We start from the raw sequence: 68,930 nt of genomic DNA, 5'->3' as shown, positions 1-68,930 counted from the left end.
GTAGCGGAATCTCCAGCGACAAGTGCCCCTGGGATCCCCACCATCACCTGGTGGAGGAGCAACCAAACCAGCCCCAGTCTGCAGCCCAGCAGGAGCCCAGGCAAGCTGAGGAGCCTCTTTTATAAGGGGAAAAGCTGGTGGGCAGTCAGATGGGCTATCAGCCCACTGGTACTGACACAGCTGGTGCGAGGACTGGCAGAGATAGCAGCCCTCCTCGCAAAGAGGCAAGGGAAAGGCTGCTCCTGCCTGTTGGTGGTGTCTGGGGGCCCTGGGAGGTGGGCATGGGAACAGCAAGAACAGAAACAAAATCTACCTCCATGTTCAGCCAGACTCCAGCCGAGTTCCTGGGCTCTTGTCTCCGAAAGCAGACTTTGTACTACTTAATTCTGTGCTTAATTTGCTTGTTTTGTGCCTGGAAGGCAAAATCACAGCAGACCCCAGCTAAAAAAAGAATAGCAATGAAGAAAGACCATAATATTGCAGAAGTAGCCTGAAGAGTTGGTAGATGTACCCTCAGTGGCTTAATGCAGATTATACAGACTGTATTTATGCGGTGCAACGGAAAAGACCCAAAGAAAACACTCAGCTTTGCATTTTGCATGGACTATTCATCTACTTCTTAACTATCAGTCCCATGCCGGCTGAGACATATCATTTCCATGTCTACATGAGCCTGTCAAGACCTACTGTTCCAATTAAAAGCATTCTTGCACACATCTTTCATTACAAAGATCAAATTCTGGAGAAGTGGTTTGTTAAATTCTGGTGGTATCAAAGGATGCCGGCTGTGCTGGGCCACAGCCTCCAGGAGAAACTGGTCATCTTAATAACAGGCTTGGTCACTGTGCAGCAGCTTCAGTGTGGGCATCAGCAGGGAGCCTTGGGGCTGGATTTCTGTGGGAGGTCGGGAAGGTGGGTCGGTTACTGCTGACCCGTCACCTCTCCAACTGGAGAGCATCAAACCTGGGCTGTGAGAGCCAGGGTCCCGCTGGAGTCACCCCAGCTCTGTGGGAGGGGACTGTAGATGTCTGCGGGTTTTCAACCACGTTCCACGGGGGGGGTGGGCAATAACCGGTAGCTGAGGCTCTGCCCTTTCCCTGCTTACATGCAGATGGACAAAAGGACCCTCCCCAACTCCAATGACTCCAGTATAAAGGAGGGATAAATTATGCCTCTCTCTCTGCTTCATAAACTCACCAGGATAATCCCCATGCTTTGCCTGATCCACCCATTTCTCGCCCGTTTGGTGCTTTGTGTTGGTGTTTACAGTAACATGTGGCAAGTGGAGATGTGGAGAGTGTTCCTGTGCCGGTGCAATGGCACAGCCTGTTCCCCAGCCACCACAAACGACCACACAAGGAGGAAGGCAATGGGACTTAGACCCTGGGTCTGTGCAGGACCTCAGGGTGGGAACTCATCCAGCTTGGTGCTGTGTTTAACACAACAGACTGCTGCTTCAGCAGCAATGCCGTAATCCCTGTAGGCATGCTGAAAACCTGCAAGCCTTTTGGTGGTTCGAAAACTAAGGCTTTGTAGAGTCAGGCACAGTAGATGTGCTGCTGGGATTCAGCTTGTGTCACCCTGTCCCAGGTCTCTGCGCTCCAAGGCCAGTCACAGAGCTGAGCCCAGCCTGTTCATCAGCCCCGAGCATCACAGAGCATCCCTCCAATTACACCAACCACCCGAGGCAAGCCCTGGTCCTTTACAGTTCTTAATAATGAAAAAACAGTGTGGCAGACTCTCAAGGATTGGAGCAACATTCCCTGAAAATTGGTGTCCTCCTAACTCCCCTCAGCCGATGTACAGAGCTGCCCCGTCATGCTAAAACATGACCATGCAGTCGGTGTCCTTAGGTGAATCTGGGTTCTGCTCGGGTCAACACCAGGAGTGGCCCGGGTGATGCCTGTCCATGCCCAGGTCAGCTTCATGCAGGATGTGATGCTGCGTTTCTCTCCATTACCGTTTTTTCCTGTTCTTTGTTTCTACTGGAATTTTAAAAGAAAAAAAGGCAGCCGCACCCCCAGACCTTGTCACTGCTTCTCCCACGTGTGCGGTGCTCAGGACCAGAGAACAAATGTCCTGCAGATACAGAAAAGCCAGACAGCAAAGATGAGCTCCACCAAATGCATTCAAACCTTTTACTGCTGACTCCTGCTGTGTTCGAATGACCAGGGTTTTCCTGGCCTGGGTTTGTTGTGCTTTACTTGCCAGTGATGCAAATTTACCTAATACCTTCAAACCAAACTAGATCCACTGTTCCTCATTGCTGCGCTTAAAACCCGTGCACTGGCTCTGCCACAGCCGCCACCGCTTCAGCCCCGGTGCAGGGCAGAGGTGTGAGGCTGTTCCTGCTCCCGAGACCTCAGCTGTTCTTTGTTTCCGAATACCTTTAACTTGGAAGTCCAGCAAGAGCCAGAAAGGGTCACTGTTGCTCCTTGCACAGGGGTTTGTGATGACATATTGGCTTGTTCCAAAAGCACCGCGCTGGCTCGAGTTTAATCATCAACTCCTGCAGGCACTGCAGAGCAAGCAGGGGTTGTTGCGATTTATTAATAAAGACTCTGACTGCAGACAAGCTGTGCTGCGATGCTGACAGCAGCCCTGACAACTGCCCACTGGTAAAACACGTGGGGCCAGAGCCCCGGCGTGATGCCCGGTGCTGCCCTGTGCCCACCACGCTGCTTGCAGGGAAGAGACTCACCGGCCAGTGCGTGTCCGTTATAGGAAGGACAAGAAATTTCCTTAACAACCATAGCCCAGAAGAACAAACTCTGTTACTTGCCTGAAAGTTAACTCTCCTTTAGCAGTAGGAGAAGGTGCCAGGTGGTGGTACTCCCTCAGGAGGGGTCCTTTCCCTGTGCTGCCATCACTGTTACCCTACGGGAGCCTTCCTCCTCGCTGTTACCTGCCTGCTGCTCCCAGCTGCTTTGTAAACGATGCTGAGAAAACGGCCCTTGTTGCTTCTGCCCCTGCTGAATTTATTTGGGTTTTTTTGTTTAAAAGAGGTGAGGTCCCCAGATGTCCCTGCTCACGAAGCTGGGGTCAGCTTGGGACACCTGGGGACCTTGTGCAGAGACCAAGACAAGCATTCCCACCCCGGATGGGTGAGGAAGCAGTGCACTGTGGTGCCGTGGGTAAGGCTGCTTGTTACTACCCCTTAAAATCATCTCTGTCAGAGGCAATCTGCCTCCACCCAAAATATCTTGCCATCTCATTGCTCCTCAGAGCAACTCGACATGTAGTACCTGGCCCAACTGGCTCCTCTCAGGAGAGCCCGTCTGACAGCATCCCGCTGCGCCTCTCGCTGCCTTTGATCCCTCCCTGCTGCCACAGGAGGTCCCCTCCTAACCCACGGCGCTGCCTGCCCTGTATTGCCTGTTTCTCCTAATTCTCCAGCCATCCTGCTCCTTTCTGTCTGCACATGGGCTATGGCATTTGCTGGGGGACGTAGCAATTCCAAGCTGCATTCATCACCTTTCATAAGAAGCCCAGGGGATGCCAGACCCCCCCAGCTCGCTATCCTTGGACATCGCAGGGGTTGCACAAAACCTTCTGTCCCCAGGCAGCGAGCCAGTGGGGTCTGGCATCCCCCAGCAGCAAGCTGGCAGCATGCAGCAACCAGCACGAGTGGCACGGTGATGAGGAAGGGGACAGTCAGCCCCAGCAGTGACACTCCATGAGACCGTGCACTCCCCGTGGCTGTGTTTAACCAGCTGGTAGCAGGATGCTGCTGCTGCTCTGCCTTCAACTCCTCCTGCCAGGCTGGGCTTCCCCAGCATCCTTCCCTCCCTTCCAGATGTGCTTTTCTTACAGCTGCTGGCTGAGCCACGTGTGCCCCTTTCAATAACGTGAAGAAAATACATAGGTTCCACCCCGTACCCAGAGAGTTCTGGAAGTGGCATCCAAATGAAAAAAGAGCAGAGTAACTCCCTAGAAGAGCCATTTTCCAGCTGTGGCCTGGGGACTGCTGGGTGTCCCCCCACTAATGGATACATGAGAAAATGAACAAAAGGTGGCTCAGCCCGTTGCTTGCCCACTGGGGGCTACAGGGCAGGAGGTCCAGCCTGCTCCATGGGCAAACTCTGCAGCTCTGAAGAGGAAAACAGCCTCTTTACTCAGCTTTAAAAAATAGATGTGAACAGCAGAGATGGTGGATGAAGCTGGGAAACAAGCTGGCTGAGCTGTGGCAGCCTGGATCACCGAGCCCTGGGGATGAGTAGGGACTCTTGGCTGTCCCCCTCCCTGGCAGACCCTCACTCCTCCTCCTGGACCATCCTCTGTGTAGATCCTTCATGCGAATCCATGTCACCAGCTCGGGATGTGCAGCAGGTGACAGGCTGAGACACTGACACAGGGTGGCAGTGGGTGCCCAGGGAGCGCAGCCCCCGCAGGGCTGGGGTGCTTTTGCTGCAGGGACACCTCCAATGGGACTGGGAGAAACGCTGCAACGGATGCTGCTGAGGGGGGATTTCCAATCCAGGAGCCTGTAGATGCAAGGGGGGTTGCTGCTGGCAGCACCAATAGGTTGCTCTCCCTTGGGGTGCGGTGGGATCAAGCCCCCACCATACCCGCAAGGTAAACAATAAATAATGCCCAGGGATGGTCCTTCCCTGGGGGCTGGGGCTGGCAGGGAAGGGGACAAGGCACAGCTGCCCATGCTTACACAGCAGAGGGGACTTCACCTTTCCCAGGGTTAATGTCGTAAAAATAATTAGGAAAAGAGGAAAAAAAAAAGCAGGATACACAGTAATTAACCTAGTACCACAGTTAAAATGAATTATTAACATTGCTGTGGAGGCAGAGAGGCTTTGCCTTATAGGAAACAATAAAACAATTACAAGAACAACCTTTGAGCAGACAGAATACTTCCCAAGCCCTGGGCACTGATTTGCCCCCCCAGACCCTTTGGTGCATCTCCAGAGCCAAGGTCTGCCCAGGGTGGCCGCAGGTCCCCCCAGTGCTCGGTCCACACTCAACCACCCTCCATGGGCATCAGCTTCATCCCAGTTGTCCCCAAGGGGAGGACAGCTGGGGTGACCAAGCTGTTGGAGACCCCTCTTGCCCCAGGATGAGGTTTTTCTGCATGTCAAGGACAAGGACCCCTAGCTCAGCTCCGGTCCTCAGCTCACCCTTGCAAACCCCTCTCTGCCTCGCAGAAGCAGCATCAGCTCTGCTTCTTCTTTGGGCCCTTGAAGGCAAATCCACAGAGGCAACTCTGAACCCTGACGGAAGGAGCTGCACCCCAAACCATCAGCTTACCCTTCAGCATCGCTCGGCAGGGTCTCACCAGAGAGGGGGTTTGTCAGGGGTTTCAGACTGAACATTTTGGTCACATTTGCAGAATGGAGAAATTGCACCGAGTAGTCTTTGGGGTTTCCCATCATCATTTTATATATCACATTTTATTGCTAACACAAGAGCAATCCTATTGCTTTCTGCTGGTGTGGTAATAAATGTCCTTAGATTAATCCTGCTGAAGTGTAATCAATATTGGGAAATTTATTGCACAGGTTTGCTACAAAATAACAATTACTGCTTGGAATAGAAGTAATCTTATAATGATAAAGAAAGCAAAACTGCTTAACGGGGATTTATTTTCACCCAGGAAGATTCCAAAGTGCTTCAATGATTGACTTACACAAAACACAACCTGCCTTCAAAGCGTGCCCGCGTACACGGCGGGGAAGAGCAGAACCTTCGGACCCTGCCAGCACACCACCGGGTCAGAGCAAAGTCGTTTCTCTCCACTCTCCCGTGAGCACCCTGAGCCACTTCTCAGACAGCGAGAGGTGTCCTGCAAACCCTGCAGATACACAGAGTGCTGGGACCAGCCCAGGGTGTTCCCAAAAATGCCACAAGGAGATATATTTTTTTCCCCACTGATCGCTTTTCTTTGAAGAAAAACCAAACCAAAGTCCCTTGCAATAGCACAACTGTCACTGTGCCTACATCGTTTTGAAATAATGGTCACCACGTCTACCCTTCTCTCCCTGGAGGTTGTTTGGTTGATGCAAACGAGGAATTGTGTGTGTGTGCATGAACAGACTGCCCTTAGTTAGATAGATTAGATCTCCAGATCCTGCCAGACAAGGAGTGTGGCCATCACCCCAGAACAGGCAGTAACTGCTCGCGATGAACACGCCTCAAACGTGCCTGGGTTTTGGTCGTACCTGTGCGGAGCTCTGGGTTTGGTGCTGGGTGACAGTGCATTCCCTGGGGCAATGCAACCCACCAGCTGACAGATTTTGGTTAAAATGCAGCAAGATTAAATTTAGAGAGAAAGTAATCCCCCCAAAATGACAATTTAGTGAGAGAGCTTAGGTAATTTCAGGTAAACCCCCTTTTTTTATTATACATACATAAAATGTATGTTTTATAAAAAACATTTTTGTTTTAGTGAGACACCGCCCTGATTTCCCACCTCTGATGTATTCAGCTGCTGGGCCACTTGGCTCAGCCAGGCTGTGCTGCAACGAGCTGACACAATCCCGCTAAAGGGGGAAACGAGAATGGAGCTGCCTTCCTGGGAATCCAGCAGGAATGGAGCAAACGAGAATGGAGCTGCCTTCCTGGGAGTCACCGCAGGAACGCGTGCTGCCCTTACCACTGTGGGGCTGGGCTGGTTCATGCTTCTGGGGGAACACAGAAGCCGGGGGAGCCCACCCGTGCCCCAAGCTCCCCAGGACCAGCTCCTCTCCGCTCCCAGACCTCGCAGAGGGACTGTCACACCAGGGGAGAAAACGGCAGCGAGAGTCACAGGATGACTCTGTGGGCTGAAGCCCTACATGCAGGGACCGGCAGTCCAAGAAAACAAACAGAGAAACAAGCCAAGCCTTAAGCCGGAGCCTAAAAATCCATTTTACAGAGGTGCAGAGAGTTACCAGAGCTTTGCTGGTTATGAAGGTGATGTCCTTGTGGAAAAGGCACCTGAGCACTCTCTGCAGTGCAAAGCAGGTGTTACAGGGAAGAGAAAGACCAGGCTAAAGACATGTATTTGTTGGTTAAGCAGCACTTGTAGCAGCGTGGCATTATCACTTGCATCGTCTTCATTGCAGGGATGGTTTTATAACAGACTCTGAAGGAGAAACCGTCTTTTAGTCCTCTCTTCATAAAGAGCATGGGATCAAAAGACAGGCGTGAGTGACATAAGCATTCAGGTTCATTCAAACCGCAGAAGTTTGAGGAAACATTCACAAAGTTCTTACTTTATGTGAAGTTCTGTCTGGAAGTGGTTCACGGCAAATGGCATTTTACTACTGTTGTTTAGAGACAGTTGCTTCAAGTTAAAATTTTGCAGGGTGTCTGTAAAGCAGGGGAATTCCTCTCAAATTCTTGCAATTTCTGCTCCTGGCCTCTTCGCTTCTCCTGCTTCCCCTTCCATGATGTCACCCGCATCATTAGAGGGGTAAAAACCGACCAATTTTGGGTTCCATACTCAGTACAGTGGCAGCACCTCTCCTATTGCTGTGAGTATTTTGACCATCTCCAATTTGCTCAGCAAGGCACATCTAGACTTCAGAAAATTTTTACTGTGTCCAGTTTTAAACTCTGGGCATCAATATATTAAAAAAAATAATTAAACCTCAAGAACCGAGCAAAGACTAACTAAACTGCAAGCTGCAAAACAGACTTTGTTAAACTAACTGCAAACAGGAGCAGGAGAAGATTTCCAGCAACAGAAGCATCGCAATCTAAGGTAGGTGATCCTCAATTTGCCCTTAAAATACTGCACGTTTGGAGTACAATGCTATTGTACAGCAATTATATGAGCTAATTTGTTGATTTCACCTATGATACATAACAGATCTGAAATTTAAAGTTATTATTTTTATAGCAATACTTGTTAATGGACTGATGCTGGAGAGAATTTAACACATTAATGCCAGCCCAGAATACATCCTACTTAGGGGAAAAAAAAATAATAATCAAAAAGCCTCATTCAGATGCTAACGTGAACAACAGGATCACATCAGCTGGGCTAGCACAGGATGAAGTTTTGGCCTCCAGCTGGCAAACTAGCAACTGCTTCAGTGCTTTCAGCATGCCTGGACTTCTCCCCACATCCCTAGCCCCAAAATGAGGAAAAGAGGGAGTGCACTGGCTCAGCTGGAGTGGTGTACATCAGAAAAGATTAAAAGAGCATAGGGATAATGTTTTTCCTGATTTCTGGCTGTAAATTAAGAGTGTTCAACTCTTCCAGGGCGTTCTTGTTAGCTCCTCTTTGCTTCAAGTCCTCCAGACTGGTGGGCATTATGGCACTGAATAAAAATCACCATTTTTCAAGTCACCTGTCCAGTGGCCATGAGGAAACTCCACCGAAGCCACTGCCCAGTGTCAAGCTAAACAGAGCTGGGGTGATGCGAACGCCTTCCTTGCTGTTTGTTGAGGACCCATAAAGCTGCTTTGTGCAGACAGATGTGGTCAGCCAGCTGTGCACAGATGCACACACATCTCCACAGCAAAGCTGCCTCCACAACCTTGTACACGGGGGTGGGGGGTGGGGGGGGAAGGGAGGGGAACCTGCACGAAGAGGATGCCGTGCAGCTGCACCACCGCAATGCTTCAGCCTGCACTGAAAAGGGAAGGGAGCGTTTCTGCAGCCCCGTCCCATGCTTGCCATCAGCGGAGCAGCAGCCAAGGGAGAGCTGGATGGGAGCTGAGTTTGCAAGCTGGGAGTTCACAGCTGGGGGGGATGCATTTTGTCCCCAGCACAGGGCGTGCACGGCACAGCAAGTGCCTGGTGCAAGGGCTGAGCCCACCTCCCACTCCCCTGCGGCACAAAGGGGTGGAGGGTGGGCAAGCAGCGGGGTCCCGCGGGCATCCAGCCCAGGGTGCTGGGGCCAGCAGTCACTGGCAGGACTCAGCTCAGCGCCGTGGTGGGTGGGAGGAAGGCTCCCTGCAGCACTGAGCCCGTGTCGTTTCCTTGTTCATATTTCCTGAACACTTTGAAGTGATTCCAATGCGCTAACGAGTATGAAATAAACCCACGTGATTTGTGCCTACCATGGTTTTAACTGCAGTGGGGGTGAGGCAAATCTTAAACAAAGAATTTTAGTAGGGACTCTTTAGGATAAAACACTGCAGTAATCAACAGTCAATTTTTAACTCAAACAAGGAAGTCATTCCTGTTTGAAACAGAGACGCTTGAACACTGCTGCTATTCAGATCTGAAAGTGGCTAACAACAACCTGTAGGAAGATAAATTGCAGGGAAGAAAAGGAAGGAAGAAAGGTAATTGGCGTGTGGCAGGAGATGGTTAAGGATGTTGGCATTCCTGAGAAGTGCACCATTGCCTGTTTTTCCTTGAGCTGAATAAAAACCCCAAGACCGAAGAAAAGAAAAGAAATGGCTGGGTGCCACCGGCCTGCAGGCTGGCCAAGGTGGCAGGGCAGGACCAGGCGCCGTGTTGCTGCTGGCTGCCCGGTGCCGCGTTTGGCAGCCCCCGAAGCAATCCTGAGCGGCTCCGTACAGGCAGGCACCCGTGCCGCCGCAGTGCCGGGATTGCCGCTGGCTCGCTGTGGTGCTGGGCTTGGCTGCAGCACTGCCACGCATCCCTCGCCACTGCCAGCAATGCCTTTGGTAACCATCCTACCCACACAACGGAGGCTCTGCCGCAGGGGTGCGAGAGCTGCAAAGCGCTGTCAGCACTTCTTTTCCTTTTTGAAATTCCCTTATCTTGGGGTTAAGCCCTGGCACGGGCTGGGAGCCACCAGGGACACGGGGGCTCTGCGCCACGTGACCACCAGAGCAACCCAGCTGCTTTACCTCGGCAGATCCCAGCCCCAATCTCTCTTTTCTGTTTGATATCACAGACATCAGAAAAATTCCTAATTTTTGAAGTTTGCCAAGTGAAAATTCGTGAAGGCTGGACATGGCGGTTCTCTTTCTCTTAGCAGCCTTGCTGCAAGGTGAGTCACAAAGAGACCAAGTCTCCAGGCACCTACACTGACAGGAATAGGCAAAGCTGGAGCTGGGGACACGGGTACATCCCTGGCTAAATCCTCACTCAAACACTAGGCACCTCCACCTGCAAAATGGAAATTGGCCAAACCTCCCCACCCTCTAGAAGTCTGCAGAGAGCTAGCAAAGGCACAGCAAGGGCCAGGGAGGAGAATCCCAGCTCCGTATTGCTCACGCTGCAGACAGCCACTTGTGCCTGGCAATGCATCTGCAGGGAGGAGAAAGTTGCCAGATGAGGCAGAATGCACAAATGCCAAAGATTATTCTTAGATGCTAACAGCTGCCCTTGACATTTAACCCCAGGCAGGACTGTCAGGGCTGGTAGGGTTGTGGGGCATCGAGGGTCTCCCCATCTATGATGCAGCACGGGACAGTGGCTCTGCACCACCAGATCCTCCAGTGGATCATGTGGGACACAAGGAAGGTAACACACCACATCCAAAACAAACTCTGAACCTTCTGAGCCAGATGTCCTGCCGGTGCCACTCATAATCACGGCCCTGGCTTGAAGGAGCTGTGCTGGCTTTTGCCAAGCGAGGGTCTGGTTGTCTCCGAGTAACCAACAACTTCCACTTCCTCCTTTCCCCCAAAGAGCCAGTTTCAAGCACCTTGTACGGATCCAAGTTTTTGACAGGTGAGGTTGGAGGATCGGTCACCCATCAGTGCTTCTACTCCATCACGCAAGCCAACAAACATGACCGAAAATATTGGTGCAAACTCGCAAGAAACAGGGTTTGCTACACCGTTATTTCTACAACCGGCTACACCTCAAAAGACCATGAGGGGCGAGTGTCTCTCAAGGACATCCCCCAGAACGGCACCTTCATGGTGACGATGACAGGGCTGAAGAAGAGCGACACGGGGACCTACCGATGTGGCATCGGCACCTCCAACAGCGACCTGTACGTCAGCCTGAACCTGACGGTTGTGGCAGGTAGGACGTGGCTGGGGGGAGGGGATGCTCTGCGCTGCCAGCAGCTCGGCTCTCAGGGAGCGGGTTGGGGCCGGACGCTGGAGCATCCACGCGCAGCAGCTGTATCAACTATTTCTATCCCTTAACCAGGTATTTGCAAGGGTGGGTATAAAAGTACCTGGATTTGGCCAAATGAGCCACTAATAGATGTGAAAGGGAACTCTCCTGCCTGGCCCGGGACTGCACGCGGACAGTGCCTGCTGTGCTCTCTCCTGCAGATGCCGGGGTGCTAGGGCCGATCGACCTCATCCAGGGGGAGCTCCGTGGCTCTGTCATGGTCCTGTGCCCACCCAGGGACACCCAAGGTGGCAAGAAGAGGTTCTGGTGCAAATTGGGCAGAACCAGCTGCACTCTCATAGCTGACACCGATGGCTACGTGGGCAAGAGTCACGAAGGACGAATCTCTATCACCCCTCAGGAGAGCTCTGGAGCTTTCAAAATCTTGATAAATGACTTAAAAAAGGAAGATTCAGGGCTGTACAGGTGCGGGACAGGAAGGCTTAGCAGCCAGAACAGCCCACGGGTGGTGGCTCTGCAGGTGACCACAGGTAGGACGGGGCGCAGGGGGCTGTGCGGGTGCCTCGCAGCCCTGGATGAGGACCATGAAATGCTAACACAGCCCTCTCCATCCTGCAGCCTCCACTCTTCCCAAGAGACCAAAATTTCTCAGCGGCACGGTCGGAGGCTCACTGTCCTTGAAGTGCCACTATGATCCCCAGGGGAGCTACGAGAAGAAGTATTTGTGCAGGTGGAAGGAAGCTAGCTGCTCACTGCTCGTGGATGCGGATGGGTTTGTGCACGAGTCCTATGAAGGGCGAATACAAATAGCCAGCAGCGACCTGGAAAATGGGTCTTACACGGTGGTGATGAGCCACCTGAGAGAGGAGGATGCAGGATGGTACTGGTGCGGGGCTAAAAACGGGCACACAGAGCACACATCCTCTGTGAAGCTGCTCATCCAGAAGGGTAGGTGGTGGGATGGCTTGGAACACGATAAATCCTCCCCCTTTTTTTAAATTACTCTTTCCTCTACCCCTTCACAGACACAAGAATAGACTCTCCTCTGTACTCTGCATAAATACTACAATGTTATGAGAAACATCAGCTATACATTTCACCTTGAAGCTATTGGCACATAACTGAGGTGATGGTAGAGGTTTCCAGAGGCAGGGATGTAAGCTGAGATTTCAAAGCAAATTTGAGTCATATTATTGATTATCTATGAAGCAAACCCCTAGCATACGCCATCCTGATCCTAGCAAGTGCAGCACAGAGGTGTGCTTAGCTCTGGAGAGAAGCTGCAGGTTATCTTGCAGGTTTAGGAACTGCAGCATGTAAATACACAGATGTATGTAACTGTTCAGCTGACAGAGACAGAAATAGTGGGGTTTAAGTATGAGCGTTTGCCAAGTATTAATGGATTTTCATTAGTACTCCCAAGCTGCTTTCTATAAGATTCAAAGGAAAACAGAAACGCTTGGGTTTGGTCATATGATGCGGCATATTTTTTCATGCTGAGATGCAAGGTGAAATGCGTAAATCTTTGGTAAATTTAACATGTTGCCTCTGCAAAAAGGTGGATGTTCAAGCCTCAAATTAATTTCCTCCATAGAAATCTGCTCTTCACAAGACCTAGAAACATCCACTCTTGTGCAACCCTCTTTATCAAGCCTGGCCACCCACAGCACGCCCACGCAGAGGAGCATCACAGGCCTGACGTACACAACGGGCACCGTCACAGAGAGCACCAGCACCCTGCTGCCCACTGCCCCCCCCAGCACCTTTGTAACCTCCCCAGGCAAAATCTATCGCAAGAGGTAAGTTCACGGCCACAGTTCTCGTTGGCACTAACTTGGTGCTTTACAACCCGTCTGCCTCTTTCCCAGGGCCGTACACAGGCTGTGCACAGGTTGCAAGTTGAAAACACCGATAAGAAACATTAGCAGTTAGAGAAGCAGAAGGCAAGGTTATCTCATGTCCATCTGTGGCGCGTATCTTTGACTTTGTCTCTAAATCTGGTGCTGCCCACTCCTCTAGATCAGATGCCAGAGCCAATAGATGTCCTCCTCTCTGTTTTTCTTTGCTCAGTGTGGAGACAGGACATCAGGAAGCATCAGGCTTGAGCAAGAAAGCTGCTCAATCTGTAGCTGCAGACATTATCCAAGCCCCCCTAGGCAGCCAGTAACCTGGGTGGTGTTTGGGTGCTCTGCATTGCGTAAGGAGCTGTCTTTGGACAAGGTTATTAATCAAAGCACTGTGAGCTTTTTTGGCCAGTAATTATTGCATGGCACTTCTCTACAGCAAGCCCTGTGGCTCACCCCTCTGCAAGTGGTTTCCCCAGTAAATTTACTTTTGGTGCTTCCTGCTACAGAGCAAGCTGCGAGCAGCTCTTACACCGTTCACCCCAGCCATGGCCACCATCCAGCCTGGTGTGATTTGCATATGCAGATGTACAGATGCATCCGATCTTGCAGTATCAGTCATCACTGAAAATAAACCACAAAGTCCACAAATCCAGTTCAATATCCTGAGGGGCTCCAAGCACCTCGGAGCTCTCATCTGCCCCGGTGACCCACAGCACCAGAAGTACCATCCTCCCCGTCCACAGCCTCCCCCAAGCCGTACCTCCCCACCATCCGGCCAGAAAGAGAAGGGGAGAGCACGTTACCAACCACAAATCTTGCTCCTGCGTAAAGGGTCAGATTTTGCCCCATTCCTGGCAAATTTGTGGAGCTCTGATAGCATTTATCTCTTTTTTTGCTGAGATGGCACATAGTTACCCTCCAACAGCTTGAGGGCCTACAACAACTCACAAAGCAAGTGCATGAGCCTTGCTTGTGAATCTCTATCATGAAAATAGCTCGTTTTCCCTTGGGGAGGTGGGGGGCACTAGTTCAGCTGACAGCTTAAACCAACACACAGAGCAGAAGCAGCTGTAGAAATTACTTCCTCATAAGCCAAGCTCCAGATCAAATGATTTCATCTCTACTTGACGTTGTTGACTGTTCTGCTCTGATCCAGAGTTTATAACTCCTTTAAAACCTTTGGTGTAAAACCAACAGCCTGCATTAAGGTACCTCAGCCACCCTGTGGCTGAATCAAAATCCGATTTAATTCCGGTGGTTCATCTTTCCAGCTCATCAGGTGAATCACGCCTGCTCCCAGTTGTGTTACCAGCTCTCATTTCACTGATTTTCATCACTATCGCTATTCTCACCCTGACCAAAATGAAGTTTCAAAAGGAGACAGGTAAGTTGGCCAGGCAACACCTTTGGGGTTGCGGTTGGTGTTTTGCAGTGGCTTTGCTTGTGATTTCCAAGAGTTGGAGTCAGACCCACGGAAGTTTCCATCTCTGAGACACGCATCCATTCTGCAGCCACTGCAGCCCAAAAGTGCAACTGTACTTGCAAGCAAGCAATGCCCTAGAAAAGTTGGGGGTTTTTGTTTAATATGCTTAAACAAAAAGTGAATGAAGGAAATGGAAATTCTGAAGTCCTGCTGAAAGCAGGTTGAGGTTTTGCATATGGAAGATTTATGGCTCTGTAAGCACTCGGAAATCCTGAAGTATAAAGGGCAGGGACCTGTACAGCACGAGCGGCTAAGTGCTGGGTGGCTTCTTGGGGCCAAATCCAGCCCACTCAGCACAACGCTGACAAAGTCTTGCCCCAAACCTCCTTGCTAACAACTGATTTTCAAAAATACATGCATGTATCTTATTCTATAACATATTGTGACCTTAGAGATAAAATTAGGGACAAAAGCCTTCAGCCACAACAGCACTGAGTGGAAATAACAATAATAATTTTTCACGAGAATGAAACTGGGAAACAATGGGTCTAATCTGGTGTCTGCTGTGACATGCTGGTATATTTAAACAGGCATTACAGGAGGTGTTCCCTCCATTGCGTGTGTCTGGGTTTGTTTTTAAGGAGAAGAAAGCCGCGCCATGGGAAACATGGAAGGAGCACCAGCACGGGCTGGTCAGAGCCCTGAAAGAGAGCAAACGATGGAGGAAACCCCAAGTCCAGAAAAAGTGCACGAATGCAGGACAGACTGGCAAACAAGGGTGTCTTCTGGAACTGGCACTGCAAGTGTTATTTGCCTTGGTAGAAGAGAATAAAAACAAATTTTAAGCAAAGGATTTGCAGCTTAGTATGTCGATAACCTCCATAGTTTAGACACCAGATTTGCAACCCAGGAATTACGATCCCACAGTCCAGGATTTATGTTCTGATGCCAGACTACTGTATTTATTCCTTACCAAGAAATGTTGAGCCACACATTTCAAAAGCCTTGGATTAAATCCTATATGAGATTTATAAATTTTTATAGGGTTGATTATAATTTTTGCTTACGCATAGTAAACATGTTATCGCTCTTCCTCCTTGCTTGTTTCAATAAAGTCTGATTGCTTATGACCTCTTGCAATACTACACAGGAGCAATTCTTGTTCACTGTGTTGCAATCACATCAAATTTTTTTTGTCCTACTTAAGCAGGATAATCTATGCTATCCTTGGAAGAATCAGGATGACCAACTTACCTGTAAAAGTCTGTGTCTTCTGGCAAAATATAAGAACAGTGGGCCTGTCTTGGAGTATTCATACTCTTTAGATAGAAGCTTTTGTGGAAAACATGTCAGCAAATATTTTGAAGTATATCCAGTTCGAGGAAATTTGTATCAGTGTAAAGTACTCTTCTCCATCAGAAAAAAAAAAAGTAAAATTAATCAAATAGTGGAATAGTGGTTCAAAAATGGGTGATGGCATTTTGTATTCTCATTACAATGCACTTTGATCCAAACTCTGATCATACAAGCAGCTGAAAATATTTTGAAGTCAGATAATTGCAGAGGGAAACAAGTGATTGTGACCATTTGCATCCTCTGGAACGAGCAGCCACCTCTGCGCCCAGTACTGAGCCTACACTCGTAATTCTCTTCCTATTTCAAACATCCACTGACTCGATTAGAAGCAGATCTACAGACATCACGTTTTTAAAGCTGTTCAGAGAATACATCACAGACGTCAAAAGAAGCCTTCAGAGTGGCTATAAAACCAAGGCCATAAAGGTTCCCGTCTAGAACATTTTGTGATACAACTTGCTAAAACTACTCAAATCTTATTGCTGTTGGAGAGATTTTACTTTATAAAAAGAACAGCTGTACGAAGTGTTCTTGCAGTCCAAAATAGAAAGAATGGAAAGACTAAAACACAGCCCCCCCCTAAAACCTTGAAAATAAACAATCAACATTCTGTGAAACACTTTTAAAAACGAGACCATAAACCAGTAGCTGTTAATTGTGCCTTGTGTTTCTCCATGCCTGGTTCGGGGTGCAGCCCAGGATAAATCTCCTCTTCGGCTGAGCAGGAGGTTGCCTCCAGAAGTCCCCTCCCTAGCTCTCTGGTGTCAGGACTCCCTGGAATATCAGACCCATTTAAAACATCAACTTTGGCATGAAAACAGAAACACCCATGAAATTGCTTGTAAAAATATTGTAGAGAGGCAATGCCAGATCATAGCTGCTGTTCTGTTTTGTTGTTGGGTTTTTTTTGGTTTTTTTTTTTCTTTTTTTTTTTTTCCCAGCAACCTTACAGGGGAAAAAAGAACTTTTCAAGTGACTGATGAAGACTTGAGGCAGAACCCCCTTCCACCAAAGCCCCCAAGTACATGAGTTTGGAATTTTCCCTAGGGAAAGCCAAGACATGGCTATAAACTGCAAAGCGCCCGGCACCACTTGTTGCTCACTGCCCTGCTCAGAAGTCAAACAGCCCGTGTTAAGAGCCAAACCCCACAGGCTGCCCCAACGTCACTTGCTACATGGTTTACACAAGAAAGAATAAAATAAAGCACCTCTAGTCAAGCTATTTGTGTGCAACCCTGACCATCTTTTGCAGAGGCTGAGGACTCCAAGGGAAAGGTGAAGCTGGGGAGGGGGCGTGGGAAGGAAGGACCATCGTGGCTGTAGGTTTGCTCAGTGCTAGGCAAAAGATGAAGGTTTTCTGGTTTTTTTTTTTAAAAAAAAATCCTTATCCATTGGGTTATTTTGCAACACGTAAACTGTATCTGACTTCAGTCTACCACAGACACCCAAATTCTCAAGTGCTGTTTTTCCTCCACCTCTTCTGCAAAACCATCCACAGCTTCAAAATCAAGTTGTTTCAGCCCAAACGCAGGCCAGACCCTAGCAGCAGCTTTGGTTGGTATGCTTCAGGTTACAAGCAACCTGTGCTTTGGCCAGAAAAAAAACCACCAAGCTCAGAGCTGTTTGTTTTCTGGAGATGCCAAAGTGCTTTGGAATCTGTGACTTGGCAGGAGGATGCTTCCTCATCTGTTAAACCAACAGATTGGATTTACCAGAAACCATAAGGGTGGGGACAAGGGCTTGGTTAAAGAAACCGTTCATCCACCTGGGACTAACATTTCTTCCTTGAGATGCACAAGCGGTTGCAGGTCCCCATGGCTGGTTTCTGCCAGGACCCCCTCTGCCCCGTGGTCGTGCCGCCTTCCCCCTGCACAGCCCCGGCTCTGTAACACGCACCTCTGTGCAACTGCAGGATGGAGACATGCTGGCACCCAGAGGAGAGGCGCCTGGGGAGCAGGAGGTGTAGGAAAGCAAACACACCTGTGCCTATTGTGGCCAAGCAAGAACAAGTCTGTGCCAGAGAACAAGTAATGCCAGCGGTGGCCAGAGAAGCAGCACAGGTGGGAAGGACATGGCTTGCAGGGGGATCAGCGTTTGCTCCCATCTGGGAGAGATGGTGGCTGTTCTCTCGGTTCAAGATCCCCACCAGGCCACCCTGTGCAAGAACAGCAACAGCCTTCACCTCCAAAGCTCCTTCCTCACCTCTAAAGCGGCACATTCATGGGAAGAAAGGATCTCAGCACCCTTAGCCAGAGAAAAGGTACTTCAAATGCTGGCTTAAGATCTGACAAATTTGCCAAACATCCCAAATCCAGGCCAGGATCTTGCTGCTCTCAGGCACAGTGAGAACACTTGGAGCTGCCGTCCTCTTTAAGCTCATCCACTCTCACTGAGAGTGGGTGAGAAAAGCTTCGTATGACCCCCTAGTCAGAAGAAATTACTGCTTTTGCATCATTAGTACAAGGTAAAGCAAGTTAATGATTCATCCCACACAATACAAATACACCTTCATCTTCATTAATTGTACTTTCTCACAGGATCTCATTTCTGACAACCCCACAGTTCACAGGGAATTTGTGTCCGGGCCCCTGACATGCCTACAGCAGGAGAGCAAAGAAACGAGGCTGAAGGTGGCAGAAAAACTCCTGTTAATCATTTTTCATTTTAAAGAGCTTACAATGTTCTTGGTCTGTAGAGACAAGACCAACCCTTGCCCAGCCAGACTCCTGCTCTTCCCATAGGGCTGAGGGGACCCAAAGAGGCTGGAGAGAGAAGGGAAGGGAGACAGACCTGCTTTTCCAGCACAGCCAACCAGGGTTTTCTTAGGGACACTGGCTTCCAAAAAATGTGCAACAGCTTAAAAAAACCTCCACAAACCACCTGGGTTTATCCATCTTTTCCCTACAAAGCCATTCCACTCTTGGTTGGAGGTATCACAAGATCAGGAGCCAGGTCAGTCCTTGCAGCAAGGGGCTGTCCTGCCCAGGACGATAAGAAATGAAATCAGAGCCCAAGGGTGATGTTGCAATGCCAACAAAGAGGAGGGGGCTGGCTGGACACTTGCATACCCAGACTGGGACCCCATCAGGCTCCCCAGTGTCTTTGGGCCAGGTGTAGGGACCCATCTTCAAACCAAGGAGTCACAACTGCCCTCGCTGCCCGAGCAGAAAGACACCTCAGAGGTACCCACCTCCCAGCAGAAGACCTTCCACGGACCTGACCCCACACAGCGCTGGCCTCCTTCCCAAAGGAGACAGAGGTGCCCCGGACCGTGTCTGGGAGCCCACCCTTGGGTGGCTGTTGTGCAAGGGCAGCGTGTAATCAGAAGGTAAATAACAGCGTGAACCCTCAAAGCACCAGCAGAGCTGCATGGGCATTGGCTTCCCTGCCCTCACGTGGGGTGGTGCTCACCTGCCAGAGTTTTTGGATGCTATTCCTTTAAGGCACAACAGGTGGAAATGCAGGGCTAGAGGTACAAGGAGTATTTAAAACAGCCTGACACGGCCAGAGCCTGTGTCCGGCTGTGGCAGGGAGGCAGGACACTCACAGAAGGTCCTGGGCTGGGCCACCGAGACACCAGCAAACCCAGGAGCGTTCTGGCTGAAAGGAAAAGCAAGTACAAAACAGTCTGCAGAAGTAACTCGGAGTGTAAGTAATGCCTCTTCGTTGTCTTTCTGAAACGCAAAATCTTTTGTGCTACCACTTTGAGGTGGGGAAGGAGAAGAATGAAAGTCTTGAGACACTTCTAAGGACTCCTCCTCGCACACGTGGGGAGGGAAGCAGCAGCTCCGCACCAGCAGCGAGTATGTGTGCAGGTCTTGCTGGTGGGGAGGCTGATTTCTGTTAAAAGAAGGTCAGAGGCATAGGATCAAGCTAATGATGTTTATATTTTCTATTCTGCAGTCAATTTTTAATCTTTCTTTTCTGGAAAAATGTTAATTATCATTACAGCATTTGCATTAAATTTGAAGGTAGAAAATAAAAAATGTTAGTAAATATTGTTGTAGTAATCTAAACTGTTGAAACTCCATCTGTGATCATTCCAGTCTTCTGAACCACAACATGGAGATAGTTGTCGGGATGCAGGTTTTGAAATTTAAGAAAAGAATTGCTGCAGTTATGTTCTAAATGAGCTCTGAAGAGCTGTCAAGTTTGCACAGTGGAAAGGAAGATAAATGGATACTGGAGCGTAAGCAAAGGGGATACATGCGAAATAAAAAAAAAGATGAAATAAGAGGAAGCTGGCAGACTCCTTTCACGCTTAGGCCAGCAGCAAAGGGGTGGCTTTCTGCACACCTGAATTCTTATTCTTCAGAGGAAACATTCACATCGGACTTTTAATATTTTTCATCCAAAGTACAGAGAGATACCACCTCCTTGTAGCCACCGTGCTGCTGTTAGTGACACATGTGCTGGCACTACCCATCCGTCCAGCAGCTGTCACTGTACAGACGGTGGCTGCACTGTGAGTTCCTGCAGTACGAGTAGTGTTAGACTAGAAAAATAGTTGAACAGCATCAAAGTTTGTTTCACTTTCCAGACCAAGAGACAAACAAAAAGCAAGACACAAGTGAACCGTGACACTCTTATTTGAAAAGCAACAAGTTGGTGCACAGGGCATCTAACAGCTTAAAAGATAAAATTATGTCACAAGGTAGTGTATGGGATACCGCACGGCTTCAAGGGACGTAACATTAGGCCAGCAGCACTATCTCAGCAGGAATTTCAGACACTGCCATGAGGGCTGCCTGATCATTCTTTTTCATTTGTTTTCCAGAACATATTGCTCATGGGACAATATTTAAATGGCACTTACAAGTATTCTTAGCTAGGAGTGTCACAAGTACTGCAGAAATTCCTCAAAACTGTGATTTCTTAGTAAACCCTGATAATCTTCAGTAAGATCTGCCTAGCTGTTTCTACCCACTGCATCACAAAATTAGCATCTCCTATTTATTCGGTCCATACTGTAAAGGAGGCATCTTTCTAGCAATTCTTCCACAGGTGCTTGACAAAGATTCTGACCAGGAAAGCTGCTTGCCTGAATATAAGAAGGTGAGATTTTTTGTAATAGTAGATACTAGAAGTGCTTATCTACTTCATATTGTTTCAACAATAAATTGTGCATTTTAATAATCTCATAATATTCAAGCTGTTACTCCAAAGTTGGAGCACATAGGCACCTCTCAAGTTCGGAACGTGAAAGACTTCTTTTCTGTATGTGTTTAGGTCAGCTTGATCTTTTATCTTCAAGTTGATTGCTTGTTCAGAACTCCATGAAAATGGAGTGGATCGGTGGCTTTTCCCCGTCCCACTACAGCAAATAAAACTTGCAGTAAGGTGATCTATGCAGCCATCTCGATGGGCAGGGTAAAGGTGTAGATAGCCCCAGCTCTGTGCAGCAAGAAGGCTGTTGCTGTGCTCTTCTTCCAGGCACAGAAGTCATCAGCTCCTCCATAAACCACCCCTAGCACATGTGCCAGTGCTGCTCCTCACAGCATAACCCCTGATGCTGCTGCTCAGCACTGCCTGTCTCTTCAACAGTTTGCATCTGTCCAGCTTTGTGGCATTAGTGGGCTTTGCTTCAAAAGGCTTTGAAGGAAAAAATTTCTATAAATTACCCCATTCTATGCATTATTATTTCTCAAATACTTGAATAACAGTAAACACTCCACAAAACAGGAGGACTCCTAGGCTAGAATTACAAGTGTGACAACTGAATCCTCATGTTTCATTGATCCCATGGCTCGACCTTGACGCCGGTCATTGCCAAGAGCAATAGTTAATAGCTAATGGATTGGACCGCGCTGATCCCTGGCAAGCTGCATTAGGAGCATCCCGGTTTCTCAAGAGCCCAGCCTTGCAGCTGAGTCAGCAGAATTTGGGAACTGAACTCTGGTATTTCATACCCAGCAAGAGCAGCTGCTTTGCTGGGGTTTGCGTAACTCCGAGCTCAGGTCCTGATCTCTTTCAAATCCTTATAAATCCGAAGATATTGCTGAGAGAGATATGACTGAGTCACAGAAGCACCGTAGAAGCCCAGGTCCTGCAACGAACGGGATTTAGAAGAGCTAACCTGGTCAGAGAGCACTTTCTGCTGGAAACCTGAAAATACTATCTTAAAATTTAGATGCATCTAGCGCTGGAGGGGAAGGTGATGTTCCCAAGCCAGGCCGACCCTGCAGTGCTTTCAGCATGGAGGGATCTGAGGAAGCGTCCAAGTCGACTGAGAAACCCAGTCCCGGGAGGTCTCACACCACAGTGACCTGCCTCCCACCACCCTGCAAAAGCACCACCAGCCACTTCTGTGGATGGAAAAACACTGAAGATGTGGTCCATGTAAGCAAGAGAGACTGACTGTGGGTCTAACCCCCCCCGGAGCTTTACGTACAGCATTTAGATTTCTTTGTCACTAAGTGGAGGTGTAACGCAGCAAGGTTTAAGAGCACAGCAATGTACCAAATCGAAACAGAGCGTTATCCATTTTCAAGATGATACAAAGACAACAAAACCATTTAGCTGTCCTGAGTTGGAAAGCAAGAAAAAAGGTCATTATGTTGCAGAGGACCTTGTAATTTTTCCATTTGCATGGCTGCTCACACCAAACCCATGCTGCAGGGGGTCCGTGTCTCACCCAGCACTAACCAGCACATGCACACACCAAGGTCTCATGCATGTCGGTGGTAGGAAGAAACACGACAAAATCCAAATTATGCAAGCGTGTTACAAGTTGTAATGAGTTTTAACCTGTCGCTATAGTATAGATATTTGGGTTTCATTTATGCTTGAACCCTTTCCAGGTTTCACATGCACTCACACACCCCCACGGGCACTCTGGGTGGGGGTTTCAGCAGCCCTTTCCTGGGCTCACAGTCACAAATACAGCAACTCAAGCTAAGCATGGAAATAGGCAACTAGGAGAAAGTTAATGCCATTTACCTGGCAATGGCTATTTCTCCTGTTTTAAAGCATATTAAAACTAAATATTTTGATTTGTTAGTATCAGTCTTGCTAATGATTATCCTATCCTGTTCTGTTCTGGTTTGGGGTGATATAATTCTTTGAAATCCCTGTTGCATTGCACACACAAACACAGCAGCATTCTGCAAACAGCTGGAGAGCATCGAGCCACCCCCGCCTGGCAGAGCATCCCAGACAAGACAATGCCATTGCCCTCACCTTGGTGACACTGGTGTCCAGAGGCCAGAGTTCAGAATGGAAAGCTCATGCACCAACGTGCAAACTCCCAGCTCCTGAATTCAGCTGGAATACTGATTTTGTGCTCTAAAACCTTCAAAACCTGTCAGATCAGGTCAGGGAAGGAAGCCAGCAGCGTTGGTGATGCAAAATGAAAGTAAATACACAAAACCAAGATTTGGATTGTAGCTTAAAAAAAAAACCAACCAAAACCAAACATAAAAACAAAGAAAGAGATGTACAGCCACAGCTGGTAGTAATCCAAAGGCAGCCGACTTGCAACACGGACTTTGCAAACACCAGACACACACGTTCACGTGGCACAAAGCTTTCCCCACAGCTGCTTCTCTGCCAGCCCTGCACAACGAGGGGAGATGGGGGGAACTACTGCAAAGTTTTAATCCCCCCTTGCCATCACCTATCAAAATGTTTTAAACTAACCACCGGGACGGCTCGCCAGCCTGTGGCAACTGGCCCAACAGCGTGGGCGAGCTGAAGGCCAAAACGCCAACAGGGGTGGCTGCCGAGCACGTTGCCAGCACCTCGCACCCACAGCTTCTTTGCCCAGTGCTGCAGATGAGCTTCTTGGAGACACCATCCTGGCAGGGATAACTGGGCACCCTCCCAACCAGTCCATTGCACTGCCTTGCAGACAGTTTCTCACTAGGTTTCCTAATGCATCAGGTTTAAGACAGCAGCATCGTTGCTTGCATAGACATACGTGGCACAGATCCTGTTTCCCCCAGCCTCTGTGATCCCTCCTGCCTGGCAGCTCTGGTGCTCCGATGGCCATGCCAAGTGGGCTGTGGGCACCAACCCGCAGTGTCATGCACATCGGCTACCAGACAAGGTCCTGGCAACCCGTCCTGCTGCAATGTGCTAGGATGAGGTTTTCCCTGCAGAAGAGGTTTCCAGTGTCCCTCTGTCCGTGGGCATACCATGGTCTCATGTGCCCAGTCCTTCTTGCTCCAAGAGCCATCCGAGATCCAATGCAGGCACCTGGACACGCAGGTCAGTGCCTGCAAGAAGGGGAAGCAGGAGATGTGGACAAGAGCAGAAGGGGAACCCAATGTGACATCAGATCCCAACCCAGCCACGTCACCCAGCCCCCAGGCAAAACCAGTGCAGGAGCATCAGCCACCTGCAAAGTCAGTGCAAGTGCTCCCGTATGGGGTGACCAAAGGCAGCTGGAAAGTTTTGGGAGCACTGCATAAGCTTCATGCTTTGTGACAACCACCAGACCCCACCTGGACTTAGGGAAACCTTCCTCTGAAGCCACTGGTGCTGCCGGAGTCAGAAAGCACATACTGATACGGTTGTGCATCTGTATATAAAGCCCAAAATGAATCCTTATCTCCACTGCCAGCTCCAGGAATCATTTCACCAATGCAGCAGCAAAGGAGCACTGGGCTTTTTCCCCTCTCCCTACTCCTTGAAAGTTAGGATAGGCTGGTGAGAAGCTGCAGCAGAGTGGCAGAAGTACAGGCTGGGCACAGGCGCTTCACCCTCTCCAGCACACTCACGATAAGCTTGTTTCCCAGCCGCTCTGGAGATGGCATACATGGCATTTCCCTCTGCTTTCAAGCCTCTCGACTCTTCTACAGCCCCCTGCAAACCTCTGCTGTCCCGTCTCCTCTGTCCTTTCAACTCCCCCTCCATCTGCAGAAGCACGAACACAAATCGCTTGCACAGTCACTTACTTGCGCTCCCTTTCATATGAGCTCAGCAGCCTTTTCTCTTCCCTGCAGCTCTGAGGTTTAGACCTTGAGCTCTGACTAGAGGCAGCACATCCAGCAGCAAAAGTTCTTTGAAAGCAAGGACCAACAGCTTGATGAAAGTCTCCTCCAGCAACTCAAACAGCTCTTGCCTGATGCAGAGTGACCTGCAAAGCCCATTTGCACCATTTTTGCAAGCTAGGAAGTGCCGCTGCCCCAGCACAACACGGACCTGGGAGCAGGAGGGGGTTTCCAGCCACCCAGCTCCGTGGATGATCAGCGTGACAGTTCAGCACAGATTTTTACATAACTGGTAGCTGGGCTGGCTCAGACTTGCTGTACGTGGGAGTTTTCTCCATTCATTCAGTGACTGGGGGAAGGTTTTCACAGCATTTGAGGAAACGAGACTAGGGACAACTCAGAGCTGCAGATGCTGGTCATGTGAGCACGCAAGAATCGCTGCTCTTGTGCAGGCACAAGTGCACATGTCCTCAGAGATAGAAGGGCAAAAATTCTTTCCTGCTCCAACATGCATACGAGGACCCTGATGCCAGCACTCTTGCATGCATCTTTCTTGACACAGATATATCTTTGTTTCAAAAAAAAAAAAAAAAAAAAAAAAAAAAAGGTCTTGGTGACCCTTCCCTACCTGACAAGATGATGTTGTCTGTAACCCTGAAGTAGCCATTTGCTTTGGGAATGAATCAGACTAACCAATTATTCAAATTTTGCCAAGAAGGGGAAAGCTGAACTGGGATGCTGCCTTCACTGGAGGGCAGAGAGGTGACCATCAGCCAGAGGAACTGCTCTTAGCACGGGGCAAATATCAAGGCCCTTTTTGTGCCATATTGTTTGCTTTCTACAGAATATGTTATGTTTGTCTTGCTGGCTCCTTCTGGGATGTATATGAAAGAGCATTTTTCATGCTCAGTGAGTTAATTATTAGCCCTGGACAAGTGACCACTGAGCAATTATAAATCACAATACAAGGAAGAAAGAACAACAGAACACCATTCATCTTAACACGGAAATAAGCCTTTTTCTTCTACCAGGAATTACCCTTAATAAAATCGTGTCACTTGACGCCTTGAAATCAAATTCCTCTACGTTTTTATAAAGGCTTTCTTTGGCACCCAGCATTTATCTGGCACTTGGGTAGGCAGGCAGGCAGCAGCCATGCTCAGGTAACGCACATTTCCACCACCAAACCCACTGGCACACACGGTTCAGGCTGAAGAAAACAGTTCAGTGAATTAAGAGCTTCAGCTTCCTCTGGCCATCACTCAGCCCAGAACAAGGGGAAGGTCAGAAATATTCATCCTGAAGACTATGGACACGTTTCCAGAGACAGGCGGTTGGGTTTGGCGTGCCGCAGTAACCATCACTGAGCCCTGGCCAAGGGTTAACGGTGGCACAGAAGGTTTGGGTGGCTGTACAGGTGCGACAGGGCTTTACTGGGTGTAAGTCTGACTCTTGGAGGGGTGGGCGCAAGTGGTAAATCCTTGCATCTCACCAACTTTAGCAGCAGTTGGGGAAAGAAAGAAAAAAAAAGAGGTAATGTTACCCTTTCTCTCTTTTGCATGTCCTTGAGGAGACCAGGGAAATAAAGAACAGTAATTAAACACTGGCTCAGACAGGAACTCTGCTTGATGACGAGGAAGAAGTTTTTACAGTGAGGTTGGCAAGACACTGGCACCATTGCCCAGAGCAGCTGTGGGTGCCCCATCCCTGGAAGGGTTCAAGGCCAGGTTGAACAGGACTTGGAGCAACCTGGGCTGGTGGCAGGTGTCCCTGGCCATGGCAGGGGGCTTGGACTAGTTGACCTTCAAATGTCCTTTCCAAACCAAGCCATTCTGTCAGAGCAGCTTTTCCTAAGGAGTGGTTTTGGCACCCAGGCTCACAAGTGAACAAGCCTTCCTTTCACTGTGTGGACAACACTGAAAGAAAATATGACCCCAGCTATTAAACAATTAAAAGCAGCAATATCTCCTGGCAAGGGCCAAGTGAGCAGTTGAGCTCCGGATTGCCCCCTGACCCTCATGCCTGCCAGGGCTCCGTGGCTTTTGGACCATTTTTGGACTTCAGCCTTGCCATGGGCTGATCTGGCTTACAAGTGTAAAACCAGATACCACTTCTGATTCTGAATCAAGTCTCTTCTGGTTTGGCCAAAATCGCTTTTTATGCTGTGCACACCGCTGCTGCTGCCTGCCCAAGGGACATTGCCAGAGCAGAGCGCCCCAGGGACAGATATGTTGGTGGCTTGCAGGCATTGCGTTAACCAAGTTCGTCATAAGAACAGCTCCCCTCGATTTACAGAAGGGGAGACTGGTGTTGGCATGAGACCCACGGGCAGTCGTGATGCCATGCAGCAACACAGGCAAGAGCAGTGTTTTCAGCTCCCTCTTCCCCATGCAACTGCTGGGCAGAAGGGATTAAACGCTATATTCTCTCTAGCTCAAGTAGCCACAGCCCTGGTATCCTCCAGGCATGAGGTGATTAGATTACTTGATCAGTTAACTTAATCATTTTGCAAGTGTGATTTTTTCACCAATGTCTGTGCCTTTTCCAGGGAATGCAAGAAAAATGCCTGCACTGGCATTCGTCTTGCTGCTCGCCTTCCTCCCAGCTGAAACTGTAAGCGGCAGATACAACCCCAAGGCAGCAAGTAAGTGTAACCTGCGTGGGACACAGGTCCTGTGGGTGGCCTAAGACCAGAGGTGGCATCACTAAGGGGGGGAAGCAGGATTCAGGGTATCCCTACCCCATCGCTGCCATGGGACCTTTTGGACCACAGGATGCTGCAGAGCCCTGGGTCCGTGCTTGCACCAGTACCCCTGCCCTGCAGCCCGCTGGGGCTCGTGGCACAGCTGATGTTTACAGCCAGCGTGTTTTCCTCTTGCAGTCTCCAGCCCTGTGGTGGGCCCACAGCAGGTATATGGTCTGATCAACGGGTCGGTTACCATCAAATGCTTCTACCCTCCCACCAGCGTGAACAGGCACGACAGAAAGTATTGGTGTAGGGAATCAGCCACGGGCTGCATAACTGTTGTCTCCACCAACGGCTACACTGCTCCAGGCTACCAAGGCAGAGTCTCCATCACCAACTACCCGCAGGCAGAACACTTCCAGATTAACATCTCTGCGCTTACAGCAACAGACACAGGCACCTACCAGTGTGGCATTGGTATCAATGGCAGAGGGCTCTCCCACAAAGTCAGTCTGGATGTTTCTGAAGGTAATCAGTTTGGGGGCTCTTGAAAGTATTATTTTCTTTAACTTTTCCCCCCTCTTTTTAATCAGGCTCCACAGATAGTCTGTCCAGTGTCTAAGAACTCAAGATGTTCCATGCATTCAGGAAAAAGCAGTTTTCATTTTCCCGTTTACAGAATGAATTTTTTGATCAAAAATCTGGCATAAAATCAGATTAACTAAACCTTATCTCAAGGTCACAAACACTGCTTAAAAACTGCTGACCTCTCCCAGCCACTAAAATTTAGGGAGATGCAGTCAGAGGGCAGAGCTGCCCATCACTCCGACGTGATCACCCCAGCCCACGGCTGAGGCTGTGCAAGCCAAGCCTGTGCACAAGTCCACGAGGGCACCTCACCACCAGGCAAGGCTCAGGGTGCAGAGCATGGTGCAAACTCGTGGCACGGTCCTCAGCAAGAAGGCTTTGGTACAAACCACACTACAAAGTGGGCAGTGGTACAGCAGAGACCTCAGTCCTGAAGTATGCGAGAAGCATGGGATGCAGCTGGGTGGACGGTGCTCTGGCCAGGAGTGGCACGTGGTCATGAAATACAGGAAAGCAGGGAGAAACCCTGTGCATAAAAAAAGCCTTCAGAGCTGCCCACGGTTACTGACGGAACAGGCAGCAGACCCTAACCGGTGTCTCTGTACGCACAGGGCCACACATACCCGAGGGAGCAGAGCTCTTCTATGTGAAGCTGCACGGCAGCGTGACCATGTCCTGCAGCTTTGGGGATAACAGCGCGAGCATGAGGAAATTCTTGTGCAAGATGGAGAAAACCAGCTGCCGTACCATCGTCGATAGCAGTGGTGACGTTGACAAGGACTACATAGGGCGAGTTCTGCTGAGCAACGAGGAGCTTCCAGGCTCCTTCAGCATCGTGATAACTCAGATGGGCTGGGAAGACTCTGGCTTGTACCTGTGTGGGGTTGGCGTCTATGGGGAACAAGGAGAAACAAAGCAACTGGACGTGCATGTCTATGAGGGTAAGCACGCTCTTCCCAGTGTTTTTTTTCCTTTCATCTCTTTTCTTTTTAGGAGTACCACTAGCAGTTTCACTTTATTTAACAAGAATTTGAATTTCCCTTTGCAGAGTGCTATGAGCCTATCCTCTTATCTCGAACACTTTTCTGTTGATTTAACTATATGTGATGTACTACTACCGTCACTACTAAAGCTTGTATTAAGACTTAACCTTCCCAACAGCAGCTAACACTCTTCCCCAGTCTGGCTAGCCCAGGACTCCAGAAGACAAACTCTGTCCCCCAGTTTGAGACAAGCAAACTGTCTCTTCAAGTCTTGATTCCTTAAATGCCCAAACGACAGATTGAGAAAGGAGATCTACCCTTCCTCCAGCAAAGGGAGCAAAACTGAAATGTCAGTACATGATGGCAACCACCCAGTGAATTTGGGTTAAAGTAAAGGCCTGACAGACACTTTAGGGCCAATTTCTAACAATGCTAGGACAGCCTTCTGCCATCTGCACCCCTGAGCTTCCCCTAGCTGTGCTTCAGCTCTGATAGAACTTATTCCCTTGGGAGGATGCCACATGGACAAGAGTTAAATGTGTACAGATGCTCATTACATTTTTTTTATCTCCAGAGGCAAACTCTCCCCAAAGAACGCTCACAGTAACTGCGGTAAAAGGAGGTTCCGCAACTTTTCAATACAACTATATACCTATCAAAAAGTCCTCAGAGAAGTACTGGTGCAAGTGGAGAAACAACGGGTGTGCTCGGATCATAGACACCTCTGGGTTTGTGTCGGGCTTGTATGAAGGAAGAGTGGCCATGTACGACAGCCCAGTGAACTACACGGTCACCGTCATCCTGAACCAGCTGAAGGAGAGTGACAAAGGCTATTACTGGTGCATGACAGATGAGGAGAAGGAGCAGCAATCATCAGCTGAGCTGAAGATCATTGAAGGTACGGGCTCGCGAGTTGGTGGTTTGCTGCCTGCTCAGGAGGGACAAAACCTCCCAAGCACCCAAGGGAGCAGATCTGGCTCTTCGGGAAGAGGTGCGAGATGCAACTCTGAACTTTCATCCCATAAGGTGAAACGTTGTACCAATCCCCCCACCCCCCAACACACCTCATTAGCTTTAAAATGGAAACACAAGGTTTCAGTTTTATGGGAAAGTGTTCACAAAATTTTCTCACGCAAGTACTTAAGCCTTGCAAACCCTGTGTCCACACGCACACATTCGCTCAGAGGTGCATATAAAGCATCTTTAACGTTAACTCAGCTTTGTAAGGAGCACTCTCCCTCAGAGGGACATCCCCCAATTCACCATCTCTAGCAGCACCGCTGCCTGCCAGCTACCCTTCCCACCACAGAAGCCACTAACATCAGCCTTGATGTTCTCTTTGCCCTTGCAGGAGAACCTGGGCTGCAGGGAAAGAAGGAAGTGGAGGCACGAGTGGGTTCACGGGTTGATTTAACTTGCTCTTATGGATGCAAGTACTACTCCTACCAGAAGTACTGGTGCAAGTGGAGCAGCACCAGCTGCACCCCCATGCTTGCTACTGACCAAAGTCAGCCGGGGCCAGACGTTACCTGTGACACTGACAACAAGACGGTTATCCTGAGCTTCAACTCGGTGGCAAAGACAGACGAGGGGTGGTACTGGTGTGGAGTGAAGCGCAACGGCCTCCTTGGGGAAACCATGGCAGTGTACCTGTGGGTGACCGAAGGTGAGCTCCAGGGCAGGGGCAGGCAGGGGGCTTTCCTGCTTCTCAGGGCTGGGAAGGATGCTGCTGTCTGCTGAGATAAACGTCCTCCCCATGGCCACTAGGCTGCAGCACCTCAAAACAGAAGCGTTGTCACCCAGGCAGCCTCCCAGGCTCAGCGCTGAGATCACCCTGACTTGGCACAACTTGTAGATGTTTTCATTTACACGTTGGGTTTTGCTTCCCCGTCGTAAAAAAAAAAAAAAAAACAAACCCAAACAAAACCCCAAAAAAACACCAGTCCAAAAATCCTTTACTTCCACACCATTTTAACTTTTTAACTCTGTCCTGACAAATTATTGCTATTCCAATTTGTAATTAGTAAATTATGTAAAATAGCATTTTGCTTAAGCAACGTCTGACACCTGTCAGGTGAAGGACTGCATGTAGTTCAGAGACATCTCGCTCCAAGGAGCTCATTATCTTAATAAACAGGAAAGCAGCAGGGAGCAGGAAAGCACAGACGATCACCAGCAATAAGGGGCCTAGTCTCAGCTTCAGCGCAATATTTTGTGAAAAAAAAAAAAAAAAAAAAAAATCCAAAGAGGAACAGTTAGAAGTAGAGGAAAAAGCATAGCACTAGATATCCCACAGGCAACCGTGCTAAGTGGATGGTGGTCAAAGCAGAACCAGAGAGAAACAGCCTCACTTCAGTGCCTTTGGTGGGCAGAATTAAAAGCAAACCAAGTATTCAGAATTTGTTCTGGAAATATTAGAGGCAGAACTTAGAAATGCAAGTCTTTTGGAAAAGTATACAGGTAGAGAGAGCCCGCTTGAGGTTTTTGCAATAAATTACTTGGAATGAGATTATTTCAGCTCTCTAAACCCCATCTTAAGGAGCCCCTCAGGTACAGCCAAACCCCACTTCAGTTCCACATAATGCCCCATTTGTTTCTGCGTTACCCCTCCACGCTGCTGCTCATGTGCCTTCCTTCCCTAGACGCGGGAAGCAGCACCAACCGCAACCTGGATGCTGACCCGGAGCTCCTGAATGTTGACCCCCCTGGCCACACCAAGAGTGACTTCATTCCCCAAGAGCGAGCCTCCAGCGATGCTGGGGTGCCAAGCGCAGATGCCTCAGGAAGGTTAGTTCCCTCCAAGCCTCTATCACGTATCATTTTTGCGAGGTCTGCCTTAACCCGTTATTGGTACTCTGCTCGCACGCTGCACGTGCAAAACAAATTCTTGTCCCCACAGAACTTAGTGCAAAACACCACAGGAAAAGAAGAAAATTGTTACAACAAAGGGGAAGATGACTTGAAATTAATCTCTAGCTTGAGAAAATACAGTCCTAGAAGGGAACAATTAGAGATTCCAGGTACAGAAAACCCAATTGAAAACACTTCTGTCAAGATTAGAGAGCTTTCCCTCACACATTTATAACCAAACTGCTGATGTAGCTGGTTTTGGCACAATGTCTGTCCTACATTTTTATTTGCTTTTTGATTTTATGTGCTAGGATCCAGTTGGTTGATTAAATTGCATCACGCTCACTCAGATTTACCATCCTATACAGATTTTAGACTGCTGGACATTCATATACATTATTCAGTCTTGAATAATTAGAAAAAAATGCTTCTCAGCTTAGTGATCTATCTTTCCCTCCATTCCAGCTCTGAGCAAAGCCATGGCCCCAATGCACTTGTTTTAAGTTTGAGCTGTGCTGGCGCCGTGCTCCTGATCCTTGTGGTAGCTTTCGTCGTTTTTAAATACCGGCAGCTGAAGAGATCTGGTGAGTCCCTGCCTTTTCTAGTCCCTCAAGAAATATCAGCAATATTAAGACAGAGGCGATACCTTGAGCATGCCATAGTCTCTGCTGGGATGAGCTGCTCCCACGCCGAGCGATGGGCAGAGAAGGGACCCTGCTGCTCCCACGCCGAGCGATGGGCAGAGAAGGGACCCTGCTGCTCCCACGCCAAGCGATGGGCAGAGAAGGGACCCTGCTACTCCCACTAACCCCATCCCTACAGCTCCAACACCCAGCACACAGGGTGTCTGGGCTGAGACAGAGACCACCCCTCCACAGGCTTTGTGCATTGCGCTGCATGGTGCCCCCTTGCACAGGTGCTGATGCACTTGCACCAACGTTGAGCGAGCGCCCAAGCTATTCACCTCCTCCCTCTTAACAGACCTGGTGTCCGTTGGGAGCTACAGGACGAACATCAGCATGTCAGACTTCGGAAGCGTGAAGGAGTACAGCGCAACGAATAACACCTGCGTGCAAGAGAGCCAGGAGACACGGATAGGAGAGGACGGTAGGTTTCCAACCCATGGACTGCTCTCCAGCCCCAGGGCAAGGGGTGCCAGGGAGAGCTTTGCAGCAGGACCCCACAAAAGCCACAGAAATACCTGCCCACTGATGGCCCCCCAGCCTGACCCCTCCCTTCATCTCCCTGCAGAGCTCATCACCGCCGCAGCCCCCCCGGAAAGCACGGCTGAGACAAAGAAGGCAAAAAGGGTAAGAGGAGGCAGGAGGGAGCCCACTGACCTGGGAGACACCACCACAGTCCTGCAGCCTCTGCCAAAGGAACTGCCTTTGGCCCAGGGGCCTTATTTATACCCAGGTGTTCTCCATCCTACCTGGATCCAGCCACCTGCTGCAGATCAGCCTCGGGGGAGGGGGGGCGGGGGCTTAACCCCTTCCTGGCCCCATGGTTTAGCAGAGACAATAATAGCAGTCGCCTCATGTCAAACAGTACACTGACTCAGCCCCAGGGAAGCATCAGAAGGTCGGAATGGGGTTGTTACCATCAGTATGAAACACTGGGATGAGCAGATGGCCAGAAGCCAGAGCGCGTCCCACCTCCCAGCCTTGCCCCCACGTGGGCTGTGGGTCAGGGGGCAGAGGGAGGTCTCTGCCATTGCAAGGGCTGTGACTTGCTCCCGTGGCCCCTGCCTTGCCCTGCCTTCCCTTGCCTCCCCTACCCTTGGCTATGATCATGGTCAAGTGGCATGACTGAAGGTGCCAGACACAAGCCCTTCTTTTTAAAAGCCCCTGACCAAAGGCGATGTGCAGGAGTTGTAAGTGCCGAGAGCTGAACCAAGGCAAAAAGGGAACTGTCAGGAGACAAGTAAAACCTGGCAGCTTTAGGACAGGTGAACTGGGTGCCAACACGCAGGGACAGGCATGCTACAGAGTCCCAAACCTGCAAACATGCAGGATCTTCCTGGTGCTCAGCAAAGCCACGATACCCTTGCATCAGTACCGGTGTGACCCGCTGGATTGTCCCGCTCATCCAGTCTGCCCATGTCATCCCGAGAAGCTCACAGCCCACTGAACGCTGCCCTTTGCACCGCCACGTGCTGCTGTCCGTCCCCGGCCACGTAACAGTGTCCTCCTGTCCTTCCCCAGAGCTCCAAGGAGGATGCTGACCTCGCCTACTCCACCTTCCTCCTCACTGCCAGCAGCAAGGCGCAGGGCGGCACTGGGGGGGACAGCACTGCCCTGGCTGTGCCCCCCCCGGCCTGGGAGGACCAGATCTGAAGGCAAGAGACTGAGGCAGCAGCAACTGGGACCAGCTCTACCTCGAGGATCAGAGCAAGACACCAGCCAGCAGCGCTGTCTATTGCTACCACGCTTTGCTATAGCTTGACCTTTTTTTGCTTAAATGCAGCTTCGAGCAGTGATTTAGGAGGAATCGTTGGATGCCAAGCGGGGTGGCTGGGCTGGAGGCGTGGGTCTGAGCGAGCAGGTGGGACTGGGAAACGGCAGGAGCCCCAGTGGCTTAACCCCCCGGCACCCCCAGCCCCACCAACACCCTTCTAACACGGTGGGCTCTCAGAGGCCGGAAGGCACATTTTTTAAAATTCTCATTTTCTTTCAAAGGCAGCTGGAAAACCCTCTAGACCAGCGTCTCATGCTTTCGATTCCTCTAAGCTTGCTCATCCAGAGGGCAGTACCCGCAGACCAGACATGGTCTGAAGTGGTTTTATGCACAAACAATAAAGAATAGCACTGGCTTTCAGCAGACGAGGGGGACTCGTGGGTCCGTGGGAGGGCACGGAGGGAGCACACCCCAAGAAGCACAGTAAGGGTGCATTTGGGGTGTGTGTGTGTGTGTGCGGCTTTCCTCTCCTTTTACTGCAGGATTGCAGCATCACATCTGGTGTTGCAAATGGCACAGGATGGTAGAAGAAACCCACAATTAATGGAGATAAACCAGAAATGTTTTGAGTAATGTTTCACATATGCACTTCCATCAAGAGCAGGAATTGATCGCAGCATGACAAAAGCAATCAGGAGAGACTCCAGGACCTTGGGACAACTAGGTGAGGGATCAGGAGTACAAGGAGTGTTCTCCTCTATCCTTCCAGTTGCAGGGAATGATGAGGGAAGAAACAAGAAGAGCCAGCGGCTCAATACCTGGCTCCGAGCCTGGTGTCACCAGCAGAATTTGGGGTTTTTTTGATCATGGGTTGGTTTACACGACATCAGGCCTGCTGGCAACCAACAGGGTACACCTCTCTCAAAAGGGGGAAAAGGATCTTTGCACAGGAGTTAGCAGGGCTCGTTGCAAGAGCTTTAAACCAGATTTGAAGATGGAAAAGGGTAAAATCAGGGTTACTAGAGACAAGCCTGGGGGTGGCACACAAGTGTTTGAGGACAGTGTGCTAGCGAGAGCCTTCTGCCTGCCATCTCAGTGGAGGTAGGGGACGGAGATCCACGCAGCAGCAAAGACACAAGGGTTATTGATGTGTTACAAACCACAGAAGCACCTCAGAATGGTCATGTAGGAATTAGGGGTTCTCCCCCGAGAAAGGCAGTGGGATCAGCAGCCCAGCAGAAGCGCATCTGCACCGATGCACGGTGCACGGGCAACAGGCAGGAGGAGCCGAAAGCCGTTGTGCAGCAGGAAAACCAAAATGTCATGGAAACATGGTGGGATGACTCACACAAACGGAGTGCTGCAATGGATGGCTACAGACACTTCAGAAGAGCTAGGCAAGGGAGGAGAGGTGCTGGGGTAACCCTGCACGTTAGGGAGTGTTCTGATTGTCTGGTGCTTAACGATAGGGTTGAATATTTACGGGCAAGAATCAGTGGGAAGGCCAGCAAGGCAGATATCATGGTGGGAGTCTGTTATAGACCACCCAACCAGGATGAAGAGGCAGACAAACTATTCTATAAGCAGCTGGGAGAGGTCTCACGAGCGCTAGCCCCTGCTCTCAGGGGAGACTCCAGCCCACCAGATGGCTGCTGGAAATAAAACACAGCGGAGAGGAAACAGTCTCGGAGGTTCCTGGAGTGTCCGTCTGTGCTCAGCACTGGTGAGGCTGCACCTCGGATGCTCTGTTCGGCTGTGGGTCCCTCACTGCAAGAAAGACATTGAGGGGCTGGAGCGTGTCTGGAGATGGGCAACGGGGCTGGTGCAGGGGCTGGACCATAAGTCTGGTGAGGAACAGCTGAGGGAACCGGGGGTGTTCAGCCAGGAGAGGAGGAGAATGGGGGGGGGGACCTGACCCCTCTCTCCAACTGCCTGACAGGGGCTGTAGCAAGGCGGGGGTCGGTCTCTTCTCCCAAGTGACAAGCACTAGGATGAGACGAAATGGCCTCAAGTTGCACCAAGGGTGGTTTAGATTAAATATGAGGAAAAAAAACCCTCTTCACCAAAAGGCTTGTCAAGCATCAGAACAGGCTGCGCAGGGATGTGGTGCAGTCAGCATCCCTGGAGGTGTTGAAATGACGTGTAGATGTGACACTCAGGGACATGGGTTAGTGGTGGCCTTGGCAGTGCTGGGTTGATGGCTGGACTGGACGATCTTTAAGGCTTTTTCCAACCTAAACACTTCTATGATTCTGTGAATCATATGATATGATACATATGACATATGTACAACATATATACATATGATACATACACACATATGGCAACCTGTTATCACCCTGTGGAGCTGATTAGGCGGTAGACACCGGTGTTCACTGGCACTGTGTCCATCTGCACAGTACAGACCAACCTCCCCAGAGCAGCTGAACCAACAATCTCCCCTTTCTGACCTGGAGGCAGAACAACCGAGCCAAATCCGTGCTCCTCTGCCACGAAGCCACCCCACTAAGGGTGGACTTGAAAACCCACCCTTTGCTTCATAAGCCTGAGCCACACATCACTCGCACATTTTCCCTGGCTGACTTCATGTTTCTCCAGGCAGAAACGAGGATGACTGTAATTAAATGTTGTCTCTTGGTCTTATTTTTGAGAGTGGATGACTAAACAGAGAAAGGCACTTTATGGATGCATGGATTTCCAAACAGCAGCACGACACTGCTGTCTGTCAGCAAGACGCTGGTTCGGAAGGCTGAATACCCCGCAGGTAAGGCAACATAGGAAGCAGCAATCATGAAGAAGTTGTGACAAAGCAGAGAAGCAATTTTCCCTGAATGGGCTGGGCTGGTTCCTGCCTGGCAAAGAGAGGGGCTGCGGAGGTGTCCGACAGGGCCAGAGCTGTTTGGGAGAGAAGGGGCAGAAACTGCACAGATAAATTCAAATTCCTGAGCCTGTGCTGCTTACGTGCAGCTCTGATAGCAAGCCATAAAATAGAGAGAATGAAGAGCATCACCCTGGCTAGTGTCTGACCTGACAGTGTTGCAGTAAGACCACAAGTATATTTCTGTTTTAGTAAAATATTAGCTACACTTTAAAATGAAAGCAGGATGGTAGCTCAGCAGGGTGCCAGGCAGTGCCTGTTTACATTAATCTACAGATGCTGAGTTTTCATAAAGGATAAAAATCCAATTATTCCTGAATTATGGACCCGCCCCCAGTAAGTACTGGGTTCGCTGTGAGAGGTCGGGCAGCAGCTCCAACTGTACCTGTGTTCTCGGGGCTGCTCTCTCATCCCCATTGCCATAGTCAGCACCGACAGCAGGGTGAGGACCCCAGGCAGAAGGGTATAGCTCATCTGCCCCATCTCCTAGGCTGCACCCCCTCGGCAGCGTGGTGGGAAGGGGCTTTGATATTGGAAAAGGTGCGGAGGGGCCAGGACAGGTCTGTGCCCGCCCGGAGTTGCTGGAAATAGTGCAATAGAGAAGGCGTGCGCTGGGGAAGTGTCCCCAGGGGTGAGCAGTCATGAAGCTGCAGGAGAAGGCTAAGGTTTGGAAATTTCTGAGAGGAGAAAACCCCTTTTGTTCTCCCTTGGCGTATCTGCTTCCTCTTCAGCCTGCCTGCCGGCATCCTTTTCACAGCTCCGCTCCTCCCGGGAGAGGTGCAGGGGTTGAGAAACATGGGTGAGCTGAGCATCGTGCCAGCCGGCTCTGCCTGCGCCCCTCAGCCCTGGCAGCTGCCTGCAGCTCCTGCTCCTCCCCACCGCTGCCACCTCCATCTGCCACCTCGTTTCCAAAGGGGCACAGCCCTGGGCTGCTGCCGTGCCTTGCGGTAGGTGGGAAAGTGGAAAGTTACTGTTCTCCATGAAAACAGTAAAACATGCACGGAATGAGGCACGCAACACTCTGCACAGTGTATGATCAGTGAACTACGATCAGTAACAACAATTGTGACAGCGTGAGCTGGGGATGCTGAGTAAAACCCACGCTTCTTACTCAAGCTGTGACCCAAAGCCCACCACAATCAATGGAAAGGTCCACAGGGACCCCATCAAGTATCCCCATCTCCTTCACCAGACTTTGCCGAATGTGCTGACTGATGTCCTTTGGTCAGTGACGAGCTGCTCTATCTCATTGCATCAACTCTTCACTCCTAATGCTTTTTCTTCAACATAAAATCATGGTACATGCAATATACTCTGTCATTCTTCAACAGTTGATTTCAAAGGTGGTGGTGTTGAAAGATCAGCTGTCATGAGCACTGGCAGAGCATGGAGGGATGTATTCACCCATTCATGCCCTGGCATCAGGACAAATGAAAGTCACGTTGAAAAAAACCATGAGAAATTAAGAGAATCAAAGCCCTGAAAGCTTTTCTTTGGCATACACAAATATTTGAGGAAGGATAGAGAGCAATCTAGAGCTTTCCTTTCAAAGTGAAACACCATATCCTGCTCAGCGTGACGGTGAGCTCACCCAGCCAGGTCACCCACCAGGCCTTTTTGGGAAGGGACAAGGACTGTCCCTCCTCCTCTGCAGCCCGAGGAAAGGCGCAGTGCCCACCAGACTGACACAAGGCTCTGGCAAGGCTGGTTTGCTGCTGGAGGTCTTGACCAGGGTCCACCTGTGATGGGGATGAAACCAAAGCAGTAACTAGGTTCTCTTTGAGGACACAAGGACTTTATTCCTTAACAACAAAATCCTGGTAAAGACCCTCCTCTGCAGCTAAAGCCTTCCCTGTGTCACCTCTGCAGCATCATTACAAATTGCCTGAGCTGGAAACAACCAGCGCTCCGTCCGCCCTGGCTGCTGCTGTTTGGCCATACCCAGGGGCAGGAAAGGGAGAGCTGGAGATTTGGGCTGTCCCATGGGGGCAGAGGTGCTGGGAAGAGGTTTGTGCAAGCCTCAGGGATTCAGACCTAGAGCGGCGATATGGCCCTAACAGCGGTGAGAGCTGCTCAGAGCCAGGGGAGGGCATGCAGTGCCCCGGTTGTGCTCATGCCAACACAGCTGGCAAGAGTTTTGGCGCACCTTGCTCGGCTTAGTTGCTTCCTAGAGCAAAACGCAGCAAGTCAGAGATCTGCCCTCTGGCCTTACTCAGGCTTTACCCTAATGAATGCAGCAGTAAGACCTTATCACTTGAAATACTAGGACTAGAGTGCTACCAGGGACATAAGCGTCTGACTGCTCTGGCTTGTGCTAATAAGCAGCATTTAGCTGGCCCCTGACACCAGGAGTGCGTAACACCTCCTGGCTGCATGAAGAGATGACTTGGATGGTCTTGGTTAATTTACGAACACGTTAGACCTCTGCCATGGTCAGATGCTACAGCGATGTTGTGTATTAACACCTTGTGGGAAAACACAGTGGAAAAGGGATTTACAGCATGCAGAACCAATGGGTACCAGCAATGTGTGTGCAGCTAAAAAAGTCCAAAATGGGTGAAAACAGACCAGAGCTGTACATAATGCACAATAAAAATGGCCTCAGGGACAAGCTGGGGTGATTTAGTGCCACTCAGGTCTCAACTTTGGTCTCTGTGGCATGCCAGGAGCGATGCATCACCTCTGGGATGCTGGTGGTACCAGGAGTGACAGTATCTGCTACAAAGAGCACCACGGTGAATTTAGAAAGTTTTGCCAACAGAAAACCTATAATTCCTCAGAATTCTGACAGACAGACTCAGAACAGTTTCAAGTGGGGTTTATTTACAGTAATTGTAACAGACTTCCACAAAACTTACTGCTGTCAGTAAATTACAATGCATACAAGAACCCTTTTCTCTTCAGCGACCACATATCTTGCATAGAAACTTTTCTTTTACTGATAAGGCAGAAAATACCATGTCAAAAGGAAATGCAGGTCTGCTAGAACCTATTCTTGAAAGCATTTCTCAGACTGTGCACCTTGCTTCAGCCAGATCAGTCAGCAGCAGCAGCCACATAAGACTGAGGCCAGATTCATGAGCCTTGCTCCACAGCATTAACTACACCAGGGTCATTCCAACAGGCACTCAGCACTCATGAATATACATTCCCTATACAAAAATTGTATAATTTAAACAATACTTCAATGAAATGATCACAGCTTAGTCTGCTAGCAAGAGAAACGCTTTTAGATTTACCCTTGGAGGGCATCCTTTGATAGAAGTCAGCTAAGCGAGAGCTGTGCTGATGTGATCGGACTCGCTATTTCCATATTAATGCAGGGCTCTGATGCGCTCGCCCATTACCTGGCGAGTGAAACACTCGGCGCTTGCCTGAACACAGCTGTGAGCAGTGAGAAACTGAACCAAAACAGAACATGATTTTCCCACTGACCACCGGTGTGAGCAATGTCCCAGCAGCTTCGCTAGCCCCAGCCATCCGTGGGTCATTAACGCCTTCTGCTCTCTAACGAGATTTCTCCATCCAGTCTAGTAGGATGTCCAGCTCGCCCAGGGATTTAATTGCTGCAGATGTGACGTTCAGCTGAAATGATATCAAGGAACAGGTTGTAAGCAAAGGTAGCGAGTACAAGCTAACGTAAAGAGAATCTGAATATCTGTGTTAATTACTAGGCTTAGTTATCAACTTACCCCTTCATAGTTGGCAAGTATTTGCTTAAACTTCTCAGGGGATTCCTGTCCACATGTGCATTTGTTTTGCTCATGCTAGAAAAAGAAGATAGAATTCATTAGTTCAGAGGGTTAATTTTTGAAAGTAGGAGACCACTTTCTAATTATGCTGGAAAGTACTGTGTAGACAGGGACCTCGTTAAGCTGCGGAAAGGGCTGCAGGTCCTTAACTCAGACGCCAGCTAAGAACAGTTTATTTTGACAGACAGAGGGACAGGATAAATACCGTTCTTCAGAACGAATGTGGGAGTTTGCTGATGAGTGGGCAAGTGTAACAATTTCTGAGCAGATACATGTACTCTTCTGATCACTCTTCTTTGTACTCTCGCTTCTTTGTACTCTCGCTGAAACCATTTTTATCAATAATGATGTTGTAACTTTATGAAATGTTTAGGTTTATCTATATACCAAGTACAGACAGATAAAACTAAACGGTAGCAATACTCAAGACTTACACACTGCCCAAGTTTCCTCTTCAGGCTGAGGAAGGAGTTGGCTATGCTGCTGATTTTTCGGTTCACATATGAATCTTCGGTCTTGCAGTGTTTGAAAACTTTGTCCACGTAGAAGTTCAAAAGGTGATGGATGATGCAGCATCTATCTGAAGACTTAAGGAATATATTTCATTTTTAAATGGTCCTCCAAAGTGCTATAAACCTGTAGTCACCAATCTTTCTGCCCTTCTCTAGAATAAACTATCTGTAACACCAAGCACAGGAGCTGAGCACAGCAGGATGTTTGGATTCATATAAAGCTTTTTCAATGATGACTGATGTAATCTGATAATATGTATGGGAAATTATTTTAGACTGATTTTCAGGAGAGCCATCTTCAGCACGTCTCACTTAGTCAGCAAAATAAATAGCTGATATTGTAGCTGGCTGACACCTGAAACAGTGACCCACATCTAGTGCTTCAGAGTGTAAGGGAGCCACAAAATACTTATTTGTAATATATCTCACCTCCCAAGATCACATTCATGTGCTTTCGGATTCTTTAATTGCTTTCCACCCAAATCCTGATTCACCTTACTATGCCTTCACGGACAGAGGCGGTGGGAAGCCGCAGCTAAAGCTCCCGTAAGTGGAGCATCATATGCAACAACACACACAAAAATCTCTGCCCACTGTTTCTGGAAAGCCAGTCAGGGCAAAAGCCCTGTGCGCTGCAGCCTGCCGCAGGGCAGGAACCGGCAGTGGGACACCCACCTCTTCTCGCATACGTGATCCACATCACTTTATCCTCCCTGACCTGCTCGGCATCTGCATTTTGCAGGAACTTAGACAAAGTGATGGTATAGAACAACTTCCCCAAATGCCCTGAGCTGATACACCTCATGACTGCTGTTAGGATGCTAGCTGGGCAAAATTATTCAGAGAAAAACTAGAGATGAGGTAAGGACACACCTACCTTAACCTTGTGCAGGGAGTGTGGGTACGACAAGATGCTCAGGGTCCTGATGGGATCTCTGGCTTGCTGCACAGAGAAGACAGAGCTGGTGATGTACGTGCTGGCTCCAGAGGGGCTTCGGGAGCAGCTGACCACAAAGCTTCCCCAGCTCCACAAGAGCCCCGAGCAATACTTACGATGTTGGCTTTAATTGCGGTGAAACCAGACCTAATCTCGGTCATGCTCACTGAGACCCTGCAGGGTCCAAAGTGGAAGATTTTGTGCCCAGCTGTCAGCGTCAAATGCAACCAGCACGACACGGAGAGGAGGCAGGGGAACAAGTGGGATCCCTTCATGCTGCTGCAGATGCAAGCACAGCCGGCTGCCTGGGAGACCTGCTCAAGGAAGATAATATTGCCTCGCTATCTTTTCTAACTAACACAGTTGTGATGCTTACGAAAATATACTTATTTTATATAGCACTTGCACATGTCTATTAAAAAACCACACTAACTAGTATCTCTTACGTGTTTCTTTTGTATTCCCCATGTGCAAGAGAAAAAAAATCAAATAAACCCGAATATTTAACAGAAGATCCCAAAAGAAGGAAAAAAAAACCCACACCAAAACCAAAAACCAGTAAAAGATTGCATGTAAATGGACAAAGTACTTTTGAAAAATTTTCATGAGAAAAATACATACAGATAAATTAAATTTTTAAGTCTGCTGACAGAAGCAGCAGGAGGTAACTGTGAGTGAAAGCAGATCACCAAAGTCTGATCACAAAAGAAAATGCTTTCCCTCAGAAATAGCATACATCAAATGCAAGCTCTGTTAGCAATGAAAATTAAGGTTATTAATAAAACAAAAAAAACCTTTCAGAGATACATAATGGGAATACAAGGAAGCACGCACAAACACATAGAGCAAAAGGATAAAATCAACATCTTACCTTGTTCTTTGATGTGGGTTCACCGGTCTCGCTGATGACTGACCTGAAGAGCTCTGAAGACGGTGTTTTTATCCAGGTATCAGGAGGAAATAACTCTTGGATTAACTTTTGGGATTTTTCTTGCTTTTCCCAGCATGTATTTCCCTTTGTAATTTACTGAATTAATTAGCTAGTGAAAGGGACCAACTCTTTCACCCACAGGTGTTTCCCTAACCTACGGAGGCGGGAAATCTTGGCATTGCTGTATCATTTTTCATTCGGGAAGAGGGATGTGACCAAAAGGAGGGACCATCATGGGAGTTACATTCCCAAAATGCCAAGCTGGAGGGCTCCCCCCAGCACGGAGCCACGCTGCCAAGTCCCTCCTGGAAATGGGCTGTTCCCTGCTCATCACAGAGGCGCCGGGATGTGGGAAGCCGCATGGCATCACCCTTCGGGATGCCAGTGGTCCAAACACCCCAGCGTTTCTGGCAAACAGACGTGGTGGGCTAGTAAAAGTGGCATTACTCAGAAAGCTGGCAAGGTCTTTCTCCATCACTGTCCTGGCACATGGGGCCTTCACACTACGGGGAGGCTCTCAGGCTTGCTCCTCAGGTGGTTGGGTGCTTATCTCCATCGGCACATCCCTGGTGTTTGGAGACCGAAGATGTGCAGGTATGAGATGGTAGGGCTTTGGGATGACACAGCTCCCACCTCGGTGCCAGAAGTCACATTGTTTTCCGGAGCACAGGTGACTTGGGTGAGCATTACGCACAGTCCAAAGCCATCGCCTTGCAGAAGGGCAGAAATTTCACTCAAACCTTTAAAAGACCACCAGCCCAGAGGCAGCGGGGGGGTTCTACCTGCCAGCAAAGACCTGGACCACACAGGCTATGGTCACCCTGCCACAGGCATTAGCTGCTGAGCAAAACTGATGCAGCCAAGGTCCTCGAGCGAACCAGGTATGTTCTTGTACCAACATTTCAGATCCAGGCTGTCCTCAAGGAACTAGGGTTTGCCAGCTGGGGCATGTTGTCACATGAAAGTGGCAGTACTGGTGCAAAAGGCAGGCTGGATCACCACGCTGTTGACTCTGAAGTTAGTTTGGTTGCTTCTGTAACCCCTCTGGAGGTAGCTCAGTTCAGTCTACAAGCAAAAATGAGCAGTCAAAAACACTTCTTGGGCTCCCTGTACCCAGAAGGGAAAGTCAGAGGGACTTGGAGGGCATGGAGGTGGAGAAGGCACCCCTTTAACCTCACAGCCAACCTCTGGGGCAGCCACAATGCTCTGGGCGAGAGCAGCAGCCTGAGCGTGTGCCTGTTGCAACGCAGGTGTATCTTGTGTGCCGCTGCCTGTGGGCCAGGGCTGTTCTACAAAGTTTTGCTGGGTAATTCATTGATAACCAAGCTCAATCTTGAGCATATATCAGTCGTCAGGAGAGGACTAAACAAATAGATTTTATGCCCAGGCTAGTCATAGTATTGCATTCAGTATTGCTGAAACGACCTCAAATACACCAAACATGCCTCCTCCTTCATCCCTGTAAGGCAGCCAAAAGGCAGGTCCAAATCTGCAGCAGGTTGCATTTGCCCTTGCTGAGGTGTCGGAGGGCTCCTCAGCAGCACAAGGCTGCTACTCTCTGCCTTCCTCTCCCAATTCCCAGCTGCTGCCTCTAATTGCAATAAAAGTTTTGCTTGGAGCAGAGGAAGAGGCACCGGCACCGTTCCCAGGCAGCCTGGTGCACACCCAGCCTCGGTGAGGAAATGGGCAAAGAGGCAATAAGTTCTTACTTAATTATGTAAATTAGAGATGAGAAGAAGGGATTTTTAAATTTTTTTTTTCTCCTTTTGGTAACTGAATTGACACTCAAGGCAGGTCAACCAAATGCCAGCAGGCAAGAAACAGTCATGGGCTAAAGATTGCCAGCCAGGCTGGTGGAGGAAAGATGCTGGGATGCTGTGGGACCAGGAGTGAAATGTTGTGTATTATCAGGATCCAGGGCCTTGCTCATTCCAGACTCTGCGTTGTCCTGGGGCATCCCGGGGCCCCTCTGTCCTGCTGCTGCCCTCTTGTGAAGCACCCTCCCTGCAAGGGCAAGGAGGAGAAGAACCGCATGAGAGTGGGGGAGACAGTCCAGACAGGTTTCTAGTTTTGTTTTTTAAGTCTGTGTGCAATGATGGTAATGGATTGCCCCAAGTGCTGGACCTGAGGGAGGTCCGAAACCCTGGCTTTTGGAGCAGATGGGATGGCATCAGCAGGGACCTCAGTACGTGTTGGACCAAGTCCAAATGGAAGCCAGTCACCCCAGCTTGGCTTTCCCCAGAGCCTGCCTGAGGGAGGCTCTCGCCTACCTGCCAGCTACAGCAATATGAAAATAGCCTCAATAAAACAGCAAGCCTTTTCCCATATGCTCTGGGAAGGAAGAGGAAAAGGAGAAACAGGGATTTCTGAAGCACAGTAGAGTGACGATGCAGATGAGCTCAGATAGTAAAATGGGAACGGACTCCCCCAGGCGCTCCCAGAATAATTCAGCCTTTCGCATACTGCGGCGCTGGGGTGCGTGCTGGGAGCAGGGAAGTGGTCCTCTCCCCGGGAATCCTTCCAGGCAACTCCCAGCTAATGGCAGAGGTCTCCTCCCTCAGGATTTTACAGTAGGCATGTTGTGACAGGGCACACTGAAAGTAGTTGCAACCCAAATAACAAGCAAAGGCAGCATAGAGGGTCGTTAGCTATCTGCCACCGTGGTAAGGAATTAAAAAATAAGCCATGTGTATCATTACCTTGTCTGAGAAATCATTTTTACAAAGTCCGTGGTGAGGAGCACAGCTCCTGCATGTCTCACATCAACTCAAAAAGGCACAAAAGGGGCCAAAGGGAAGATCCCAAGTGCAACCTCTTGGACCACCCCAGCTCTCAGCATCTCCAACCGCTGCCAGGACCGATGCTCAGCCTCACCCTGCCAAGCAGGTGGCCAAATCACCACCACCGCGCAGAGCTGGCGTGGCTGCTGTGGTGATGGAAACATCTCAGTAACAGCAGAAAGCACCAGACTGCTGCAGGCAAATGGCTCGTTGAAATGACTAACAAAGCAGATGTTCCTGGAGAGCCTGGGAGCGTGACAGGAGACAAGATACCTACTCACCGATGGCCGGGTACGTCAGGGAAATTCAGCAGCAGCTCCCAGCCCTGCTCCAGCGTCGGGGCTGAGCCATGCCCTGTGCACCCCACTTACTGTGAGTCACTGCAGTCCTGCTTGGCATCATCCAGCACTGACCCAGTATTATTAATTTCACATATCAAAAAGATTTTGGCTTATCCTAAAAAAAAAAAAAATCCTTAAAAAAAATAATAATCAGGCTGTTCTGATCTGAAGGAGCCACGCTGTTAAGAACTGACCACAGACACATTAACTAGGTTTCCAGTAAAGTGTTTCAGAGTGATAATGTACCAGTTTCAATAGTGCATTTCAATGTAGTTTCATGCTGTAAGAAGATCTGATAATACTTCACAGACCATCCTTGGTTTGCCATTCTTTGTCATTACTCATTTTTCACAGCAGCTTTAGGTACACCAGTGTTTCAGATATGAGGTTGATAATGGTTTGTGCACAGGTCCCCAGAACTAGACAATGCGAATGACAGAAATGCCTCCAGTCATTTTAATAGACAAAAAGTCGAGACTTAATAACCAAATCCAGCAAAAATATCTGGACTCAGCAACTCTTTCTGACATCCTTCAGGAAAAGATCTGCAAAAACAGACTCAGCCACCCGAAATAAAAATGCTTGTAGGCTTTTACATCTCTCCTGGTAGTACTGTAGCTTACCAAAACCCCTGCCAAGGAATGTAATTCTGCTTCCACCAGCAGAGGAAAATGTTTCCACTTGGTTTTTATGCAGTGGAGTAATTTCTGAGATACTTGCAGTGGTGTAAATCATCAGACAGCCCTGCCTTAATCACAGCCGGGTGCTAATGGGAAGATTGACTGCAGCAGTGGTGCTGTGCTGCAGCTCTGAGTAGTTCCCAGCACCTGAAACACCAGAGGTTTAATTGTCACACAGTCACCTGGCCCTCCCCTCCAGAGCCCATTTCAAACCTCGTTTGGACAAGTGCCCATCCCGCACCATCCTCTCGAAACCCAGGGATTCACACCGGCACCCAGCTGGGTGTCACCCGCCCCGGCGTCACTCTTTCCATTAGCTTCTGCACGGACACGCTTTGCTTTTCGTGACGGAAATGTGTTCCACGGCTGCCAGCGTCCTCTCCTAGCTTCTGAAAATCTGGCTGCTCTTCACCATCTTAATTAGCGCAGTTCATTATCGTCAGAAACCAGGGGCTGGTTACCCAGCAGGCTTGCCAGCCCTGCTGCTTGCGCAGCCCCAGCTCTGCAGTGCTGCTGACAAAATTAAAAATCTCTTTTCCTCAGTAAACTCTCCCAGGACTTCAGGATAGCCTGGGAGAGTGTCCTGCGCCCTGAGACAATGCCTGAATCATCCTGATTTGGGGCATTGCCCACAACCGTCCCTCTGGAGCTGCTTTTGCCATTTTCTGTTACCTGTAGCCCAGCCCAGGGTGTCCCCAGTGCACAGCTCATCAGAAAGGGGACAGAGCCACCTCCCCAGGAGCATCCCCCTGGTGCTGTGGGTGGCCCTGGGATCACTCTGTCCTCGCTAGATGTCCTCGGCTGGGTCATGGTCAGCTCCCGGCTGCGCAGGGTTGCGCGTCATAGAAAATGACAGTGCCTCAGCCACCGCCTTCATGGAGCAGATGCGACACATCTGTGTGACTCACCAATGGCAGTGCTGCCACCAAGCCAGGATTTCACCCAAAGAGGGTAAAGAAAAATGCAAAAAAGAGTGCCTTTTTTGTTTCCCCCCCCCCCCCCCCCCCCGTAAGATTCACCTTTGTGGAAGGGGAAAAGTGTGGTGGAGGATCTCATACACCGACATAGCTGTTCTGTAGAAAATCATCAACTTAGTCACCGGGGGTGGGGTGGGGGGGTGTTGAAGGTTAAATACTTGCTTCTCCTTTTTTGATAAAATGTGAAGCATGTTTTAGTTATCATAAATGGCATCTTCCCCAAAGGGAAATGCACATGTCAGGTCTCTACAGGTTGATAATACAGCTAAAGAGCAGCTTCTACTCACTTGCCTTCAACTGTCCGGCAGCTGGTTTCAACAGCCACCTCCGTGTTCTCAGCAAAGTGTGTCTTCAAAAAGTGGTGGGTCCAGCCAAAGCGCCGCTGTGCTCAAACCCAGGCAGGTGCACAAGCGGGGTGTGATGCTAAGGACCAGCCCAGGGGAGCTCAGCGCATTCCTGCTAAATTCAGGAACTGGCTGGAGAATCAAATTGCTCTTGGGGAAATTCCCACCCCCCCAAAACTGCAACAGCTCAGGAGTTATCGGAACGGTTCAGCAGCCCACGGCTTGGGCACGTGACTCTCTTGTGATCATTTCAGCAAGATCTCCCAGGCAGGGTGAATTTCAATGGTTTGAGTTTTTTCTTCTTTTCCCCACCGATGTTAAGGAAATTTTCTATCTCAGCAAAATTTGAGGTGTAGTTCCCTGAAAAACACTGCCCTGCCATTGAAGACAAACAGAAGCATCCACAAGAGAATGATGTAAAGCCCAACGCACATGCCAAAATGTGCACTGGTCTCCAAACGTGCATATATTTCACAGACTCACATCTGCCAACAGAATTAAACACAGGCTGATTGAACGAGGCTTTCTCAGTTTCCAGGAGGTTTCATAAGCTTTTTGATGTGGGCATCTGACATATTAGCAATTGGGCTTCTCTAAGCAAACATAATGCTAATGTATAGAAAATGCTGAAGTACAATGAAGATTTCAAGCTGCCTAAGAAGTGCTGGCCTGCGAGGCTGCTGGGAGGACCAGCAGTTCACAGAGAAACAAATCTTTCTTGAAAGGTTTTTCTGCGGGACAGAGCTGTGATCACTGACTAAGAAAAATGCCCAAGCCAATCAAATTTCCACTTCCAAAACCCACAAGTAGCCCCCACACACATCTTCCCTGTAGAATATAGATTGTTTACTATGCTTGCTTCTAATTTATTTTTTTTTCCCTCTCTTGCAATTAGTACTACAATCATAATTCTCATTACCAGCCATGGTGATGCTTCGCTTGTTGCTGCAGTCCTGGGGGGCTCCCATGGACACTGGGTTACGCTGTTGATGGAGCAAGGTGGCCCCTTGGAAAGTGGGCATCTAAAAGAAAGAGACATGAGACAGAGGACCAGAGAGGAGACACAAATTTGCCACATTTGAAGAAAACAGCTCATTCCAAGGATAGGGATTTTCCATAGTGAGCCTGAGGATCTCCAGCTGAAGCCCGTGGATGCTGCCGCAACTCTAGAAGAGTTTGTGCAGGCAGTTCTGGGGTGCTGTTCCCCACCAACGGGCTCTTCTTCAGAAAAGGTTTGCTAATGTTTAGAAAACTAAAGCTGAAGTTCTTTACTTGGAAAATTCAAATGAACAGTCCCAGAAAACGGCAGCAGTTCCCAGACACTCTCTGCAGCACGCGGAGATACAGAGTCACACAGAACGGCACGTGCGTGGTTATTGGGGGAACCATCTGCGCTCCCGGGTCACAAAGCGCAGCCAGGGCACGAGAGATGCTTCGTGCCAAAATACCAAACTATGTCCACCTCCTGCAAAGCTTCAGGCTTTGGATGGCCTGGCTTTTCACATAATCACAGCGATGCCCTGGAGGGAAGAGAAACACCCATCATGTAGGCTGCCGCTGCCACAGAGAGTGATGCCACCGAGAGCAATGCCACCGGCAACACTGGCACCGAGAGCGATGCCACCGGCAGTGCTGGCACCGGGCGCCAGGCAGCAGCGTAGCCAGTACCAGACCCTGCTCTGCTGAAGTGCATGTACCTCTCGCCCGGCTCTCCTGTTCCTCCCATCCTTATTTTTGGAAGGACTAAAAACCGATGGGATAGCAAAAGTCACACAGAGCGTTTTTTACAGCACCTGGGCTTGGCCTGAGGTTTGAGCCAGCGAGCGAGCCGGCTGTTCCACACAGCGCTCGGGTTTGCCCGGGAGCACCAAATGTGCTGATGGTGCAGGCAATAAATGATGCCTAATAGAGGAGAAACTGAGTGCTCGCTGCTATCAGCTCCATTTTTAAATTATCTGGGGAGCAAATGAATCACTCCAATAGCCAGTCAGCGCTGTCATAGATTTAGCTTTCACCAAAACTGAAACTTATGTTTCAGTAAATTCACTGTGGATTCTGTACATAACCCAGCTCTTAAACTCAGGTTTCGGTTTTGGCTGGGTTAATATTGCCTTGGGTACATATTAACTCGGGACTTGAATCAGTCTCAATTTCACAACCGTGAGGGGCCAAATCTGGTTTCGCTGGCGCTGGAGGCATGTGAACCCGCACGGAGGCACCCCGGGAGCCCTGCCTGCTCCAGCCCCAGCCCGAGGGCAGAGAGGGACTGGAGGGGAAAGACAGCAAAAAGGGCTCTTGCTGCCAAGTCACAGCCGCTCGGCTCCCTGCTCCCTCCCTTATTTGATAATATGTGGCCTGTGGAAATGAGCAAAAACCAGGCAAAGTGGCACCAAATCCCCTGGAGCAGGCATGAGGACAAGCCCACGCTGGGAAGTCTCCTGCGCTGTTCTCCCACCTCCTGTTTGCTTAATTCCTTTCATCCAGGCTGGCCTGGCAGAGGTGCATCCCTCCCCGCGCTGGAGCCGCACAGCCGCCCCCCAGCTCATCCAGCAAGGTGGCTTAATGAAGGACACTACCACTCGCCTAACGAGGAGCAACGCAGAGCTCAGACACGACAAACAGTGCCCCAAGCAAAAGTCCTGGGGGGCAAAACCGTCAGGGCGCCAGGGGAGGATTTAGGGGGTGCAAGCTGCCCCGTGAGCGGTAGCTGTGGGGTAAGAGCACGGTCTGCCCGGACTGATCAGGATGATTTCTCCCCTGAGCTCTGCAGGGTGGCTGGAGGAGAAGCTGGGAGGGAAAAGCGCTGTCTTCTGGTAAATTCAAGGTGCTGCGCAGGAGGTGTGCGGGCAGAGCCACCGCTGCCGTGAGCACGCCCTGCAAGGGGCCATGCACAGCACCCGATCCCCCACGGAAACAGCTTCGGCCCCGGGATGAGCAGGAGCTGCCACGCAGCTGCCCCAGGGCTCCGCCAGCCTCCCCGGGACACAACCCCACTCACCAGGTGCATACTGAGACCTGCGTGTCCCCAGAGCCCCAAAGGGTTTGTTCCACCCCAAGCCTTGCACTGCCCTCAGTGGCAGGAGAGCCCCCTCTTTCACCATCCATCACAGCCACCGTTTGCTTCTGGGTATAAATTCCCGGAAAATCATGCTATGAGGCAAGGTTAATTTGTCCAGAGGTTTATCCTGTTATCAGCCCCCCCGTACAGCTCTGCCCTGGCCCCAGCACACACGGGGAGCACCGGCGTGTCCGTGGGACATCAGCGTTCCTACCGCAGCCCGGGCAGACCCACGCAGGCAGGACGAGCCCTCTGCTAACCAGAGCACCCTCTCAGCTCGGTGGAAAACTGAAGACTCAGTCACCTGCTGCACATTCCCCCACTGCACAAAGAAATCAGCAAAATCCCTTAAATCAGGGGCTTTGCCAGGTTGTAACTCTTACATTTGACTATATTTTCAGCAAACACACTGCCAGGCTCTTCCAAGGAGCGGGTGATGAACTGCCAGTCTCCTTTCCTGACAAGCAGCGGACAGCTAGCAGGGGAAGTTCACTTCAGATCCTTCTTTTTTTTTTTTTCTTTTTTTTTTCCTTTTTTTTTTTCTTTTTTTTTTTTTTGTAATACCATTTTCAGTGAAAGGGGGTCTCCACCATCCAGCTTCATCTCCCACTTCCTAGTTACAGCCCTCAAAAGCTAATGGAAAGCAATAAGCAAAAAGGGACATAAGAGCCTGATCCCATTACTGAAGGAAACCTTCCTCAGACTTCCACAAAAAGATAAATCCTGGGCAAATTGCCGAAGAAGTGCAGTGAGACTGGTGCTGAGCAGGAGCGGAGCAGACAGCCCAGCTCCCATGGAGGGAAGCAGGTGTTACCCCTGGGCACAATGCCGTCTCAGTAATAGCTTTTCAGTTACTGAATTCTACTGCTTTCATAACTCAAGTTCACATTTGCTTTGGGTCTCTGTAATTAGGATACCTTGCAGGAGAAACAGCCAGTTTGTATCACTCCCTGTAAAAAAAAAAAAAATAATAATAATGAAAAAGAGAGAGAAAACAGAAGGGAGATCTGAACACGGAGGTAGAAAATCTAAACAAAATACGTAAACCTCTTTGAAACCTCCGAAGAGCACATCTGACGGATCATTTTTTAATCAAAAAATCTCTGCTTACGTAGGCGAGGTCAAACTATGATCATTCTTTCCCCGCCTACCTGTGGCACAGCCCGACGCACACCCTCTGCTGAGGCTGTTAATTAGAAATTCCTCAACTTAAAATAAACAGATTCACCGAGAGGAAAAAACTTCTAGTAATTCTGTTTTATTGCTTTTTCACTGAAAGGGCAGTGGTGTCAGCAAGAGCCTCCGGGCTGACAATTCTGGGAATTTGCATCATGAAACTTGTTCACTTTGGCGCCTGGGGGGGTTCTGAGATGCCAGGTCCAAGTGCAGCCACCGCTGTCACTTTGCTGGTTGAGTAACGCACCAGCTCAGACCCCGGCTTCAGCCTGTACAGAACGGGGAGTCCCAGGACTCATGGTGTTATCACACTAATGATTTCGGAGCAGAAAGCCACAGTGGGGGCACGCAGGGAAATCCCCAGGCAGCGCCGGAGATGCTGCCGCATCCCTCACGGCACCGGGGATGACCCGCCATCACGTGCCGTCACGTGCGGCATCGCCAGTTGCGGCATGTGCTTATCTGCGTGTTGCGGAGTGGAAAAGAAAACCCGGGATTTCTCAACCCACAGCATGAGCTGCTGGGCACCGTACAAAAAAAAAAAAAACAAACAACAAAAAACCACCCCGAAACTCCACTGCGTGAGTGACCCAGCGTGGTGTTTGGCTTCAGGCCGAGGGTCCTGCTGCTGATGTGGAAAGTGAGTGAAGATGCCTCCGTAATCCACCCCGACGGTCACGTTACACTTCCGAGCAACTGGTTTGCATTATCTGATTTCTCAAACCATGATAAACAGTTCCTGTCTTACAACCATTCATAAGTATAAATAGTTTGGATTTGTATTATTGGTCAGAGTGTCGATGCTAAATCATGAAAGACAATATTGACCAGAAGATCCACACAGCCCAGTAAAACCAAAACTAGGAAAAAGAAGCTCATCAAAACAGCACTTGTGAAATGACCTGTTCAAGACAGGGGTTGCTCAAAACTGCCTCTGTAGAATGTTAAAAAAAAAAAAATAAAAAGGCAGTGCAAGAGATATTTGGGTGAGTCAAAATGGACCATGTATTCAGGATTTTTTTGCCTACTTTTACCTTCTTAGCTTCCCTGCAAACGAACTCATCCGAGATAGCTTCATTAGAATCATAGAAGTGTTTAGGTTGGAAAAAGCCTTAAAGATCGTCCAGTCCAGCCATCAACCCAGCACTGCCAAGGCCACCACTAACCCATGTCCCTGAGTGCCACATCTACACGTCGTTTCAACACCTCCAGGGATGCTGACTGCACCACATCCCTGCGCAGCCTGTTCTGATGCTTGACAAGCCTTTTGGTGAAGAGGGTTTTTTTTCCTCATATTTAATCTAAACCACCCTTGGTGCAACTTGAGGCCATTTCGTCTCATCCTAGTGCTTGTCACTTGGGAGAAGAGACCGACCCCCGCCTTGCTACAGCCCCTGTCAGGCAGTTGGAGAGAGGGGTCAGGTCCCCCCCCCCATTCTCCTCCTCTCCTGGCTGAACACCCCCGGTTCCCTCAGCTGTTCCTCACCAGACTTATGGTCCAGCCCCTGCACCAGCCCCGTTGCCCATCTCCAGACACGCTCCAGCCCCTCAATGTCTTTCTTGCAGTGAGGGACCCACAGCCGAACAGAGCATCCGAGGTGCAGCCTCACCAGTGCTGAGCACAGGGGGACCATCACTGCCCTGGTCCTGCTGGCCACACTGTTTCAGGTACAAGCCAGGACGCTGTTGGCCTCCTTGGCCACCTGGGCACACTTCTGGCTCATGTTTAGCCGGCCACCAACCAGCCCTTCCAGGCCCTTTTCCTCCAGGCAGCTTTCCAGCCCCTCTGCCCCAAGCCCGTGGCGGTGCATCCTCCCTGCTAGCTTGGAGCACACGCTCCCCACTCCCCAAAATGCCAGCGCTGAGATCTCATCGGTGTCTACATGGTCAGAAACAGGACGGGACAGTGAGCATAAGAATATCCCTGCCAACAACTTATTTCAGGAGGAAAGAAAAAGAGAAGGTAATAACACCTCTGTTTGTATCCGGTCCCTTGCAGAGGGGTGAGGGCAGCATCCTTCACCTGGCGGATGGCCCGATCCTGCTCCAATGGGCTCCTTAGAAGACCCAGCAACAAGAGGGTATTGCAGCAGCACCACCCGCACCCACAGCTCCGCACACCCCTCGCAGAGTGGCTTGAAATGGCAAAGTACACGCAACCTGGGGGAAAAAAAGCACAACTCGCTCTTCTGAGTTGGCAGAGGGCACCCTGAAGTCCCAGGGCAGGATATTAAATAGGGATGTTCTTCTCTAGCTGCTTTATAGGCTGCTGTGGACTTGCAAATATTGGGAGTTTTATGTATGCAAATAAAAAAGTACAAATATTTCTCAGTTAAGTTAATCACAAAAACACTGACTCTGCAGATGGGAGGAACTCACCATTACTCGATGCTTTTATGTGATGATTCCAGCTTCATTTAGATCAAATGGAAGTTCTGGACCTGCTAAGAATTTTTATGTAAGGCTCTTTCTATGTCATATTATAAGTCACATTAGAGGTCACAATAATGTCTTCTGTTCATGATTAGTAACCGATTTCTGGACACTTAGATGTTACAAGACAAAAAAAATGAAATTACTTAAATTTCCAAAGAGTAATTTGGGATTTACCTGTTGAGGTCAATATGAATCACACTGCAAATTTTGACAAGGCTGCTACAAAGCAGGTTTCCAGAAGTGAAAAATCTGATGTCATGCATTGCCAGCACAAAAAATTCTTGAGAAAAAAAAAAAAAAAAAAAAAAAGGCATCCACTTTATGCTTCACCCATCAGGAACTGTTAGTCATCAGTGATGGGGCCGCTGAGAGAGCATTGCTTCAAAACTGCTCTTCACACAAGGTGAATAAAAGGCCACCAAGTCTCCACTTCCCCCAGAGCATCACTGGCCGCAGATGTCCCAGATCTGAAGGGATGAGAAATGGGAAATTTTTGAAAAGCAAAGAAAGAAACACACCATTATGATAGCCTGGAAACCTGGGGGATCCTCCAAGCTATATCTAGAACAGATAGTGCTTAAAATGCACAATGTTTCTTTGTCTGAAAGCAATGGCAGAGACCAAGAAGGAAAAAAAAAATCAAAAAAATAAAAAGTAAAAACTTGCTCACATAATAGCTTGCCAACATAAGCAAGGCTACACACATAGGCAGCCCCTTTTAACAAGAACCATGAGATGCCACCCGGCTCCAGAGGACAGGACCCCTGAAGACCCCCGAGCCCCAGCCCTGCACGTGCAGGGTCAGCCAGCACAGGTGGCTCAGGACCATGTCCAGGACCAAACTTTCCTCCTGGCACACTGTGGGGGAAAAGCATTTCCCTCGATGCCTCTGTTTTACAGCAGAAACATAATTCTGCTGTCCTGCTGAGCATCTCCTGTGAACCTGCCGCTCTTAGAAGTTTGTGGGAGGTGGGGTAAAAATGTGTGAATGGCTTTTGAGTAACACGCTTTCCTTCCTGAAATGATCTTCTTGGCAAACATGAAAGCTGTTTCCTAAAGGTTTAGAAATACACCCACATCCCCCGGACACTCTTTAGGAAAAGGTGCTTTATTCATTCATGCAACCACTCCGTAGTACTTGCAGAGTCAATGCCTTTCCACAGCAGTAAGCAAGAATGAGTCAGAGTGAAACTGCACCGTCAAGATCTCTGACACGGCAAAGGAAATACAGGTAAACACAGCAGAGTAGCATCCGTGCGCAGGCTAGAGTTTCCTTTGTGGAATGGACACATCTGGCTTACGCTCGTACCAAAAAAAAACCACAAAAAAAATAAACCCCCCAAAAAAACAGGTTCCAAAACAAGGAGGAGGGAATTGCACAAGGCAGAGAACTGCTCTGCACACTCTGGATGTCAAAGTGAAATGACTTCATGGGGACCCACAGGTTGTTCAAAATAAGAGAAGGTTAGAAACGAGCAGGCAGGAAGGAAGGAGGGCTCCCGGTGCCGTGCTGGAGGGGATTCCCGTGTGCCCAAAGCCCCTTTGCTTAGCATCCCACAAAAATACCGGCCCTAAACCTACTGCTGAGGATGAGGAGTGACCGCTCCGCTGCAGGGGAGCCGGTTTGCAGAGCCCAGGGCTGCATCCTCCACCGAAGGGCGTGGGTTTAGCTCCGGGCTTTGGTCCAGGGCTGCATGCAGCCCTGCTCCAGGGCACTGGCTCCTGACAGCATCACACCTGCTGACCTCACCACATCAGTTTTGGTGCCCTGATGACACTGCACCAGCCAGCCAAGTCTTGGCAGTGAAGCTTTCTTGACCCGTGGCAGATTTGAGTTAAGCTACAGGGTGCAAAAAACTCTCCCAGGGTGGGAGCCAAGGGGGAAAGCAGGGAAAGGTGGGATCCTACCAGGGGAATGGGTCAGGTTTAAAACTACTTGGTTTTGTCTGAGCCACCTGCTGCCGCTTGCTCTGCTCCTTTCTCATAGCTTCTGTTGGCAGTCAAGAGGAAAAAACACCTGGCTGCGTTAGGGCAGGGGAAGAAAGGCGGGCGACCGGATCCGCTGTGATTCAGATGAACTAGTGTGTCTGCGGTGATTCACCAGGACCAGGCTTCCTCATCTCCTCAGAAAGAGGCAACATCAACAACAAAAGGAAAACAAATCAGAACACAAAACCCCAGATCATTTCTGCCTCCAACCCTTTGATTACTAATATTTCATCCCCTTCACTCTTACTCATACATACATTCACCGAACATGCCTCTCTCTTTCTCCTAAAAATAAAATTTCCAAAATCTAAATACATGGAAACCAACACTTGGCATTTTCCAGCTTTTTTTTTTTTTTTTTTAACAAGTTCCTTCACAGAGGTTTGCAAATTCAACTTAGAAGAAATTCAGTTCGGTGAATGAAATGAAAAGTGATTTGTCCAAAGCAATGCATTGCAGGCAGCCTGGGAAGAGCACACTAGTTCAAGATAACACGGGAGCTTTCAGGGAAAATCCTCCGATTTCAGGAAAGCTGAACTCATCTCCACTTTCTCCTTCTTGGATTTTCACATTTGTCAGTGAAATCTTTATCACAAGGAAGCAGGGGCGAGTGTACTTGTATATATAGAATAAGAGCAGGGAAACGGAAAAGGAGATGTCAGAGATGGTAGTTTTATCAGAGCTGGGACAATAAGGCTCAGCTAAGCCAGTACACCCAGTTCACGGAGTCACCGCTGGGTTGCTTGGATGAGGCTCCTGTCCATCTCTAGGAAATGAAATCGGATTAAATAACCAGAAACACAAATATTTGTGACTCGCTTATACACTTTAACACCACTCACCGATGTGGACGTAGTAGCTCCCACGGCACAAACCCTGTGCCGGGTGAGCAGCCAGGCAGCCGAGCACCAGCCCTGAGGGCCCTGAGCATCCCCAGCCGGGCTGGGCTCCTCCGCTCCATCCCAGCACCCCACAGAACTAATCCTGTTAGCGGTCAGACACACCACCAGCTGCAGTTCGGGAGCACAGCCTTTGAGCATGCTGAAGGCAGGGAGAATCCACACCAACTTCAGCAGATGTGTGCATTAACTGGAAAAAAAACAAAACAAAACAAAAAGTTAACATTTATTATGTGTATTCTCAGTATAGCATTAGAATGCCAAAGAAGGAGACAGTGTGTTATTAGAGGTTCATCAAAAGCAATGCTGCTGAATTATGCATGATGCTGGGGATCCTAAGTGCAGGTTTGATACAAAGCTTTAAAAATAGAAACACTTTTTTTTCCCCTGACAGTAGGGCATTCATCTGAAAATAAAAAGTCATGGTGAGAATGCAGAAGTAACCTCACACACAGCACCTTTTCTTCTTTGCATTGTATCTGAAGCTTTCCTCTTTAGCCACATTTAAATTTACAAGAAGCAAGCAATGAAAAAAAAAAATGCAGAGTCTAAGCACAAAAGATTTGATGGGGTGTGAGGAGAGGAGGGGGGTCAAGAGAACAGGAAACCCAAGTTGACGGGAAACCCAAGTGACATTTGGTTTTAATGAATGACTTAAAACCCCAATATTGCTCGCCAGGAAATGGGGAGAGGAAATTGAGCGATGTTTTGAGAGTATAAATTAGGGGCTCCATCAAGGTGAAGGCTGCAGATCTGCTCTTTACCCTCCTGTGAAATTCAGCTGAGAGCTGGACCAAGAGGCAAGCAGCCCATCTCCGCAGCATGCAAACCTGCCCAGCCCTGCTCCTGCTGCTCCTGGCTGCCAGCGCCCTGCCTGCCAGGTGCTCGCCCACCGAGCCCAGCTGCCTCCACTTCTCAGAGCTCCTGCCTGCAAAGCTCAAAGAGCTGAGGATGAAGTTTGAGGAAATTAAGGATTATTTTGTAAGTATAATCCTGCTAGTCTCTTCTTCTCGTTTTATTTTTTTGTTGTTGTTTTGGTTTGTTGGGGTTTTTTTTTTGCAAAGTTCAGTGATTTGGATGAGGAGGAAGACAGCTTCCTCTTGGCAGAAACGATTTGGTTGTGTATTGCATTATGGGCAGGTGGGGGTGAGCAAAAGAAGTTGGATTTCATTGCTCGCTGAGAGACAATGTGCAAAGGCTTTCTTCCTAGTTTCAATCACAATGAGCTCGAGATTTCATAATGAATCTTTGTGAGCCTGACTGGCCAGGCTTCCCCCCAAGTGTTGCAGATGAAAGTATTCTCTGAATTTATAGGTAGGAAATCGTCCCTTCTTCAGGGTGACCCAGGTCCAGCCTCACTGAAGTCAATGCTAGAAGAAAAGGGAAATCTTTTGCTACAGACTTTTTCTTTGAAACAACCACAAAAGCCTGAACATGATGTTTTATGACTAGAGAAACGCTGCAGTAACTAGTACTTGCTTCAGTGCCTGTGGGAGGTCACTGCTTTGCACAGCTGCTAGCAGGACCCCGGGGCTGCTGAGGAAGCAGTGCGAGATCTACTCAGAGCACCTGGTGCACCAGGACTGACAGAGGTGGTTGGTCGCATCTTTTGTTACTATTTTAACATCAGGTTGTTTTAGCAATAAAACAAGACAGTTCTCCAGATCCAACCTTAGGCTAACGTCCTGGCTTGCATTTATTATCAAACAAACACAGCCAAGACTTTAGATTTCAAGCTTGCTGTAGATCTCCCAGTTAATGTTGGGAAGGAATATTGTTAGCCTCTCAGGAAAGCTTTTAAGTAACTCGGTGCCATGGGGTGACGCTTTGGGTGTTGCCAGCCCACCCCACCGCAGCTCTCTGGGCTGCCAGAGCTGACGGTGCCACAGGGGTGCTGCAAGAACCAACACCCTCCGCAGATCCCTTCTCCCCCATTGACCGGAGACTTACAGGGATAAGGAAACCAGGGCGATTAAACCCTCCTGCCCGGGGCAGCTGGCGGGCAGACAGGCTGCGGGGGAGGGGTACCTCGCCCCAGGGGCTGCCCTGAGTTTGACACCCATCTGAGGAGGGATGCGGTTTGCATCAGCGCTCTTACACAAACACCCTTTGCAGGAGTTGCACAGGAACGAAATCAAGGGCAGGGAAGTCTGTGATTTTGTTACCTTGCTGCCTCGACTGAGCGGTGGTTGCACTGCAAGGTCCCCAACCGGAGCAGTGGTGACTCCTGCGCCTGGCGTCACCGCGCTGTGCACGCAGGTGGGCTGGCTGCTCTTTGCCTTTGCTTCAGCCAGACCGTCAATGCAAAGCAGCGAAACGACCGTTTGGCAAAGGCAAAGGGAGAAGTGTTGACGGCCCGACTAAAGCTCACGTTTCCATTGCATCCTTCCACAGCAATCGAAAGATGATGAACTCAGCATCCAGCTGCTCAGCTCTGAACTGCTAGATGAATTTAAGGTAAGAGTGATAACTCTCATCTAAGTCCCGTATCCTTCTTCATCCCTTGGCCAGTGTTTTGTAAGAAAGGAAGCAGATAGGAAATCAGGGCATTTCCCAATGTCACACAAGGTCAGTTCTCCAGCCCAGCAGTGACACGTGTGTCTGTGGCAGGGCTGACGCATGGTTCTCCCCACATTGCAGCCGCAGCCAGCAATGCTGTCATGCTGCAAGTGCTTTGACCACCAGCACGATTTTGATTTTTAAAAACACCCACACACACCGGCACTGGTGGCTGGCCCCAACACGGTTACCTCCTCTCGCCCCAGGGGACCTTTGGCTGCCAGTCAGTGTCGGAGATGATGCGGTTCTACATGGAGGAGGTGCTGCCCAGCGCCATGAGGACCAGCACGCACCACCAGCAGAGCATGGGCGACCTGGGCAACCTGCTGCTCAGCCTGAAGGCGACAATGAGGCGCTGTGTGAGTGGGGCTCAGTCATAGGGGTGGGGATGACACCAGTGCAGGGTCAGTCTCAGACCAGCAGCAGTGTGGGGAGTGGGTGCTGGGTGTTCCCAGGAGCAGGGGGCAGAAGCATGGGTGTCAGGGTGGTGTGGAGGAGCAGGGCTGTGGGCTGGTAGCCCCTATAAGGATGGGGGTTCTCCTAGCCTTGGCTCTCCAGGCTTTCATCAGTTAAATAACGATGCTCAGAGACTCTGTTCACTTATTTGCAGCCAGCCTCACCTGACAGAGTCTGGCTGAGGAGATAAGGGGAGGGAGGGCAGAGGGTCCATCCCTTACTTGGGTGCTGGAGCAGCGCGGCTCGGTGCTGATGCCTCCTGAACCCACGCCTGGGGTGGCCGTGACCCCATCGCCTGCCGCAGGCTGAGTCAGACGGGACAAACCCTGCCTGGGGCAGGGCGCACCGCAGGGCTGCCCTCACCCAGGGCTGGCTGCGAGGGGCACGGGGCTGGGAAAGGGTTCAGGATCCATGCCTCAGGTCACGCCAGGCTCCTTTCATCAGTGCACGGTGCAAAGCAGCCATAGTTACTGCCCCAGCGAGCCCCATGGCCGCATGGGGGGAAGGGGAAGGTGGAGACTGGTGGGGCGGCAGTGACGAGGGGCAGGAGGAGGGGAGAGTTGCTGCCACACACCCCGGGAAGGAAATCTGTGTGGTTGAAGCCGTTGCTCTTGTCTTTTTGCAGCACAGATTCTTCACGTGCGAGAAGAGGAGCAAAACCATAAAGCACATTAAGGAGACATTCAGTAAGGTGAGGTCGCCGTTCGCGTGGCTGTGCTGAGGTGGGAGGGACCTGCTGTCCCAGTAGATTTTGCTGCTGGCTTCAACTTAGGACAGAGAACAGAACATGAAAAAATCTGTAATGATATGAGTAACTAAGGCAGAGGAATCCAGAGCGCGATGCTTGAAGGAGCAGCCGCGGGTTTCCCAGAGGGGTGGGTAGAGAAGCTGGAGGTGTCGGTGGAAGCACAGTGTGTCTAGCGATCGCGCATCACCTACGGCGGCACGCTCAGGCTTCAATGGGCTCTGCTCTCACCTGCAGATGAATGAGAACGGAATCTACAAAGCCATGGGAGAGTTTGACATCTTCATCAACTACATCGAAGAGTACCTGCTGATGAAGAGAAGGAAGTGAGAACCCCTACGGGGCTGCACCTTTCACACAAAATCCTGCTGATTGTTTCAGAAACCACTTTAGGCTGCAAGAGCTCACGAGAGCTTAAGTTATTTTAGGGTTCAAGCCAAGAATTACAGGTCAATAACTTCCAGATTAATGTTGTATTTAAAAGGGTCTGTTTAAACAACTGAATTTAATATTTATTACTTATAATACCTCAGTGTTTATGTTTACAATATGTTTTGAAGAAAAGTGTGATGCGTTTGTAAATACTATTTATTGTTCAATGTTTTAATACTGGTTTTAGTAGTGCTATTTTATTCATAGCTTCTAAACACCCAAAGCAGGGTTCTTCTGGGGGGCAGATAATGAGCAGAGCTTATCCTGAGTCCAATTTCACTGAGCACAGTCACCTGAGCAGGAGCAATTCCAGCTCTGAGTTCAACAAACTTTAATTTTAAGCAAATGAGAGCTCTCCTCATGCTCTATCCCTCTATTTATTTATGCAATCAAATGTCTTTATGCATAACCATGTCACTGTCTGTCACAAGTTCTGCAGCTGGAACTAGGCTCTGAAATATTCAAAATTATTCCATGGCTTTGCACTGAGCAAAACAATCGTAAATGTAACCACAGGCATTTTTTTCTCGTGTGCATGAAAAGCAACGTGGGGGAGGACCCGCACTCCTGTGAACCACGTGCAATCATGGTACAGCAGCAGATCAGTTAACCCCACACCTCTAGTCTTCAGCCTATATACTAGTCCAGGTTAAAGAAAAGTAAAAAAAGAAAATAGCAGTAAGAATGAAATGTTTGTTTCTAATAGAACTTGGCTTAAATGTTGCTAATGACTGACTTCCAGAGCTGCTGGGTCGGCCACTCTGCACTTTCTAAAGTTAATCTTACTATTTTCCAGTCTTTGATTGGGTTTTGTTGTTGTTGTTAGTTTTTCTTTTAGAAGATAGAGGGTATTTAATTAACCACCATTTTAAGGTGGCATGGGTAATTTGCATTCAAATACATGAAGCTGCGTGCAGCACTGACAATATTGGATGCTGAGCCAGAGGAAATCGCCAAAACCCGGAGGCATTTGCTTCTAATATTTAGAAGTATTAGGGCACGAATATGATGAAACACTGTCAGTTTGTTGTTTGCTTTGTAAGTTACCACTGAAAAGAGGCTATTTATACTTGATTTATTCTATTTGTACATTTATGGTGACAGAGGGGCATTCCTGCTGGCAGCCTGCCCACACGGGAACTGGTTATCCCAGAGCAAGGGCAGCCCCAAAGCGGGAACGCTGCTCCGTGTGTCGCTCCTGCTGAACGCAATCAGGTGGTGTGGGCTCAAGGGCAGCGTGGCAGCCAAACACTGTAACATCTAATTTATGCTTCTTACCAGGACACATTAAGCTCCTGTTGAGCCCACTCTGTACTTGTTTTTCCACCAAACGCCTGGATTTCGGTGTTGTAGGAGAAGCAAGGACAGCCTCAGAACTGCAGCAAGAGCCCAGAGTGGTTCCACTCCTGGGGAGGTCACGCTGACGGGGGGCACCGTGCCTTGGCCACGGCTTCTGTCAATGTGTGAACTTTTGCATGGTTATCTGTATGAAAAGAAATCTTCTATTTTTGCTAATAAAGACTTCCTAATGAATACAGCCTCTGTTCTGTTCTTGCAAGTTGTTAACAGGGTTGTAAATCAGCACCAGCGCATAGATGCTGTGCCCAGTGTCACCAGGCTGGGTGACACAGATCCAGGCGAGGAGGACCACCGAGGGTGCGTTGCAGGCATTAATGACCAGGGAAGTGAGAAGACCTGAGGTCCTCACATTTAAACACAAATTTCTGATGAAATACCTGCCAGTGATTTCTTACAGTAGAGAAACACTGGCCCCACAGTACTCCATGGGTCACTCCAGCCTCTAACTCTAGCAAGTGTTTCAGCCATTGCCCTTTTCAGAGCAGCATTTACAGTCACATAACTCATTATGTGCCAAAAAGTCATCGCTAATCACCAGGGTTCAGCATCCCTGTGCCTCCCTTCCCCTGGTTTACAGGAGAGAGCACTGCTGCCTCTGTTTATCTACTGGGATGTTTTTAACTTCACATCTGCTCTCAGTCAGAGGCGGCCTTGATCCTAGATCAGACAGTAGATACTAGCTAAAAGCTAGAATAACATAAATTAACAACAGAACCGCTTGCTTGTCCTCAGGCTGGGGATTATGTACCTATGCACATGGATCCGTATGCACAGCAGCTGAATCCTGAACAAAACCGAGCTGGCACGCACGTGGGAATTAACAGCTCTGTTACTAATAAACCCGGAATTCAACCAGTGTCACCATTTCCAAACTCCAGCTCCCACCGACAGCCCGGGGCGGCTGCTGGCAGGTACTCACCTGGCCACGTTCCTGTTTCACTTCGGAGCCTCTTTTGCTTTCACTGCTCTTAGCCCTTGTCTTGCAAGTCCGGCAGACTCCAGGTGTTGCTTGGCAGCTGGGGTTCCTTTCCTAACTGCATTAGAAATGAAAAAAAAAAAAATAATCAGGTAATATGATAATTTCTAGACATCTGTTCCTGCCCAGACTTCAGTCCGGTGTTGGCCAGTGGAATTGCTGAATTTGCCCCAAAAGACTGTGTTCTCAGTAAAACCTGCACTTAGGGGCACTGCTCAAAGCTTCACCCCAGGCAGAGCTGGTCCGCACGCTCCCCTGACCCTTCTGCACCTATTTTCCTCCCTTTTACATAACTTTTCTTCCCTAGAGAGGCAGGGAAGAGCTCTCAGGTCAAGGCAGGAGCCCCAGGACCCTTGTGAGCGACACTGGTGCCAGGACCCTGTTCTGTGCGGAGAAAAGGGCAGCATCAGCTCAGCTGTGGTGAGTTTTTCAGTAAAGCTCAGTCACTCTGGTTAAAGTAACCACAGGAAAGAAGCAAAGGGGATGCCTCTTGCTGTATAAAGGTTTCCAGTTGCCTGATGCTACAGAAGTCATCTGAATCAGAAGAAAACGGAGGCAAAGCAAGTCAGCAATCTGGACGGATCAGCTGCCTGCTGGCAGGGACATCAGCGTGGGAGGGGAGCTAGCACGACAGGGAGATGCAGCTCTGCTCCTCCAAAACTGGGCTGGGAATCTGGAGGGGGTGCAGAAAGGAGCCGTGGGGGTCCCAGCCAGGGACACGGGTTCACTGGGGGGAGGCGAGGAACAGGAGCCTGCGGACACGTAGTGCTAGATCACCGTGCAAGCCATGTGCAAAGAAGTCCATGCCATTTGTCACCACAACACAGGCATGCCTGCGTCATGATGCAGATCTGGTGGGCAAAGTCATGCAGACACACCTCTGACTAAACATACTGTCCCAGTCTCTGCTGGGATGGAGTTTGTTTTCTTCTTAGTAGCTGGTGCAGTGCTGTAGTTTGGATTTGCTGTGAGAACAAGGTTGATGGGACACATGGGTTTAGATGTTGCTGGGTGATGTTTGTACTAAGTCAAGGACTTTTCCGTTCCTTGGGCCCTGGCAGCGAGAGGGCTGGAGGGACACAGGGAATGGGGAGGGGACACAGCCAGGACAGGTGACCCGAACTGGCCAAAGGGCTATTCCATACCATACGGCGTCATGCTGAGTATATAAACTGGGGGAAGAAGGAAGGGGGGGACACCTGGCATTATGGTATTTGTCTTCCCCAAGTAACCATTATGCATGCTAGAGCTCAGCTTCCCTGGGATGGCTGAGCACCTGCCTGCCCATGGGAAGTGGGGAATGAATTCCTTGCTTTGCCTTGCCTGCAAGCGCAGCTTTTGCTTTACCTATTAAACTGTTCTTATCTCAACCCTCGAGTTTTACATTCCTTTCCAATTCTCCTCCCCACACCTCTGGGTGCCAGAGGAGTGAGCAAGCAGCTGTGTGGTTCTTGGTTACCAGCCAGGGTTAAAATACGACATGTATGTATCATCCCCAAGACGTTTTAGGAAGGGTGTTCTGGAAATCCCAGCAGAAGCAGTCTGGGCAACCAAAGACAGCATCTACCATGGAGAGATGACGTCTCCAGTGGAGGAGCAATTGCCATGATTCATTTCTGGCTGTGCCCTCAAGCAGCCTTTTCCCATTGCTAGACCAGCCCCGTCCACAGAAGTGCCTCCTTGCCAGGACATGCCACTTAAAAAAAAAAAAAAAAAAAAGGGAAAAAAAAACCCCCAAGGGTAGCCTGCAGAGCTGAGACCCAAGACACCATTAAAGTCATCTAGGTGACTCACAATACCTACCTCATACCAGAATCACAGCACCAGCATCACCCAGCTCCCTGCTCACAGCATCTCGCCAGCCTGCACCCTGACCTGGCAGCAGCTCTGCAGACTCCCTTGGGTCCCAACGTCAACTAACGCATGCCAAAAACATCTACGTTTTGGGGGGGAAATGACAGAAACCCCTCTTTTGCTATGGCAGCATGACGCTCTGTGCACGCAGCGGGTGAGCTGAGCTGAGCCAGGAGCTGGCATGCTGCTTCTGCTGTGATAAGGCCCCAGCATCCCTCCACAAAACGCAACAAGACAGTGCCCCCCTGCACACTTCTGCCATGTGCAGCCTTCTGCTGCTCCTGCAATGCTGAAGCTGCTGCAATGGGGTGGCTGCGTGCCCCAGCACGGTGCGTTATCCCCATCGCTTAGTGCTGATGTAGTTCCTGCGAATCTCAGTGTCAGTCTGGCTGTTACAGTAACAGCACAAGACTGTCACATAGATCGGAGGTGGCGGTTTTCTGGTTTTTTTTATCCCACAGAAAGAAATGGTTTCCTGGCTGGGTATCTTCTTCCGGATCACTCAGCCCACTGCCTGCTCAGCAGCTCGGTACCTGGGAGCCCGAGTTACTCGCCCGCCCTGGGCTGAGGGGGCTGCCTGCCCACCCAGGCTGAGCTCCTCACCTGGCCAAACGCTGTGCCCCGACCAGTGCCAGAGACATTCCCGTATGGCGCAGGCTGCATGGGGTTAAGTCACTTTTGGGGTTAAAAAAAAAAAAATACAATAAAGGTTCAAATATTATACCCTAGAGGAAAAGGACTGGGGATTTGGTCTAAATACAGAGAACGGAGGATTATCAGACCTGCAGTTCCCAAGGGGTGGTTGCGCTGCTTTTGAAGAGCAGTCACCATCAGGCCAGAAGCGACCCTGCTGAGAACAGCATGGCCAATCCAGCCCATTATAACATAGCCAATACTACGTAAAAAAATCCCATTTCTCCCTCCCAGCATGCCCCATCGGTCAGTGCCACTGGTGCTGCTGCCTTCAGAGAGTAACACCAAAACCCACAGCTAATTTCCATTTTCCTCTTTAGAAAGTCCAGTCGGTCTCACCCAACGCAAGCTCCAGCTGCGGCTGAAGCCCCCTGTTTCCGACAGCTCGGTGAGGGGCTCAGCGGCACAGCACCGGCAGACAGGGACAGACAAACCACTGCGGCCAGCAAAGTCCAGGCTTGCCTAACCGCGCCACCACGCAGGCAGGGGGTTTCATGGTGAAACCGGCTGAGCCGCAGCGGGTGAATCATTGCCAGCGAGCGCCGGAGCAGGCGTGGTGCCAATTGTCCCCATTGCCCGCAGCGTGGCATTTGCAAGATGCTGCAGTGCAGGCAGTCACTAACTCCTTCCACTTCCCACCCCCAACCCACCCCCTTTGGAAGGAATCCCAGCTCACAGGAAGGTGCAACACCCAGCCAGAAAGAAGAAAGTGTGGATGCTGGGTTTGCACATGGAAAAAGTGGTTTCACAAGTGCTTTAGTTCCATTGCTGCAACTTGTACACAAGCACACGCAGACAAAACTCCTGAGGGCTGGAGAAGTGCCCGAGCATCAGCTGCTCCCTGGTACGCAAGGAAGTTTCACTTCAAATAAGGAACATGCCAAAAGCGGCAACACACATGAGCATCTGCTGCCTGAAGGAGCCGTTTCTTCTGCTTTTTCTTTTTTTCCCTGCAGAAACTTTCCTGAAAGCCGTAAGCACCTGGTGCTGGGCAGTAGGTACCTGTTGTCCCTCCTCCGTCAGCTCCTGTTGGGCAGCACGGGGAGGGTGGGTGAGCTGATCCCACCTGCACCCACGGGACTGTCTCCTGATCACAGCAGGGCACACATAGACGGCTCCTCTCGTGGGCTGGGCATGAGGAACAAAACCCCACTGGCCTCTTCCTTGTGACAGGAGAAAAAAAATGTGTCCCAGCATGAGGAAAATGAGCACCTTCCCTGGAACCCTTCAGCTTCCTGAAGGGAGGCTTTTCAAGGTTCAAGGACCTGGCTTTTCATGAGACGAGGGACCATAAACACCAAAGCAAACCAAGCAAACTCCGTTTTAACTATTTTTACATTGCAAAAGCTTTCAGAACTTTCCTGATTTAGGTTGTGGTTACAGTTAATGCCTGTTATTTAACCGGCGGTACCGCTCAGCCCCACGCAGCTCGTGCCTCTCCCGTGCCCTAGATTTTAGCAGTGTGTGACTGAAACTGGGGGTTTTGTAATGAAAGAGGTCAGGTGGAGCAGGCAGAACAGGGCAGCATGCCCCGGCGGGGCACACGCCTTACCCAAGGGGAGCAGGGGAAGCAGGCATGGCCCCGGCTTCACAGCCTGCCACTTTCTTATCTCGGCTGCGCCTGAGTGGCGAGAGCCTGACTAATACCAGGTACAAGAGGGCACAGGATTACTAAAGCCAGGGGCGTGATGCCACCAGCACCTCGCTCGCCACAGCCACACTTTTGGGTGCTTGGGGACCTGGTTTCTGGGAAGGGTTCATCTCCATCTCCTGGGGCCAGCATCCCGTGGAGCCATTGGGGTACAGCTGGACGGCAGGACACCAGCCCTGAGCATCCCTTCGAACCCAGGGCACTGGCGCATCCCACCCTTCCCCATGGGGCTGCACTCCCAGCAGCTCAGCAAGTGAGATGCGAGCCCCACACCTATTCATCTGTGCTCTGGCGTTACCCGTAATGGGGAGGAGCAGCAGCTCTGGCTGTCTCATAGCAAGAGGCACGCAGAGGCGTGTGTGTTTTGCACCGTGGTATGGGGTCTGGCACACGTGGGGCTGCCCTGACCTGGCTGTCAGCATTGCCAGGAGCCTTTTTGGTCTCAGCATCAGTGGGGGTGGCAAGCGGTGCTCCCACAGGGATCACACGCGAGGCTGATGA

The 68,930-nt window shown here is 49.7% G+C and overlaps 4 protein-coding genes across 18 annotated transcripts; 3 read left to right on the top strand and 1 right to left on the bottom strand.

Moving 5' to 3' along the window:
• Window positions 1-2,097: 2,097 nt before the first annotated feature.
• On the top strand, window positions 2,098-20,554 carry LOC308054559 (polymeric immunoglobulin receptor-like). Of its 2 annotated transcripts, none has more exons than XM_080367603.1 (8): window positions 2,098-7,696; window positions 9,813-9,908; window positions 10,553-10,894; window positions 11,152-11,481; window positions 11,570-11,899; window positions 12,546-12,750; window positions 14,070-14,182; window positions 16,519-20,554. In XM_080367603.1, the coding sequence occupies exons 2-8, from the start codon at window positions 9,872-9,874 to the stop codon at window positions 16,551-16,553; spliced, it is 1,392 nt and encodes a 463-aa protein (XP_080223729.1). In that variant the 5' UTR covers window positions 2,098-7,696; window positions 9,813-9,871; the 3' UTR covers window positions 16,554-20,554. The 2 variants fall into 2 exon arrangements, with proteins under 2 accessions (XP_080223729.1, XP_080223728.1); XM_080367602.1 differs by lacking the exon at window positions 16,519-20,554 and adding an exon at window positions 14,863-15,524 and having other exon boundaries at window positions 2,100-7,696.
• Window positions 20,555-24,952: 4,398 nt separating this feature from the next.
• PIGR (polymeric immunoglobulin receptor) lies at window positions 24,953-34,509 on the top strand. The gene is made up of 10 exons (XM_080367899.1): window positions 24,953-27,154; window positions 27,392-27,724; window positions 28,396-28,725; window positions 29,342-29,665; window positions 30,119-30,433; window positions 31,410-31,849; window positions 32,036-32,201; window positions 32,599-32,724; window positions 32,869-32,927; window positions 33,822-34,509. The coding sequence occupies exons 1-10, from the start codon at window positions 27,040-27,042 to the stop codon at window positions 33,951-33,953; spliced, it is 2,340 nt and encodes a 779-aa protein (XP_080224025.1). The 5' UTR covers window positions 24,953-27,039; the 3' UTR covers window positions 33,954-34,509.
• A 5,185-nt stretch (window positions 34,510-39,694) lies between these two features.
• On the bottom strand, window positions 39,695-61,210 carry LOC308054570 (interleukin-20-like). Of its 14 annotated transcripts, XM_080367629.1 has the most exons (11): window positions 60,941-61,210; window positions 57,648-57,894; window positions 54,991-55,283; window positions 54,760-54,821; window positions 54,354-54,540; window positions 49,419-52,154; window positions 42,210-49,168; window positions 42,034-42,099; window positions 41,079-41,231; window positions 40,585-40,659; window positions 39,695-40,477 (listed from the first exon to the last, which is right to left on the bottom strand). In XM_080367629.1, the coding sequence occupies exons 7-11, from the start codon at window positions 42,366-42,368 to the stop codon at window positions 40,400-40,402; spliced, it is 531 nt and encodes a 176-aa protein (XP_080223755.1). In that variant the 5' UTR covers window positions 42,369-49,168; window positions 49,419-52,154; window positions 54,354-54,540; window positions 54,760-54,821; window positions 54,991-55,283; window positions 57,648-57,894; window positions 60,941-61,210; the 3' UTR covers window positions 39,695-40,399. The 14 variants fall into 14 exon arrangements, with proteins under 14 accessions (XP_080223755.1, XP_080223747.1, XP_080223758.1 ...); XM_080367621.1 differs by lacking the exons at window positions 54,354-54,540; window positions 54,991-55,283 and having other exon boundaries at window positions 42,210-42,407; window positions 42,965-49,168; XM_080367632.1 differs by lacking the exons at window positions 54,354-54,540; window positions 54,991-55,283 and having other exon boundaries at window positions 49,419-49,666; window positions 52,122-52,154.
• Window positions 57,905-63,429, top strand: IL10 (interleukin 10). The gene is made up of 5 exons (XM_080367620.1): window positions 57,905-58,685; window positions 60,099-60,161; window positions 60,470-60,622; window positions 61,345-61,410; window positions 61,702-63,429. The coding sequence occupies exons 1-5, from the start codon at window positions 58,527-58,529 to the stop codon at window positions 61,792-61,794; spliced, it is 534 nt and encodes a 177-aa protein (XP_080223746.1). The 5' UTR covers window positions 57,905-58,526; the 3' UTR covers window positions 61,795-63,429.
• The last annotated feature ends 5,501 nt before the right edge of the window (window positions 63,430-68,930 follow it).

This window comes from Falco punctatus (assembly GCF_963210335.1).
Source record: "Falco punctatus genome assembly, chromosome: 17".
Classification (NCBI taxonomy): Eukaryota; Metazoa; Chordata; class Aves; order Falconiformes; family Falconidae; genus Falco; species Falco punctatus.
The sequence above is the reverse complement of the archived record's forward strand: the minus strand, read 5'-3'. Positions and strand labels throughout refer to the sequence as shown.

Bases quoted from the DNA above. Each gene is read 5' to 3' on its own strand.
- LOC308054559 (XM_080367602.1), top strand. From the start codon at position 9,872: ATGGCGGTTCTCTTTCTCTTAGCAGCCTTGCTGCAAG. The intron at 9,909-10,552 runs GTGAGTCACAAA...TTTCCCCCAAAG, and splicing joins CTTAGCAGCCTTGCTGCAAG to AGCCAGTTTCAAGCACCTTG. The intron at 11,900-12,545 runs GTAGGTGGTGGG...TTTCCTCCATAG, and splicing joins GAAGCTGCTCATCCAGAAGG to AAATCTGCTCTTCACAAGAC.
- PIGR (XM_080367899.1), top strand. From the start codon at position 27,040: ATGTCTGTGCCTTTTCCAGGGAATGCAAGAAAAATGCCTGCACTGGCA. The intron at 27,155-27,391 runs GTAAGTGTAACC...TTCCTCTTGCAG, and splicing joins ATACAACCCCAAGGCAGCAA to TCTCCAGCCCTGTGGTGGGC. The intron at 32,928-33,821 runs GTAAGAGGAGGC...GTCCTTCCCCAG, and splicing joins AGACAAAGAAGGCAAAAAGG to AGCTCCAAGGAGGATGCTGA.
- LOC308054570 (XM_080367629.1), bottom strand. From the start codon at position 42,368: ATGAAGGGATCCCACTTGTTCCCCTGCCTCCTCTCCGTGTCGTGCTGG. The intron at 41,232-42,033 runs GTAGGTGTGTCC...ATATTCCTTAAG, and splicing joins ACTCCCTGCACAAGGTTAAG to TCTTCAGATAGATGCTGCAT. The intron at 40,478-40,584 runs GTAAGTTGATAA...ATATCATTTCAG, and splicing joins TACTTGCCAACTATGAAGGG to CTGAACGTCACATCTGCAGC.
- IL10 (XM_080367620.1), top strand. From the start codon at position 58,527: ATGCAAACCTGCCCAGCCCTGCTCCTGCTGCTCCTGGCTGCCAGCGCC. The intron at 60,162-60,469 runs GTAAGAGTGATA...CTCTCGCCCCAG, and splicing joins AACTGCTAGATGAATTTAAG to GGGACCTTTGGCTGCCAGTC. The intron at 60,623-61,344 runs GTGAGTGGGGCT...GTCTTTTTGCAG, and splicing joins AGGCGACAATGAGGCGCTGT to CACAGATTCTTCACGTGCGA.